The sequence below is a fragment of the Ambystoma mexicanum genome, chromosome 4q, assembly GCF_040938575.1.
Source record: "Ambystoma mexicanum isolate Mex_15411 chromosome 4q, UKY_AmexF1_1, whole genome shotgun sequence".
NCBI classification, from domain to species: Eukaryota; Metazoa; Chordata; class Amphibia; order Caudata; family Ambystomatidae; genus Ambystoma; species Ambystoma mexicanum.
The window spans coordinates 433,816,493-433,888,581 of NC_090928.1; the positions used below are offsets into that span (position 1 = coordinate 433,816,493).

At 38.9% G+C, this 72,089-nt stretch overlaps 15 non-coding genes across 15 annotated transcripts; all 15 read left to right on the plus strand.

Moving 5' to 3' along the window:
* The first annotated feature begins 13,350 nt into the window (after positions 1–13,350).
* TRNAC-GCA (transfer RNA cysteine (anticodon GCA)) lies at positions 13,351–13,422 on the plus strand. The gene has a single exon. It is a non-coding gene; the product is annotated as a tRNA-Cys (tRNA).
* Positions 13,423–18,117: 4,695 nt separating this feature from the next.
* Positions 18,118–18,189, plus strand: TRNAC-GCA (transfer RNA cysteine (anticodon GCA)). Its single transcript has one exon. It is a non-coding gene; the product is annotated as a tRNA-Cys (tRNA).
* An 881-nt stretch (positions 18,190–19,070) lies between these two features.
* On the plus strand, positions 19,071–19,142 carry TRNAC-GCA (transfer RNA cysteine (anticodon GCA)). The gene has a single exon. It is a non-coding gene; the product is annotated as a tRNA-Cys (tRNA).
* An 880-nt stretch (positions 19,143–20,022) lies between these two features.
* On the plus strand, positions 20,023–20,094 carry TRNAC-GCA (transfer RNA cysteine (anticodon GCA)). The gene has a single exon. It is a non-coding gene; the product is annotated as a tRNA-Cys (tRNA).
* An 869-nt stretch (positions 20,095–20,963) lies between these two features.
* TRNAC-GCA (transfer RNA cysteine (anticodon GCA)) lies at positions 20,964–21,035 on the plus strand. Its single transcript has one exon. It is a non-coding gene; the product is annotated as a tRNA-Cys (tRNA).
* Positions 21,036–22,873: 1,838 nt separating this feature from the next.
* On the plus strand, positions 22,874–22,945 carry TRNAC-GCA (transfer RNA cysteine (anticodon GCA)). The gene has a single exon. It is a non-coding gene; the product is annotated as a tRNA-Cys (tRNA).
* A 2,791-nt stretch (positions 22,946–25,736) lies between these two features.
* On the plus strand, positions 25,737–25,808 carry TRNAC-GCA (transfer RNA cysteine (anticodon GCA)). Its single transcript has one exon. It is a non-coding gene; the product is annotated as a tRNA-Cys (tRNA).
* An 881-nt stretch (positions 25,809–26,689) lies between these two features.
* Positions 26,690–26,761, plus strand: TRNAC-GCA (transfer RNA cysteine (anticodon GCA)). The gene has a single exon. It is a non-coding gene; the product is annotated as a tRNA-Cys (tRNA).
* Positions 26,762–28,595: 1,834 nt separating this feature from the next.
* Positions 28,596–28,667, plus strand: TRNAC-GCA (transfer RNA cysteine (anticodon GCA)). Its single transcript has one exon. It is a non-coding gene; the product is annotated as a tRNA-Cys (tRNA).
* An 882-nt stretch (positions 28,668–29,549) lies between these two features.
* TRNAC-GCA (transfer RNA cysteine (anticodon GCA)) lies at positions 29,550–29,621 on the plus strand. Its single transcript has one exon. It is a non-coding gene; the product is annotated as a tRNA-Cys (tRNA).
* Positions 29,622–31,454: 1,833 nt separating this feature from the next.
* TRNAC-GCA (transfer RNA cysteine (anticodon GCA)) lies at positions 31,455–31,526 on the plus strand. The gene has a single exon. It is a non-coding gene; the product is annotated as a tRNA-Cys (tRNA).
* A 4,619-nt stretch (positions 31,527–36,145) lies between these two features.
* TRNAC-GCA (transfer RNA cysteine (anticodon GCA)) lies at positions 36,146–36,217 on the plus strand. Its single transcript has one exon. It is a non-coding gene; the product is annotated as a tRNA-Cys (tRNA).
* Positions 36,218–39,944: 3,727 nt separating this feature from the next.
* On the plus strand, positions 39,945–40,016 carry TRNAC-GCA (transfer RNA cysteine (anticodon GCA)). The gene has a single exon. It is a non-coding gene; the product is annotated as a tRNA-Cys (tRNA).
* A 10,051-nt stretch (positions 40,017–50,067) lies between these two features.
* On the plus strand, positions 50,068–50,139 carry TRNAC-GCA (transfer RNA cysteine (anticodon GCA)). The gene has a single exon. It is a non-coding gene; the product is annotated as a tRNA-Cys (tRNA).
* Positions 50,140–51,953: 1,814 nt separating this feature from the next.
* TRNAC-GCA (transfer RNA cysteine (anticodon GCA)) lies at positions 51,954–52,025 on the plus strand. The gene has a single exon. It is a non-coding gene; the product is annotated as a tRNA-Cys (tRNA).
* Positions 52,026–72,089: the final 20,064 nt, after the last annotated feature.

A 72,089-nucleotide genomic window follows, 5' to 3' on the forward strand; every position in this document is an offset into this window, starting at 1 on the left:
GCTGATGCTTTCTCTACCGCAAAAGCAGCTGCGGCGAGACCTTGTTCGCAAGGGAAATGACCTAACATCACAGGATCTAAGTGGCCGCTGTAAAATGCTACTGGTTTGTAGCCCATGCTTGTTTTTTGAGCCAACACTGCTTTCATTACTGCTGAGTCGCAATGTGAAAATATAAAGAATTGTCGCTCATAGTCTGGGGATGCCAGTACCGGAGCAGTTGATATCGCATCTTTCAATTCATCAAAAGCCTCTTTCATTTCCATTGTCCACCCCAACTTTTTCTCCCCTTTATTAGCTTCCTTTAACGCCTCGAGCAGGGGTCCTATGTATGAGCTGTAATCAAATACCCATGCTCTACAGTAGTTGCACAGACCCAGGAACTGCTGCAGTTCCCTCACTGTTTGTGGCACTGGTGTGTTTGAAATGGCCTGTGCTCTTTGTGGTGCAATCTTCCTTCCATGTTGGGATATGAGCTGACCAATGTAAAGTACCTGTTCTTGACAGTACTGTAACTTTTCCATGTCTACCTTGTAACCTTTTTCAGCCAATATTGTCAGCATCTTTAATGAGTCCTCTCTGCATGTTCTTTCGTTTGTACTGCAAATTATTATGTCGTCGACATACTGCAACACTGTGCTTTCCACTTCAATGTTACCCAAATCCATCTGTATTACTCTGTTGAAAATTGAGGGTGATTCGCAATACCCTTGTGGCAATCTGGTGTGTTTCCACTTTGTGTTTCTGTAAGTGAAGCTTGTCAGATCTTGTGAGTCTGGGTGCAATGGTATTGAGAAAAAAGCATTTTTAAGGTCGATCACTGTAAATCGTTATGCTTCTGCTGGAATGCCACACAATATTGTGGCCGGGTTTGCGGCTATGGGGTATTCTGCTTCTACTATGTTGTTCAAGGGCCTGAGATCCTGTATGAAGCGCCAAGACCCCCCTTTAGCCTTGCGCACTGGGTATACAGCCGTGTTACATGGTGATTCTGAGGGGACCAATATCTCATTATCTATAAGGGCCGTTATGGTTTCATATATGCCCTCATCTGCCTCTTTTGATAGTGGGTACTGTTTCACTCTGGGGAGTATTGCACCTTTTTTCAATTTTATCCTTACTCCCCCTATACTTTTTATGCACCCCACGTCATAGGGGCTAGTAGTCCATAATGATGTGGGTACTTTTGTCATATCCTCCTCAAAGAAGGGAACTGGGGTGGATGTAGGTGCCTCAAGTGCCATTGCAATTTTCTGTGCTACTTGTTTGTACGCCACTCTTAGCCATATTTCCACACTCATCATAAACACCATTTCACCTTCCTCCTTTTCTTCTGAAACCAGCTCCTCATCTGACACCTGGGTGAGTCTACATCCTTCTGCTAGTGCTATTACTGCCCTCCATGCTCTTCCTTCTCTGTCTTGGGCATGTACAGCAATGTAATCAGCTGTTGCTATAATGCTCTCAATGTCCACTGGAACCACCTTTCCTTCTGGTTCATTGACTGGTGTTTCTGGTCTCAACAAATAGGCTGCTGGTCTCCTCCAGATCTTTCCCTCTATCCCTGGCATCCATGCAAATGCCATGTCTGTCCCGTACTGTAAGAGTTCGCCATCTACTGGCTCAGCCCTAATCGCTGTCTGTCCGCAGTATGCTTGCATAATCTGTCGTGCTGTGAGCATGTTAATCCCTGGAGTAGAGCAAATTATGCCGTCCTCCGTAAAGGAGATCGTCATATTCAACCTGTTCATTATGTCTCTCCCCAGTATATTTACTGGGAGGCACTATAATATAAAAGTGGAACTGACATGTCATAATCTCCTATAGATAAGGGAATGTTATCAGTAAAAGGAACCAACCGTCTAGCCCCAGAGAATCTTTGGGTGTTCATGGCTTCGCCCGACATCTTAAATTTACCTTCCCTTATGCAAGACCGGGTTGCCCCGGTGTAAACAAGGAATGATAATTTTTTGTCGCCTATCGTTACCTCTATGCGTGGTTCCTCCGCACTATTAGGTGTTACTGACATGATGGGACACACCAAGGCCGTCTGTTGGCTGTCCTATTGAGGGTACAACTATTGACCATTTCCTGTGTAAGGGTTGTGTCCCAGGACCGTCACCCTACCCAGTTGTGTTTGTTGTGCTTGGGGTTGTTGTGTTATCGCTACCTGTTGTTGTGGCAGTGAATATGTCTGTGGCTGTTGTTGTGTTATTAGTTGTTGCTGTTCATTTCCCTGTTGCAACGTCTGCTGTTGCTGTATGCCCTGCTGTTCCTGTGTGGGCCTTGGTTGTCCCTGTTCGCTCCATGATGGTGTTCCTGGTCTTACTCTACACGTGCGTGACATATGCCCTAATAATCCACAACTCCAACACACCGGTGGTTCCCTACTCTGCCATGGAAAGGTCCCTGTGTTGTCCTGGTATACTGGTTGCCCGGTGGGGTAGGAATTTCTAAGTCCTCCCACCTGCTGTTGTGTGTTATATCCGTATCCTCTCCCTCTCATAATTCCTCCTCTTCCCCTGTTGTAATTATAATACCCAGATCCTGGCATTGAGTATCCTCCTCCCATGTTGGTCGTGTATGGTTGGAGTGGCGGAACCTGTTGTGTTATAGTCTGCGAGGGTGGTATTTGGGAGGGATCTTGTGCAGCCACTACTTGTGTGGGGCTTTGGGTCATTGATGTAGCTGTAGTTATTAGTGCCCCTTCCATTGTGTATTTAGTATTTTTTTCTGTACTAGTTTAGCCTCTTCCGTTTTCCTGTCCTCTTCCTTTTGTTTCATTTTTCCTTGCCATGTCCTGCAATGATGCACTATTGTCAGTTGTATTTCTGGCCATGCTTTTGCTTCCATTCCCACTACTTTCTTCAGTTGTTTCTGAACTCCTTCTGGGAGCCGTTGTACTAGTATATGATAAAATATTGCTGGTGTTTTGTCCCATTGTTCTCTAGTTTCCATGCGCCATTTCTCTTGGATTTCCTGGATATAATCAACAGGATCTTCGTTCTCACACATCTTGCGTGAAGTAATTGCTCCTATGTCTGATGTGTCTGGGTACTGCACCCTCAGTGCCTGCCACAGTGCATGTCTGCAGTTTGCGAATGGTGCCCCATCGTGCGATGTGTTTACTATTGTTACCCCAGGGAATCCTGCTCTCTTCCAAATGTCATCCGCTGCATCCCCTAATATCGATATTAGAAGGCCCTTTACATCTCCCACTGCCAGTTTCTGTCCTGCGGTGTGTTTTTCCATTTCATATATCCATTTACCCGCACCTCCACTTAATGATGGGAGCCTGCACTTTATATTTTCTTTGTCTGTATGCTTCCAAGGGACGTACTGTGGTGTAACCCCTCCCCTCTCCAGAAGTGGCATTAAGTTGTGTCTCGTTTTACCCTTTGGGTTCCATAAAATCGAGTCCTCACACCCCTCCTCTTCTTCCCTCTCTCCTACATCGTCAATTTCGTCCGTATTTCCCCTGCTCGTAACTCTTTCTTCTCCATCTTTTCCCCTTCTTCCATCATTTCCTGTATTTAATGTGGGCATGTGTATTCGTCCTTCCTGCCTGCGTCTAGGGAGGTCTCTAAGCCGACCTACATAGGGTGTCAGTTCGTCTGTGAAGGGCGCAAGTTTGATTGTACGTAATGAGCGTGAGGTGGTTGAGCATGTAGGGTGGGATGGGAGAGGGTGTGATGGTGACAGTGTGGCTTCATGTGTCTGTCTTTCCGCTATTCCTTGCTCTTCCTCCTCATTTCTCTCCAGTTCATCCTTTCTCCTACGGATCCATGGTGAGTCTGTGTTGGTCCGTGTGATGTATAGTTTATCTAACCTTTCCCTTTCACTGTTTCTTCCTTCCTTCTCCATTCCTTCTTCTTCCTCACTACAAAAGTCATTCATAAACTGCACCCCCCACTCTGTCTTTTTTCCCTTGATTGTTACTGTTTTTAAGTCTATTAGGTCCGGTTCTCCCTTTTCTCCTTTACCAACCGCTCCCCTTTGCGCTGATGTTGTTGCTGCTTCTGTGTCTCTATATACATACCCCCTTACTTCATTCTCCCTTCTCCTATCTTCTCTTTCCCCTTCATTTCTCTCCTCCATCTCCCTACCATTTTCCTCCCTTTTCCTTTTTAATTCCTCCATTACTTCACTACTCACCTTTTCCAATATCCTTTCATCCTCTTTCTTCCTTTCCCATCTCACCCTCTCCCTTTCTAATATACTCTCTATCACCCTCCCTTCTTCGTATTTCTTAGTCGTTTCTGATAGTAATATCTTCTTCCACATTACCATTTCTCTTTCTTTCTCTTCTTCTTCCCTTTTCCTCTCTCGTAGCACTGCTCTTGATACCCTTTCTGCTGCTGCTTTTACCCTTTGCTCCTCAGTTCGTTCCCTTATTTTTTCAATTCGTTCTTACCTTCTTTCCTTTCCCTCGCTCTCTCTCTTTCTTCCCTCTTGAGCTGTTTGATCAGTTCATTCTGCTCATCCCCTAACTCTGCTAGTCGTTCCTCCAAAATCTCTTCCTTTTGCCGTAACAGCTCTTCCCCTCTCATTCCACTCTCCCTGATATTATCCTTGTCTGTTTTCCTTACTACCTCCTTCTCTTCTCCTGTTAATGAACCTCGTAATTTTAATAGTATCTGCGCAGCTACCCACTCATCATGTCCTATTTCCACAGTTTGTTCTTCTCCAGTCTTCCCCTCCCCTGCTGGCATCTTCCTATGAGCCACATATGGTGGCGGCCTGTATGCCGGGTTCGAGTACCCCTCAGCCGCCCTTAACTGTCCTCTTTCTATTTCTCCTAATTCTCTTAAAGGGTACAACCCCCCTCCCTCTGTTTTCACTACCTTTGCTAGGGGTATATCGTTGCTCGGTTCCTTTTTTATTTCATTTTCTTTTGAGTTATTATTCTTTTCTCCTCCCTCTTGTCCGATCCCTGTGTTCTTTGGGTCTTCACTCCCCTTTTTCCCATCCTCTCCTTCCTCCTTAATCTCTTTTTCTTCCGGTATTTCCCCCACAGTGAACATTCCATTTGGTCCTGGTTGGGACCCTTGGAACATCCTCCATAAGTTAAACACCTCCACGTGGTTTGTCAACTTCTTCCCTTTGTATGTATTATGCAGATGGTTTAATAGTGAATGTTGGGCATATGGATCGAAGCTGCCATTAGGCGGCCATGGTGTTATCATTTTGTTGTCCGTCCCCTGTGTCCATTCTATGCTATACTTGATCAGTTTCTCCCTATGGGGTGACAGTGTTGTACATATGTGTTGTAGTGGGGTAGTGAGGGTGTTCCCCCACCCTCCCAATCCTGTCCCGTATGACATAGTAGCGCTTCACTTGTTAGCCTTCCCCTATTTGGTAGCTATTATCTTACTAACACTTACAATACACAGCCTTATACCTTTACCTGGCCCCGTTAGTTTGGGGACTTGCGATAGTCCGCTAAGGAAAATTATTAAAATATAGTATTTACATTTGTATATTTTCTTCTTTCTTTCTTCCTTTACACAACACCCTTACGGCCCCCTGCGGCCGAGGCGCAAGTAGCCCCCTGCGGCTGCGTACCCCTTGTGACGTTCTTATACAGTCGTCCTATTTTTATTTGCTCCTCCTCCTTATTCTACACTTGCCGTGGCCGGCGTTCTCTGTGCGCAGCCACGTCCCCCGTTTCGCCTTTCCCCGATCAACTCATTACCGTTTATCTCTGTTTCCACTCCCTTACCACAGTTCTCTTCCCCACCACTCTCAGAAAGAAAAATGCCTTGTGCTCGGGATATCCTATGAAAGGCCCTACTGGTGACGTCACCGTTCGCTTCAAACTACTGGTAAGTTCTTCATATATTCTTTAAGTCCAAAATACACTTGCAATCTACCCCCGTTAACCTCACAGCTGTCTTCCTGTCACTCCTGGAACAAGGTAATCAATAATATAATCTGACTGCGCACGCTGCGTCGCCTCGCGTTTGATACGCCACTCGACAGGAGGGCTTAACCAGCCAATTATCTTCCGTATTGGGCAACTAACTAGCTACCGCCTACAGGGAAACGTCATCTACCTATCGAGTTTCTTGCTCGAACAATAGGGATCCTCATCTACTCATTGATCAATAAATGCCAACTCGTAGGAAACCACACACACACCCTTACACGTAGTCGCGACCTAGGCCAATCAGTGTCTACGAGCGGCCGCACGTGATGTTTTCGTGCTCCGCCCCCCTCTCTCGCGTAACGTAGCCGACTGCTCTCGCACTCGTTCGGCTACCATTCATTTCATTGTCTACACTAAATTGTCAAACCTTCGCCGCGCACCTGTGCAACACCTCCCACCTCCTGTATTTAATTCCTCCCCCCTCCCTCACAATTTCACATTGCTTGTTGTGCGTGGCATGCTCACCAAGTTCTCTTGATGCGGGGCTGCTCGACTGCGTGCACCCCTCCAAGCGGCTCCCCACCTCCCCTCGTCTGGACCACGTCTGGACACTCGCCAACCGCAGGCGGGATACTTCTCAACCGGCTCCCGAAAGCCAATATCCGGATTGCGCTGTCCGGTCTTCTCGCAGTTCCGCGATGGTCCTCAGAAGGGGGCAACGGCAGAGGGGGCCGCGCCGCCGGGCCTCCTCGCAACAGAAGTACCTGGAAAAAATAAAAATAAAAAAGCAGATCTTAAACAGATCTCAGCAGTGCCTCCAACTTGTCGGGGGGAAATTCTGCCGGGGTCAGCCGGGCCGTCCGCAGACCTCCGGGCAGGGAGGCCCCAACTCCTCCTGTATATCCCAAAAGAGATAGAGTATGAGACACACGCAAGAAGCAAGGTAACTCTGCTGTTTATTAGACAAAACGGTAGGGATTGGTCAAGGAGCGTACGCGTCCGTCCTGACACACACAATTGTGGGGCTCGCAGGTCCTTTTTACCTTAGTATGGCGCGCTACTTGCATCACCTTGGAAAGTTTAGCAAAAAACCTATTTCCACTCTGGATTGGTTACTCGAGTGGTAGGGTTAATATAGCATACATATAGAGAACGGTATTAGTGGTTGAGGGTTAGTCAGGTGGTATACCTGGGCTGTCCCTTCAATTTGATACATGAAAATTGTTACATGAAGACCTCTGAGGATTGGTCAATGTTAATGGCGTCAGTGATAAGAGCCCCATGTTCTGATTGGTCCGCTCGCGAACCTCCCAGTCTGGGACTATCGCTGTTCCCAGCTCGCGGTGCACCTGTCCTTTGCAACAATGTTTTACTATGGGTAGGTGTAAACAATGTGAGGATTCATTCGTATGTTGGGAGGTCGACTACTCCCACTGCTGCAGATGTCCAATGAGTCTTTTAATTGTATCTGCCTGTGTCTTGAAACGTGGGATTCAGGCATCTCCTTCCTCCTGGGCTTGGCGTCCTGTCAAGTTTGGCTTTGTCACGTGAGGTGGGACCGTGTTTGAGGCAAAATTCAACACAATTAATATTGTTTTTCCTACTGTGTGCCCAGTTTATCTTGCAGGTGCGACCTTGGCGTCGGCTTGCGGCGTGCAAGATTGCAACATCGTGCCCTTGGCGGTGTGCTTTCTCCGGGCTCATTTTGCAGGGTCAGCAACCGAGCTCTTGCTCCTTCAATGTTCATGGAAGCTTTTGCTTGCAGCCTACTTGGGCCTGGTGCATAGATGGAACCGTTTGATGCAGAGCGCTTTAGGTTACGGTATCATATTGCTCTATCCTCAGTATCGTGTCTCCGTTATATTCTTCATTATGGTACATGGTTCTTAGAAGAAGCGTGAGCAAGACTTTTTAGATAAGTTCATTATGCGTCTTGCGTTTCTGCATTTTGAGAGCCTATGTGGAAAATAATAAAGATGCATGTCCGTGGGTATGTCTGTCGCCTACGTCATAGCACTGAGTATGTTCTTCGTGTGGATTGGTGTGGGAGTGTCCGGTGTGCATGTTTGCACAGGTGTGCTGACCGTTGGCTAGGTCGTCATGGCATCTCTAACGACGTGTAGGTTTAGTCGAGTTGATCCGTGCCGCAGGTGTCGGCATGGACAGGGCGGGCTGCTGGGCAGGTAGGTGGGCACATCCGTATGTTCCTGTACCAGGGTATTTGGTCGTCTGGTAGATAGGCAAACTCCTCTCGTGGCGGGTGTCTAGGCCGTGATCCTCTAGGCCAAGGGCGAGGGGGGAAGGGCGGGAGCCTGTTCTTCCATTCTCCCACTTCACCCTCTTCAATAGATCCTGTTAAAATGTATTTCAACCCAATGCACTGTAAGAAACAATAGGATATATCATCATTTCATTTACAAAACAATGAACAATTGGGTTTAACTATTCTCTTAGCACAAAATCAACAAACTGCAGTAGAGAAGCAGTTACATTTTGCCGAATTTGTGCATTTGACAAAAGATTTTTTTCCATGTTCCAAGATCTACATGTGATATGAAATGTATGAATTCTTGCAATGGAAACCTCACTGTATTTTACCAACGCAGATAAAGGACATCTTTTGTACCCCTTATACTTATAAGGAGGGTTTGGTGGCTGAAAATGCATTGCTTTGATGGTGATTGCATGTTGCTTCCACTTTGTACATATTACTGAATAAATAAAGGGGAACATTTCAGAAATTGGGGTATAGCTCAGGGGTAGAGGATTTCACTGCAGATCAAAAGGTCCCTAGTTCAAATCTGGGTGCCCCATTGTCCAACTGTTTTACCTGTAGAAATATTTTTTTAAATAAATTGAAGTAAACATTTACAATCTTAGCATGTTATGTAAGGAGCAACACATTTCTACATTTGAAATACTCCTGATCATCACCTGAAACATAGGGTAAACACCATTAAGCTGTTTTGGATTTCTTCATATGATACAAGCTGTGTTGTACATTCACCCAAGTTCTACTGGTGATATTATCAGTTTGAAATAGTCCATTGGAAGCTCATATGAATGTTATAAAACTGTGGTGGAAACCAATAATATGCCCTTAATGAAATGTGTTAATTTGTACAGCTGACCATAAGTAAACGGATGTCATTAGTTCTACAAGTTCCATACAGTCACTCACTCTATCACCTTTTTAAAAAAGGGCAGTTTTCAGCATTCAAGGGTTTAACTCAGTGGTAGAGCGTAGGAGTGCAGTTCAAGAAGTCCCTGTTTCATAACCATATACCCTTGTCAATAGATCCTGTTAAAATGTTTTTCAGCCCAATGTATTGTAGGAAACAAAAGGATATATCACCATTTCATATAAAAAACAATGAACAATTGGGTTTAACTATGCTCTTAGCACAAAATCAACAAACTGCAGTAGAGAAGCAGTTACGTTTTGCAGAATTTGTGCATTTGACAAAAGTTTTTTTTTCCATGTTCCAAGATCTACATGTGATACGAAATGTAGAAATTCTTGCAATGGAAACCTCACTGTATTTTACCAAGGCTGATAAAGGACATCTGTTGTACCCCTTATACTTATAAGGAGGGTTTGGTGGCTGAAAATGCATTGCTTTGATGGTGATTGCATGTTGCATGTTGAATAAATAAAGGTGCAAAATTCAGAAATGGGGGTATAGCTCAGGGGTAGAGCATTTCACTGCAGAGCAAAACGCCCTTAGTTCAAATCTGGGTTCCCCCTTGTCCAACTGTTTTACCTGTAGAAATATTGTTTTAATTAAATAAATTGAAGTAAACATTTACAATCTTAGCATTTTATGTAATGAGCAACACATTTCTACATTTGAAATACTCCTGATCATCATCTGAAACATAGGGTAAACACCATTAAGCTGTTTAGGATTTCTTCATATGATACAAGCTGTGTTTTACATTCACCCAAGTTCTACTGGTGATATTATCAGTTTGAAATAGTCCATTGGAAGCTCACATGTATGTTATAAAACTGTGGTGGAAAGCAATAATATGCCCTTAATGAAATGTATTAATTTGTACAGCTGACCAGAAGTGCTCTGATGTCATTAGTTCTACAAGTTCCATACAGTCACCCACTCTATCACCTTTTTAAAAAAGGGCAGTTTTCAGCATTCAAGGGTTTATGTCAGAGGTAGAGCGTAGGAGTGCAGTTCAAGAAGTCCCTGTTTCATAACCATATACCCTCTTCAATAGATCCTGTTAAAATGTTTTTCAACCCAATGCACTGTAAGAAACAATAGGATATATCATCATTTCATATACAAAACAATGAACGATTGGGTTTAACTATGCTCTTAGCTCAAAATCAACAAACTGCAGTAGAGAAGCAGTTACATTTTGCAGAATTTGTGCATTTGACAAAAGATTTTTTTTCCATGTTCCAAGATCTACATGTGATACGAAATGTATGAATTCTTGCAATGGAAACCTCACTGTATTTTACCAAGGCAGATAAAGGACATCCTTCGCACCCCTTATACTTATAAGGAGGGTTTGGTGGCTGAACATGCATTGCTTTGATAGTGATTGCATGTTGCTTCCACTTTGTACATATAACTGAATAAATAAAGGTGAACAATTCAGAAATGGGGGTATAGCTCAGGAGTAGAGCATTTCACTGCACTTCAAAAAGGTCCCTAGTTCAAATCTGGGTTCCCCCTTGTCCAACTGTTTTACCTGTAGAAATATTTTTTTAATTAAATAAATTGAAGTAAACATTTACAATCTTAGCATTTTATGTAATGAGCAACACATTTCTACATTTGAAATACTCCTGATCATCACCTGAAACATAGGGTAAACACCATTAAGCTGTTTAGGATTTCTTCATATGATACAAGCTGTGTTTTACATTCACCCAAGTTCTACTGGTGATATTATCAGTTTGAAATAGTCCATTGGAAGCTCATATGAATGTTATAAAACTGTGGTGGAAACCAATAATATGCCTTTAATGAAATGTATTAATTTGTACAGCTGACCAGAAGTGCACTGATGTCATTAGTTATACAAGTTCCATACAGTCACCCACTCTATCACCTTTTTAAAAAAGAGCAGTTTTCAGCATTCGAGGGTTTATTTCAGTGGTAGAGCGTAGGAGTGCTTTTCAAGAAGTTCCTGTTTTATAACCATATACCCTCTTCAATAGATCCTGTTAAAATGTATTTTTTAACCCAATGCACTGTAAGAACCAATAAGATATATCATCATTTCATATACAAAACAATGAACAATTGGGTTTAGCTATGCTCTTAGCACAAAATCAACAAAATGCAGTAGAGGAACAGTTACGTTTTGCAGAATTTGTGCATTTGACAAAAGTTTATTTTCCATGTTCCAAGATCTACATGTGATACGAAATGTATGAATTCTTGGAATGGAAACCTCACTGTATTTTACCAAGGCAGATAAAGGACATCTTTTGTACCCCTTATACTTATAAGGGGGGTTTGGTGGCTGAAAATGCATTGCTTTGATGGTGATTGCATGTTGCTTCCACTTTGTACATATTACTGAATAAATAAAGGTAAACATTTCAGTAATGGGGCTATAGCTCAGGGGAAGAGCATTTCACTGCAGATCAAAAAGGTCCCTACTTCAAATCTGGGTGCCCCCTTGTCCAACTGTTTTACCTGTAGAATTAAATAAATTGAAGAAAACATTTACAATCTTAGCATTTTATGTAATGAGCAACACATTTCTACATTTGAAATACTCCTGATCATCTCCTGAAACATAGGGTAAACACCTTGAAACTGTTTAGGATTTCTTCATATGATACAAGCTGTGTTTGACATTCACCCAAGTTCTACTGGTGATATTATCAGTTTGAAAATAGTCCATTGGAAGCTCACATGAATGTTATAAAACTGTGGTGGAAACCAATAATATGCCCTTAATGAAATGGATTAATTTGTACAGCTGACCAGAAGTGCACTGATGTCATTAGTTCTACAAGTTCCATACAGTTACCCACTCTATCACTTTTTTAGAAAAAGGGTAGTTTTCAGCATTCAAGGGTTTAACTCAGTGGTAGAGCATAGGAGTGCAGTTCAAGAAGTCCCTGTTTCATAACCATAAACCCTCATCAATAGATCCTGTTAAAATGTTTTTCAACCCAATGCACTGTAAGAAACAATAGGATATATCATCATTTCATATAAAAAACAATGAACAATTGGGTTTAACTATACTCTTAGCACAAAATCAACAAACTGCAGTAGAGAAGCAGTTACGTTTTGCAGAATTTGTGCATTTGACAAACGTTTTTTTTCCATGTTCCAAGATCTACATGTGATACAAAATGTATGAATTCTTGCAATGGAAACCTCACTGTATTTTACCAAGGCAGATAAAGGACATCCTTTACACCCCATATACTTATAAGGAGGTTTTTGTGGCTGAAAATGCTTTGCTTTGATGGTGATTGCATGTTGCTTGCACTTTGTACATATTACTGAATTAATAAAGGTGAACTTTTCAGAACTGGGGGTATAGGTCAGTGGTAGAGCATTTGACTGCAGATCAAGAGATCCCTAGTTCAAATCTGGGTGCCCCCTTGTTCAACTGTTTTACCTGTAGAAAATTTTTTTTATTAAATAAATTGAAGAAAACATTTACAATCTTAGCATTCTATGTAATGAGCAACATATTTCTACATTTGAAATACTCCTGATCATCTCCTGAAACATAGGGTAAACACCATGAAACTGTTTAGGATTTCTTCATATGATACAAGCTGTGTTTTACATTCACTCAAGTTCTACTGGTGATATTATCAGTTTGAAATAGTCCATTGGAAGCTCATATGAATGTTATAAAACTGTGGTGGAAACCAATAATATGCCCTTAATGAACTGTATTAATTTGTACAGCTGACCAGAAGTGCACTGATGTCATTAGTTCTACAAGTTCCATACAGTCACCCACTCTATCACCTTTTTAAAAAAGGGCAGTTTTCAGCATTCAAGGGTTTAACTCAGTGGTAGAGCGTAGGAATGCAGTTCAAGAAGTCCCTGTTTCATAACCATATACCCTCATCAATAGATCCTGTTAAAATGTTTTTCAACCCAATGCACTGTAAGAAACAATAGGATATATCATTATTTCATATAAAAAAAACAATGAACAATTGGGTTTAACTATACTCTTAGCACAAAATCAACAAACTGCAGTAGAGAAGCAGTTATGTTTTTCAGAATTTGTGCATTTGACAAACGTTTTTTTTCCATGTTCCAAGATCTACATGTGATACGAAATGTATGAATTCTTGCAATTGAAACCTCACTGTATTTTACCAAGGCAGATAAAGGACATCCTTTGCACCCCATATACTTATAAGGAGGTTTTGGTGGCTGTAAATGCTTTGCTTTGATGGTGATTACATGTTGCTTGCACTTTGTACATATTACTGAATTAATAAAGGTGAATTTTACAGAACTGGGGGTATAGCTCAGTGGTAGAGCATTTGACTGCAGATCAAGAGGTCCCTAGTTCAAATCTGGGTGCCCCCTTGTTCAACTGTTTTACCTGTAGAAATATTTTTTTATTACATAAATTGAAGAAAACATTTACAATCTTAGCATTCTATGTAATGAGCAACATATTTCTACATTTGAAATGCTCCTGATCATCTCCTGAAACATAGGGTAAACACCATGAAACTGTTTAGGATTTCTTCATATGAGACAAGCTGTGTTTCACATTCACCCAAGTTCTACTGGTGATATTATCAGTTTGAAATAGTCCATTGGAAGCTCATATGAATGTTATAAAACTGTGGTGGAAATCAATAATATGCCCTTAATGAACTGTATTAATTTGTACAGCTGACCAGAAGTGCACTGATGTCATTAGTTCTACAAGTTCCATACAGTCACCCACTCTATCACCTTTTTAAAAAAGAGCAGTTTTCAGCATTCAAGGGTTTAACTCAGTGGTAGAGCATAGGAGTGCAGTTCAAGAAGTCCCTGTTTCATAACCATATACCCTCTTCAATAGATCCTGTTAAAATGTTTTTCAACCCAATGCACTTTAAGAAACAATAAGATATATCATCATTTCATATACAAAACAATGAACAATTGGGTTTTACTATGCTCTTAGCACAAAATCAACAAACTGCAGTAGAGAAGCAGTTACATTTTGCAGAATTTGTGCATTTGACAAAAGATTTTTTTTCCATGTTCCAAGATCTACATGTGATACGAAATGTATGAATTCTTGCAATGGAAATCTCACTGTATTTTACCAAGGCAGATAAAGGACATCCTTCGCACCCCATATACTTATAAGGAGGTTTTGGTGGCTGAAAATGCTTTGCTTTGATGGTGATTGCATGTTGCTTGCACTTTGTACATATTACTGAATTAATAAAGGTGAACTTTTCAGAACTGGGGGTATAGCTCAGTGGTAGAGCATTTGACTGCAGTTCAAGAAGTTCCTAGTTCAAATCTGGGTGCCCCCTTGTTCAACTGTTTTACCTGTATAAATATTTTTTTTATTAAATAAATTCAAGAAAACATTTACAATCTTAGCATTTTATATAATGAGCAACACATTTCTACATTTGAAACACTCCTGATCATCTCCTGAAACATAGGGTAAACACCTTGAAACTGTTTAGGATTTCTTCATATGATACAAGCTGTGTTTGACATTCACCCAAGTTCTACTGGTGATATTATCAGTTTGAAATAGTCCATTGGAAGCTCACATGAATGTTATAAAACTGTGGTGGAAACCAATAATATGCCCTTAATGAAATGTATTAAGTTGTACAGCTGACCAGAAGTGCACTGATGTCATTAGTTCTACAAGTTCCATACAGTTACCCACTCTATCACCTTTTTAGAAAAAGGGTAGTTTCCAGCATTCAAGGGTTTAACTCAGTGGTAGAGCATAGGAGTGCAGTTCAAGAAGTCCCTGTTTCATAACCATAAACCCTCATCAATAGATCCTGTTAAAATGTTTTTCAACCCAATGCACTGTAAGAAACAATAGGATATATCATCATTTCATATAAAAAACAATGAACAATTCGGTTTAACTATACTCTTAGCACAAAATCAACAAACTGCAGTAGAGAAGCAGTTATGTTTTGCAGAATTTGGCATTTGACAAACGTTTTTTTTCCATGTTCCAAGATCTACATGTGATACGAAATGTACGAATTCTTGCAATGGAAACCTCACTGTATTTTACCAAGGCAGATAAAGGACATCCTTTACACCCCATATACTTATAAGGAGGTTTTGGTGGCTGAAAATGCTTTGCTTTGATGGTGATTGCATGTTGCTTGCACTTTGTACATATTACTGAATTAATAAAGGTGAAATTTTCAGAACTGGGGCTATAGCTCAGTGGTAGAGCATTTGACTGCAGATCAAGAAGTACCTAGTTCAAATCTGGGTGCCCCCTTGTTCAACTGTTCTACCTGTAGAAATATTTTTTTATTAAATAAATTGAAGAAAACATTTACAATCTTAGCATTCTATGTAATGAGCAACATATTTCTACATTTGAAATACTCCTGATCATCTCCTGAAACATAGGGTAAACACCATGAAACTGTTTAGGATTTCTTCATATGATACAAGCTGTGTTTTACATTCACCCAAGTTCTACTGGTGATATTATCAGTTTGAAATAGTCCATTGGAAGCTCATATGAATGTTATAAAACTGTGGTGGAAACCAATAATATGCCCTTAATGAACTGTATTAATTTGTACAGCTGACCAGGAGTGCACTGATGTCATTAGTTCTACAAGCTCCATACAGTCACCCACTCTATCACCTTTTTAAAAAAGAGCAGTTTTCAGCATTCAAGGGTTTAACTCAGTGGTAGAGCATAGGAATGCAGTTCAAGAAGTCCCTGTTTCATAACCATATACCCTCTTCAATAGATCCTGTTAAAATGTTTTTCAACCCAATGCACTGTAAGAAACAATAAGATATATCATCATTTCATATACAAAACAATGAACAATTGGGTTTAACTATGCTCTTAGCACAAAATCAACAAACTGCAGTAGAGAAGCAGTTACATTTTGCAGAATCTGTGCATTTGACAAAATATTTTTTTTCCATGTTCCAAGATCTACATGTGATACGAAATGTATGAATTCTTGCAATGGAAACCTCACTGTATTTTTCCAAGGCAGATAAAGGACATCCTTCTCACCCCATATACTTATAAGGAGGTTTTGGTGGCTGAAAATGCTTTGCTTTGATGGTGATTGCATGTTGCTTGCACTTTGTACATATTACTGAATTAATAAAGGTGAACTATTCAGAACTGCGGGTATATCTCAGTGGTAGAGCATTTGACTGCAGTTCAAGAGGTCCCTAGTTCAAATCTGGGTGCCCGCTTGTTCAACTGTTTTACCTGTAGAAATTTATGTTTTATTAAATAAATTGAAGAAAACATTTACAATCTTAGCATTTTATATAATGAGCAACACATTTCTACATTTGAAATACTCCTGATCATCTCCTGAAACATAGGGTAAAAACCTTGAAACTGTTTAGGATTTCTTCATATGATACAAGCTGTGTTTGACATTCACCCAAGTTCTACTGGTGATATTATCAGTTTGAAATAGTCCATTGGAAGCTCACATGAATGTTATAAAACTGTGGTGGAAACCAATAATATGCCCTTAATTAAATGTATTAATTTGTACAGCTGACCAGAAGTGCATTGATGTCATTAGTTCTACAAGTTCCATACAGTTACCCACTCTATCACCTTTTTAGAAAAAGGGCAGTTTTCAGCATTCAAGGGTTTAACTCAGTGGTAGAGCATAGGAGTGCAGTTCAAGAAGTCCCTGTTTCATAACCATATACCCTCATCAATAGATCCTGTTAAAATGTTTTTCAACCCAATGCACTGTAAGAAACAATAGGATATATCATTATTTCATATAAAAAAACAATGAACAATTGAGTTTAACTATACTCTTAGCACAAAATCAACAAACTGCAGTAGAGAAGCAGTTATGTTTTTCAGAATTTGTGCATTTGACAAACGTTTTTTTTCCATGTTCCAAGATCTACATGTGATACGAAATGTATGAATTCTTGCAATTGAAACCTCACTGTATTTTACCAAGGCAGATAAAGGACATCCTTTGCACCCCATATACTTATAAGGAGGTTTTGGTGGCTGAAAATGCTTTGCTTTGATGGTGATTACATGTTGCTTGCACTTTGTACATATTACTGAATTAATAAAGGTGAACTTTACAGAACTGGGGGTATAGCTCAGTGGTAGAGCATTTGACTGCAGATCAAGAGGTCCCTAGTTCAAATCTGGGTGCCCCGTTGTTCAACTGTTTTACCTGTAGAAATATTTTTTTATTAAATAAATTGAAAAAAACATTTACAATCTTAGCATTCTATGTAATGAGCAACATATTTCTACATTTGAAATGCTCCTGATCATCTCCTGAAACATAGGGTAAACACCATGAAACTGTTTAGGATTTCTTCATATGATACAAGCTGTGTTTTACATTCACCCAAGTTCTACTGGTGATATTATCAGTTTGAAATAGTCCATTGGAAGCTCATATGAATGTTATAAAACTGTGGTGGAAATCAATAATATGCCCTTAATGAACTGTATTAATGTGTACAGCTGACCAGAAGTGCACTGATGTCATTAGTTCTACAAGTTCCATACAGTCACCCACTCTATCACCTTTTTAAAAAAGAGCAGTTTTCAGCATTCAAGGGTTTAACTCAGTGGTAGAGCATAGGAATGCAGTTCAAGAAGTCCCTGTTTCATAACCATATACCCTCTTCAATAGATCCTGTTAAAATGTTTTTCAACCCAATGCACTGTAAGAAACAATAAGATATATCATCATTTCATATACAAAACAATGAACAATTGGGTTTTACTATGCTCTTAGCACAAAATCAACAAACTGCAGTAGAGAAGCAGTTACATTTTGCAGAATTTGTGCATTTGACAAAAGATTTTTTTTCCATGTTCCAAGATCTACATGTGATACGAAATGTATGAATTCTTGCAATGGAAACCTCACTGTATTTTACCAAGGCAGATAAAGGACATCCTTCGCACCCCATATACTTATAAGGAGGTTTTGGTGGCTGAAAATGCTTTGCTTTGATGGTGATTGCATGTTGCTTGCACTTTGTACATATTACTGAATTAATAAAGGTGAACTTTTCAGAACTGGGGGTATAGCTCAGTGGTAGAGCATTTGACTGCAGTTCAAGAGGTCCCTAGTTCAAATCTGGGTGCCCCCTTGTTCAACTGTTTTACCTGTATAAATATTTTTTTTATTATATATATTCAAGAAAACATTTACAATCTTAGCATTTTATATAATGAGCAACACATTTCTACATTTGAAATACTCCTGATCATCTCCTGAAACATAGGGTAAACACCTTGAAACTGTTTAGGATTTCTTCATATGATACAAGCTGTGTTTGACATTCACCCAAGTTCTACTGGTGATATTATCAGTTTGAAATAGTCCATTGGAAGCTCACATGAATGTTATAAAACTGTGGTGGAAACCAATAATATGCCCTTAATGAAATGTATTAATTTGTACAGCTGACCAGAAGTGCACTGATGTCATTAGTTCTACAAGTTCCATACAGTTACCCACGCTATCACCTTTTTAGAAAAAGGGTAGTTTCCAGCATTCAAGGGTTTAACTCAGTGGTAGAGCATAGGAGTGCAGTTCAAGAAGTCCCTGTTTCATAACCATAAACCCTCATCAATAGATCCTGTTAAAATGTTTTTCAACCCAATGCACTGTAAGAAACAATAGGATATATCATCATTTCATATAAAAAACAATGAACAATTGGGTTTAACTATACTCTTAGCACAAAATCAACAAACTGCAGTAGAGAAGCAGTTATGTTTTGCAGAATGTGTGCATTTGACAAACGTTTTTTTCCATGTTCCAATATCTACATGTGATACGAAATGTACGAATTCTTGCAATGGAAACCTCACTGTATTTTACCAAGGCAGATAAAGGACATCCTTTACACCCCATATACTTATAAGGAGGTTTTGGTGGCTGAAAATGCTTTGCTTTGATGGTGATTGCATGTTGCTTGCACTTTGTACATATTACTGAATTAATAAAGGTGAACTTTACAGAACTGGGGGTATAGCTCAGTGGTAGAGCATTTGACTGCAGATCAAGAGGTCACTAGTTCAAATCTGGGTGCCCCCTTGTTCAACTGTTTTACCTGTAGAAATATTTTTTTATTAAATAAATTGAAGAAAACATTTACAATCTTAGCATTCTATGTAATGAGCAACATATTTCTACATTTGAAATGCTCCTGATCATCTCCTGAAACATAGGGTAAACACCATGAAACTGTTTAGGATTTCTTCATATGATACAAGCTGTGTTTTACATTCACCCAAGTTCTACTGGTGATATTATCAGTTTGAAATAGTCCATTGGAAGCTCATATGAATGTTATAAAACTGTGGTGGAAATCAATAATATGCCCTTAATGAACTGTATTAATTTGTACAGCTGACCAGAAGTGCACTGATGTCATTAGTTCTACAAGTTCCATACAGTCACCCACTCTATCACCTTTTTAAAAAAGAGCAGTTTTCAGCATTCAAGGGTTTAACTCAGTGGTAGAGCATAGGAATGCAGTTCAAGAAGTCCCTGTTTCATAACCATATACCCTCTTCAATAGATCCTGTTAAAATGTTTTTCAACCCAATGCACTGTAAGAAACAATAAGATATATCATCATTTCATATACAAAACAATGAACAATGGGTTTTACTATGCTCTTAGCACAAAATCAACAAACTGCAGTAGAGAAGCAGTTACATTTTGCAGAATTTGTGCATTTGACAAAATATTTTTTTTCCATGTTCCAAGATCTACATGTGATACGAAATGTATGAATTCCTGCAATGGAAACCTCACTGTATTTTACCAAGGCAGATAAAGGACATCCTTCGCACCCCATATACTTATAAGGAGTTTTTGGTGGCTGAAAATGCTTTGCTTTGATGGTGATTGCATGTTGCTTGCACTTTGTACATATTACTGAATTAATAAAGGTGAACTTTTCAGAATTGGGGGTATAGCTCAGTGGTAGAGCATTTGACTGCAGTTCAAGAGGTCCCTAGTTCAAATCTGGGTGCCCCCTTGTTCAACTGTTTTACCTGTATAAATATTTTTTTTATTAAATAAATTCAAGAAAACATTTACAATCTTAGCATTTTATATAATGAGCAACACATTTCTACATTTAAAATACTCCTGATCATCTCCTGAAACATAGGGTAAACACCTTGAAACTGTTTAGGATTTCTTCATATGATACAAGCTGTGTTTGACATTCACCCAAGTTCTACTGGTGATATTATCAGTTTGAAGCTCACATGAATGTTATAAAACTGTGGTGGAAACCAATAATATGCCCTTAATGAAATGTATTAATTTGTACAGCTGACCAGAAGTGCACTGATGTCATTAGTTCTACAAGTTCCATACAGTTACCCACTCTATCACCTTTTTAGAAAAAGGGTAGTTTCCAGCATTCAAGGGTTTAACTCAGTGGTAGAGCATAGGAGTGCAGTTCAAGAAGTCCCTGTTTCATAACCATAAATCCTCATCAATAGATCCTGTTAAAATGTTTTTCAACCCAATGCACTGTAAGAAACAATAGGATATATCATCATTTCATATAAAAAACAATGAACAATTGGGTTTAACTATACTCTTAGCACAAAATCAACAAACTGCAGTAGAGAAGCAGTTACATTTTGCAGAATTAGTGCATTTGACAAAAGATGTTTTTTCCATGTTCCCAGAGCTACATGTGATGCGAAATGTATGAATTCTTGCAATGGAAACCTCACTGTATTTTACCAAGGCAGATAAAGGACATCCTTCGCACCCCATATACTTATAAGGAGGTTTTGGTGGCTGAAAATGCTTTGCTTTGATGGTGATTGCATGTTGCTTGCACTTTGTACATATTACTGAATTAATAAAGGTGGACTTTTCAGAACTGGGGGTATAGCTCAGTGGTAGAGCATTTGACTGCAGTTCAAGAGGTCCCTAGTTCAAATCTGGGTGCCCCCTTGTTCAACTGTTTTACCTGTAGAAATATTTTTTTTATTAAATAAATTCAAGAAAACATTTACAATCTTAGCATTTTATATATTGAGCAACACATTTCTACATTTGAAATACTCCTGATCATCTCCTGAAACATAGGGTAAACACCTTGAAACTGTTTAGGATTTCTTCATATGATACAAGCTGTGTTTGACATTCACCCAAGTTCTACTGGTGATATTATCAGTTTGAAATAGTCCATTGGAAGCTCACATGAATGTTATAAAACTGTGGTGGAAACCAATAATATGCCCTTAATGAAATGGATTAATTTGTACAGCTGACCAGAAGTGCACTGATGTCATTAGTTCTACAAGTTCCATACAGTCACCCACTCTATCACCTTTTTAAAAAAGGGCAGTTTTCAGCATTCAAGGGTTTAACTCAGTGGTAGAGCGTAGGAATGCAGTTCAAGAAGTCCCTGTTTCATAACCATATACCCTCATCAATAGATCCTGTTAAAATGTTTTTCAACCCAATGCACTGTAAGAAACAATAGGATATATCATTATTTCATATAAAAAAAACAATGAACAATTGGGTTTAACTATACTCTTAGCACAAAATCAACAAACTGCAGTAGAGAAGCAGTTACGTTTTGCAGAATTTGTGCATTTGACAAACGTTTTTTTTTCCATGTTCCAAGATCTACATGTGATACGAAATGTATGAATTCTTGCAATGGAAACCTCACTGTATTTTACCAAGGCAGATAAAGGACATCCTTTACACCCCATATACTTATAAGGAGGTTTTGGTGGCTGAAAATGCTTTGCTTTGATGGTGATTGCATGTTGCTTGCACTTTGTACATATTACTGAATTAATAAAGGTGAACTTTTCAGAACTGGGGGTATAGGTCAGTGGTAGAGCATTTGACTGCAGATCAAGAGATCCCTCGTTCAAATCTGGGTGCCCCCTTGTTCAACTGTTTTACCTGTAGAAATATTTTTTTATTAAATAAATTGAAGAAAACATTTACAATCTTAGCATTCTATGTAATGAGCAACATATTTCTACATTTGAAATACTCCTGATCATCTCCTGAAACATAGGGTAAACACCATGAAACTGTTTAGGATTTCTTCATATGATACAAGCTGTGTTTTACATTCACTCAAGTTCTACTGGTGATATTATCAGTTTGAAATAGTCCATTGGAAGCTCATATGAATGTTATAAAACTGTGGTGGAAACCAATAATATGCCCTTAATGAACTGTATTAATTTGTACAGCTGACCAGAAGTGCACTGATGTCATTAGTTCTACAAGTTCCATACAGTTACCCACTCTATCACCTTTTTAGAAAAAGGGCAGTTTTCAGCATTCAAGGGTTTAACTCAGTGGTAGAGCATAGGAGTGCAGTTCAAGAAGTCCCTGTTTCATAACCATATACCCTCATCAATAGATCCTGTTAAAATGTTTTTCAACCCAATGCACTGTAAGAAACAATAGGATATATCATTATTTCATATAAAAAAACAATGAACAATTGGGTTTAACTATACTCTTAGCACAAAATCAACAAACTGCAGTAGAGAAGCAGTTATGTTTTTCAGAATTTGTGCATTTGACAAACGTTTTTTTTCCATGTTCCAAGATCTACATGTGATACGAAATGTATGAATTCTTGCAATTGAAACCTCACTGTATTTTACCAAGGCAGATAAAGGACATCCTTTGCACCCCATATACTTATAAGGAGGTTTTGGTGGCTGAAAATGCTTTGCTTTGATGGTGATTACATGTTGCTTGCACTTTGTACATATTACTGAATTAATAAAGGTGAACTTTTCAGAACTGGGGGTATAGCTCAGTGGTAGAGCATATGACTGCAGATCAAGAGGTCCCTAGTTCAAATCTGGGTGCCCCCTTGTTCAACTGTTTTACCTGTAGAAATATTTTTTTATTAAATAAATTGAAGAAAACATTTACAATCTTAGCATTCTATGTAATGAGCAACATATTTCTACATTTGAAATGCTCCTGGTCATCTCCTGAAACATAGGGTAAACACCATGAAACTGTTTAGGATTTCTTCATATGATACAAGCTGTGTTTTACATTCACCTAAGTTCTACTGGTGATATTATCAGTCTGAAGTAGTCCATTGGAAGCTCATATGAATGGTATAAAACTGTGGTGGAAACCAATAATATGCCCTTAATGAACTGTATTAATTTGTACAGCTGACCAGAATTGCACTGAAGTCATTAGTTCTACAAGTTCCATACAGTCACCCACTCTATCACCTTTTTAAAAAAGAGCAGTTTTCAGCATTCAAGGGTTTAAATCAGTGGTAGAGCATAGGAATGCAGTTCAAGAAGTCCCTGTTTCATAACCATATACCCTCTTCAATAGATCCTGTTAAAATGTTTTTCAACCCAATGCACTGTAAGAAACAATAGGATATATCATTATTTCATATAAAAAAACAATGAACAATTGGGTTTAACTATGCTATTAGCACAAAATCAACAAACTGCAGTAAAGAAGCAGTTACATTTTGCAGAATTTGTGCATTAGACAAAAGATTTTTTTTCCATGTTCCAAGATCTACATGTGATACGAAATGTATGAATTCTTGCAATGGAAACCTCACTGTATTTTACCAAGGCAGATAAAGGACATCCTTCGCACCCCATATACTTATAAGGAGGTTTTGGTGGCTGAAAATGCTTTGCTTTGATGGTGATTGCATGTTGCTTGCACTTTGTACATATTACTGAATTAATAAAGGTGAACTTTTCAGAACTGGGGGTATAGGTCAGTGGTAGAGCATTTGACTGCAGATCAAGAGATCCCTAGTTCAAATCTGGGTGCCCCCTTGTTCAACTGTTTTACCTGTAGAAATATTTTTTTATTAAATAAATTGAAGAAAACATTTACAATCTTAGCATTCTATGTAATGAGCAACATATTTCTACATTTGAAATACTCCTGATCATCTCCTGAAACATAGGGTAAACACCATGAAACTGTTTAGGATTTCTTCATATGATACAAGCTGTGTTTTACATTCACTCAAGTTCTGCTGGTGATATTATCAGTTTGAAATAGTCCATTGGAAGCTCATATGAATGTTATAAAACTGTGGTGGAAACCAATAATATGCCCTTAATGAACTGTATTAATTTGTACAGCTGACCAGAAGTGCACTGATGTCATTAGTTCTACAAGTTCCATACAGTCACCCACTCTATCACCTTTTTAAAAAAGGGCAGTTTTCAGCATTCAAGGGATTAACTCAGTGGTAGAGCGTAGGAATGCAGTTCAAGAAGTCCCTGTTTCATAACCATATACCCTCTTCAATAGATCCTGTTAACATGTTTTTCAACCCAATGCACTGTAAGAAACAATAAGATATATCATCATTTCATATACAAAACAATGAACAATTGGGTTTAACTATGCTCTTAGCACAAAATCTACAAACTGCAGTAGAGAAGCCGTTACATTTTGCAGAATTAGTGCGTTTGACAAAAGATTTTTTTTCCATGTTCCAAGAGCTACATGTGATGCGAAATGTATGAATTCTTGCAATGGAAACCTCACTGTATTTTGCCAAGGCAGATAAAGGACATCCTTCGCACCCCATATACTTATAAGGAGGGTTTGGTGGCTGAAAACGCTTTGCTTTGATGGTGATTGCATGTTGCTTGCACTTTGTACATATTACTGAATTAATAAAGATGAACTGTTCAGAACTAGGGGTATAGCTCAGTGGTAGAGCATTAGACTGCAGATCAAGAGGTCCCTAGTTCAAATCTGGGTGCCCCCTTGTTCGACTGTTTTACCTTTAGAAATATTTTTTTTATTAAATAAATTGAAGAAAACATTTACAATCTTAGCATTTTATATAATGAGCAACACATTTCTACATTTGAAATACTCCTGATCATCTCCTGAAACATAGGGTAAACGCCTTGAAACTGTTTAGGATTTCTTCATATGATACAAGCTGTGTTTGACATTCACCCAAGTTCTACTGGTGATATTATCAGTTTGAAATAGTCCATTAGAAGCTCACATGAATGTTATAAAACTGTGGTGGAAACCAATAATATGCCGTTAATGAAATGTATTAATTTGTACAGCTGACCAGAAGTGCACTGATGTCATTAGTTCTACAAGTTCCATACAGTTACCCACTCTATCACCTTTTTAGAAAAAGGGCAGTTTTCAGCATTCAAGGGTTTAACTCAGTGGTAGAGCATAGGAGTGCAGTTCAAGAAGTCCCTGTTTCATAACCATATACCCTCATCAATAGATCCTGTTAAAATGTTTTTCAACCCAATGCACTGTAAGAAACAATAGGATATATCATCCTTTCATATAAAAAAAAACAATGAACAATTGGGTTTAACTATACTCTTAGCACAAAATCAACAAACTGCAGTAGAGAAGCAGTTATGTTTTGCAGAATTTGTGCATTTGACAAACGTTTTTTTTCCATGTTCCAAGATCTACATGTGATACGAAATGTATGAATTCTTTCAATGGAAACCTCACTGTATTTTCCAAGGCAGATAAAAGACATCCTTTGCACCCCATATACTTATAAGGAAGTTTTGGTGGCTGAAAATGCTTTGCTTTGATGGTGATTACATGTTGCTTGCACTTTGTACATATTACTGAATTAATAAAGGTGAACTTTTCAGAACTGGGGGTATAGCTCAGTGGTAGAGCATTTGACTGCAGATCAAGAGGTCCCTAGTTCAAATCTGGGTGCCCCCTTTTTCAACTGTTTTACCTGTAGAAATATTTTTTTATTAAATAAATTGAAGAAAACATTTACAATCTTAGCATTCTATGTAATGAGCAACATATTTCTACATTTGAAATGCTCCTGATCATCTCCTGAAACATAGAGTAAACACCATGAAACTGTTTAGGATTTCTTCATATGATACAAGCTGTGCTTTACATTCACCCAAGTTCTACTGGTGATATTATCAGTTTGAAATAGTCCATTGAAAGCTCATATGAATGTTATAAAACTGTGGTGGAAATCAATAATATGCCCTTAATGAACTGTATTAATTTGTACAGCTGACCAGAAGTGCACTGATGTCATTAGTTCTACAAGTTCCATACAGTCACCCACTCTATCACCTTTTTAAAAAATAGCAGTTTTCAGCATTCAAGGGTTTAACTCAGTGGTAGAGCATAGGAATGCAGTTCAAGAAGTCCCTGTTTCATAACCATATACCCTCTTCAATAGATCCTGTTAAAATGTTTTTCAACCCAATGCACTGTAAGAAACAATAAGATATATCATCATTTCATATACAAAACAATGAACAATTGGGTTTAACTATGCTCTTAGCACAAAATCAACAAACTGCAGTAGAGAAGCAGTTACATTTTGCAGAATTTGTGCATTTGACAAAAGATTTTTTTTCCATGTTCCAAGATCTACATGTGATACGAAATGTATGAATTCTTGCAATGGAAACCTCACTGTATTTTACCAAGGCAGATAAAGGACATCCTTCACACCCCATATACTTATAAGGAGGTTTTGGTTGCTGAAAATGCTTTGCTTTGATGGTGATTGCATGTTGCTTGCACTTTGTACATATTACTGAATTAATAAAGGTGAACTTTTCCGAACTGGGGGTATAGCTCAGTGGTAGAGCATTTGACTGCAGTTCAAGAGGTCCCTAGTTCAAATCTGGGTGCCCCCTTGTTCAACTGTTTTACCTGTAGAAATATTTTTTTTATTAAATAAATTCAAGAAAACATTTACAATCTTAGCATTTTATATAATGAGCAACACATTTCTACATTTGAAATACTCCTGATCATCTCCTGAAACATAGGGTAAACACCTTGAAACTGTTTAGGGTTTCTTCATATGATACAAGCTGTGTTTGACATTCACCCAAGTTCTACTGGTGATATTATCAGTTTGAAATAGTCCATTGGAAGCTCACATGAATGTTATAAAACTGTGGTGGAAACCAATAATATGCCCTTAATGAAATTGATTAATTTGTACAGCTGACCAGAAGTGCACTGATGTCATTAGTTCTACAAGTTCCATACAGTTACCCACTCTATCACCTTTTTAGAAAAAGGGTAGTTTTCAGCATTCAAGGGTTTAACTCAGTGGTAGAGCATAGGAGTGTAGTTCAAGAAGTCCCTGTTTCATAACCATAAACCCTCATCAATAGATCCTGTTAAAATGTTTTTCAACCCAATGCACTGTAAGAAACAATAGGATATATCATCATTTCATATAAAAAACAATGAACAATTGGGTTTAACTATACTCTTAGCACAAAATCAACAAACTGCAGTAGAGAAGCAGTTACGTTTTGCAGAATTTGTGCATTTGACAAACGTTTTTTTTCCATGTTCCAAGATCTACATGTGATACGAAATGTATGAATTCTTGCAATGGAAACCTCACTGTATTTTACCAAGGCAGATAAAGGACATCCTTTACACCCCATATACTTATAAGGAGGTTTTGGTGGCTGAACATGCTTTGCTTTGATGGTGATTGCATGTTGCTTGCACTTTGTACATATTACTGAATTAATAAAGGTGAACTTTGCAGAACTGGGGGTATAGGTCAGTGGTAGAGCATTTGACTGCAGATCAAGAGATCCCTAGTTAAAATCTGGGTGCCCCCTTGTTCAACTGTTTTACCTGTAGAAATATTTTTTTATTAAATAAATTGCAGAAAACATTTACAATCTTAGCATTCTATGTAATGAGCAACATATTTCTACATTTGAAATACTCCTGATCATCGCCTGAAACATAGGGTAAACACCATGAAACTGTTTAGGATTTCTTCATATGATACAAGCTGTGTTTTACATTCACCCAAGTTCTACTTGTGATATTATCAGTTTGAAATAGTCCATTGGAAGCTCATATGAATGTTATAAAACTGTGGTGGAAACCAATAATATGCCCCTAATGAACTGTATTAATTTGTACAGCTGACCAGAAGTGCACTGATGTCATTAGTTCTACAAGTTCCATACAGTCACCCACTCTATCACCTTTTTAAAAAAGAGCAGTTTTCAGCATTCAAGGGTTTAACTCAGTGGTAGAGCATAGGAATGCAGTTCAAGAAGTCCCTGTTTCATAACCATATGCCCTCTTCAATAGATCCTGTTAAAATGTTTTTCAACCCAATGCACTGTAAGAAACAATAAGATATATCATCATTTCATATACAAAACAATGAACAATTGGGTTTAACTATGCTCTTAGCACAAAATCAACAAACTGCAGTAGAGAAGCAGTTACATTTTGCAGAATTTGTGCATTTGACAAAAGATTTTTTTCCATGTTCCAAGATCTACATGTGATACGAAATGTATGAATTCTTGCAATGGAAACCTCACTGTATTTTACCAAGGCAGATAAAGGACATCCTTCGCACCCCATATACTTATAAGGAGGTTTTGGTGGCTGAAAATGCTTTGCTTTGATGGTGATTGCATGTTGCTTGCACTTTGTACATATTACTGAATTAATAAAGGTGAACTTTTCAGAACTGGGGGTATAGCTCAGTGGTAGAGCATTTGACTGCAGTTCAAGAGGTCCCTAGTTCAAATCTGGGTGCCCCCTTGTTCAACTGTTTTACCTGTAGAAATATTTTTTTTATTAAATAAATTGAAGAAAACATTTACAATGTTAGCATTTTATGTAATGAGCAACACATTTCTACATTTGAAATACTCCTGATCATCTCCTGAAACATAGGGAAAACACCATGAAACTGTTTAGGATTTCTTCATATGATACAAGCTGTGTTTTACATTCACCCAAGTTCTACTGGTGATATTATCGGTTTGAAATGGTCAATTGGAAGCTCATATGAATGTTATAAAACTGTGGTGGAAACCAATAATATGCACTTAATGAAATGTATTAATTTGTACAGCTGATCAGAAGTGCACTGATGTCATTAGTTCTACAAGTTCGATACAGTCACCCACTCTAACACCTTTTTCAAAAAGGGCAGTTTTTAGCATTCAAGGGTTTAACTCAGTGGTAGAGCATAGGAGTGCAGTTCAAGAAGTCCCTGTTTCATAACCATATACCCTCATCAATAGATCCTGTTAAAATGTTTTTCAACCCAATGCACTGTAAGAAACAATAGGATATATCATCATTTCATATAAAAAACAATGAACAATTGGGTTAAACTATACTCTTAGCACAAAATCAACAAACTGCAGTAGAGAAGCAGCTACATTTTGCAGAATTTGTGCATTTGACAAAAGATTTTTTTTCCATGTTCCAAGATCTACATGTGATACGAAATGTATGAATTCTTGCAATGGAAACCTCACTGTATTTTACCAAGGCAGATAAAGGACATCCTTCGCACCCCATATACTTATAAGGAGGGTTTGGTGGCTGAAAATGCTTTGCTTTGATGGTGATTGCATGTTGCTTGCACTTTGTACATATTACTGAATTAATAAAGGTGAACTTTTCAGAACTGGGGGTATAGCTCAGTGGTAGAGCATTTGACTGCAGATCAAGAGGTCCCTAGTTCAAATCTGGGTGCCCCCTTGTTCAACTGTTTTACCTGTAGAAATATTTTTTTTATTAAATAAATTGAAGAAAACATTTACAATCTTAGCATTTCATATAATGAGCAACACCTTTCTACATTTGCAATACTCCTGATCATCTCCTGAAACATAGGGTAAACACCTTGAAACTGTTTAGGATTTCTTCATATGATACAAGTTGTGTTTTACATTCACCCAAGTTCTACTGGTGATATTATAAGTTTGAAATAGTCCATTGGAAGCTCATATGAATGGTATAAAACTGTGGTGGAAACCAATAATATGCCCTTAATGAACTGTATTAATTTGTACAGCTGACCAGAAGTGCACTGATGTCATTAGTTCTACAAGTTCCATACAGTTACCCACTCTATCACCTTTTTAAAAAAGGGCAGTTTTCAGCATTCAAGGGTTTAACTCAGTGGTAAAGCATAGGAGTGCAGTTCAAGAAGTCCCTGTTTCATAACCATATACCCTCTTCAATAGATCCTGTTAAAATGTTTTTCAACCCAATGCACTGTAAGAAACAAGAGGATATATCATCATTTCATATAAAAAACAATGAACAATTGGGTTTAACTATACTCTTAGTACAAAATCAACAAAAAGCAGTAGAGAAGCAGTTACGTTTTGCAGAATTTGTGCATTTGACAAATGTTTTTTTTCCATGTTCCAAGATCTACATGTGATACGAAATGTATGAATTCTTGCAATGGAAACCTCACTGTATTTTACCAAGGCAGATAAAGGACATGTTTGTACCCCTTATACTTAAAAGGAGGGTTTGGTGGCTGAAAATGCATTGCTTTGATGGTGATTGCATGTTGCATGCACTTTATACATATTACTGAATTAATAAAGGTGAACTTTTTTCAGAACTGGGGGTATAGCTCAGTGGTAGAGCATTTGAATGCAGATCAAGAGGTTTCTAGTTTAAATCTGGGTGCCCCTTGTTCAACTGTTTTACCTGTAGAAATGTTTTTTATTAAATAAATTAAAGAAAACATTTACAATGTTAGCATTTTATGTAATGAGCAACACATTTCTACATTTGAAATACTCCTGATCATCTCCTGAAACATAGGGTAAACACCATGAAACTGTTTAGGATTTCTTCATATGATACAAGCTGTGTTTTACATTCACCCAAGTTCTACTGGTGATATTATCAGTTTGAAATGGTCAATTGGAAGCTCATATGAATGTTATAAAACTGTGGTGGAAACCAATAATATGCACTTAATGAAATGTATTAATTTGTACAGCTGATCAGATGTGCACTGATGTCATTAGTTCTACAAGTTCCATACAGTCACCCACTCTAACACCTTTTTCAAAAAGGGCAGTTTTCAGCATTCAAGGGTTTAACTCAGTGGTAGAGCATAGGAGTGCAGTTCAAGAAGTCCCTGTTTCATAACCATATACCCTCATCAATAGATCCTGTTAAAACGTTTTTCAACCCAATGCACTGTAAGAAACAATAGGATATATCATCATTTCATATAAAAAACAATGAACAATTGGGTTAAACTATACTCTTAGCACAAAATCAACAAACTGCAGTAGAGAAGCAGCTACATTTTTCAGAATTTGTGCATTTGACAAAATATTTTTTTTCCATCTTCCAAGATCTACATGTGATACGAAATGTATGAATTCTTGCAATGGAAACCTCACTGTATTTTACCAAGGCAGATAAAGGACATCCTTCGCACCCCATATACTTATAAGGAGGGTTTGGTGGCTGAAAATGCTTTGCTTTGATGGTGATTGCATGTTGCTTGCACTTTGTACATATTACTGAATTAATAAAGGTGAACTTTTCAGAACTGGGGGTATAGCTCAGTGGTAGAACATTTGACTGCAGATCAAGAGGTCCCTAGTTCAAATCTGGGTGCCCCCTTGTTCAACTGTTTTACCTGTAGAAATATTTTTTGTATTAAATAAATTGAAGAAAACATTTACAATCTTAGCATTTTACATAATGAGCAACACCTTTCTACATTTGAAATACTCCTGATCATCTCCTGAAACATAGGGTAAACACCTTGAAATTGTTTAGGATTTCTTCGTATGATACAAGTTGTGTTTTACATTCACCCAAGTTCAACTGGTGATATTATAAGTTTGAAATAGTCCATTGGAAGCTCATATGAATGGTATAAAACTGTGGTGGAAACCAATAATATGCCCTTAATGAACTGTATTAATTTGTACAGCTGACCAGAAGTGCACTGATGTCATTAGTTCTACAAGTTCCATACAGTTACCCACTCTATCACCTTTTTAAAAAAGGGCAGTTTTCAGCATTCAAGGGTTTAACTCAGTGGTAAAGCATAGGAGTGCAGTTCAAGAAGTCCCTGTTTCATAACCATATACCCTCTTCAATAGATCCTGTTAAAATGTTTTTCAACCCAATGCACTGTAAGAAACAATAGGATATATCATCATTTCATATAAAAAAACAATGAACAATTGGGTTTAACTATACTCTTAGCACAAAATCAACAAACTGCAGTAGAGAAGCAGTTACGTTTTGCAGAATTTGTGCATTTGACAAACGTTTTTTTTTCATGTTCCAAGATCTACATGTGATACGAAATGTATGAATTCTTGCAATGGAAACCTCACTGTATTTTACCAAGGCAGATAAAGGACATTTTTGTACCCCTTATACTTAAAAGAAGGGTTTGGTGGCTGAAAATGCATTGCTTTGATGGTGATTGCATGTTGCTTGCACTTTATACATATTACTGAATTAATAAAGGTGAACTTTTTTCAGAACTGGGGGTATAGCTCAGTGGTAGAGCATTTGAAATGTTTTTTTATTAAATAAATTGAAGAAAACATTTACAATGTTAGCATTTTATGTAATGAGCAACACATTTCTACATTTGAAATACTCCTGATCATCTCCTGAAACATAGGGTAAACACCATGAAACTGTTTAGGATTTCTTCATATGATACAAGCTGTGTTTTACATTCACCCAAGTTCTACTGGTGATATTATCAGTTTGAAATGGTCAATTGGATGCTCATATGAATGTTATAAAACTGTGGTGGAAACCAATAATATGCCCTTAATGAAATGTATTAATTTGTACAGCTGATCAGAAGTGCACTGATGTCATTAGTTCTACAAGTTCCATACAGTCACCCACTCTAACACCTTTTTCAAAAAGGGCAGTTTTCAGCATTCAAGGGTTTAACTCAGTGGTAGAGCATAGGAGAGCAGTTCAAGAAGTCCCTGTTTCATAACCATATACCCTCGTCAATAGATCCTGTTAAAATGTTTTTCAACCCAATGCACTGTAAGAAACAATAGGATATATCATCATTTCATATAAAAAACAATGAACAATTGTGTTTAACTATACTCTTAGCACACAATCAACAAACTGCAGTAGAGAAGCAGTTACGTTTTGCAGAATTTGTGCATTTGACAAACGTTTTTTTTCCATGTTCCAAGATCTACATGTGATACGAAATGTATAAATTCTTGCAATGGAAACCTCACTGTATTTTACCAAGGCAGATAAAGGACATTTTGGTACCCCTTATACTTATAAGGAGGGTTTGGTGGCTGAAAATGCATTGCTTTGATGGTGATTGCATGTTGCTTGCACTTTGTACATATTACTGAATTAATAATGGTGAACTTTTTAAAACTGGGGATATATCTCAGTGGTAGAGCATTTGAGTGCAGATCAAGAGGTCCCTAGTTCAAATCTGCGTGTCCCTTGTTCAACTGTTTTACCTGTAGACATTTTTTTGTATTAAATAAATTGAAGAAAACATTTACAATGTTAGCATTTTATGTAATGAGCAACACATTTCTACATTTGAAATACTCCTGATCATCTCCTGAAACATAGGGTAAACACCATGAAACTGTTTAGGATTTCTTCATATGATACAAGCTGTATTTTACATTCACCCAAGTTCTACTGGTGATATTATCAGTTTGAAATAGTCAATTGGAAGCTCATATGAATGTTATAAAACTGTGGTGGAAACCAATAATATGCCCTTAATGAAATGTATTAATTTGTACAGCTGACCAGAAGTGCACTGATGTCATTAGTTCTACAAGTTCCATACAGTTACCCACTCTATCACCTTTTTTAAAAAAGGTCAGTTTTCAGCATTCAAGGGTTTAACTCAGTGGTAGTGCATAGGAGTGCAGTTCAAGAAGTCCCTGTTTCAAAACCATATACCCTCGTCAATAGATCCTGTTAAAAATGTTTTTCAACCCTATGCACTGTAAGAAACAATAGGATATATCATCATTTCATATAAAAAACAATGAACAATTGGGTTTAACTATACTCTTAGCACAAAATCAACAAACTGCAGTAGAGAAGCAGTTACATTTTGCAGAATTAGTGCATTTGACAAAAGATTTTTTTCCATGTTCCAAGATCTACATGTGATACGAAATGTATAAATTCTTGCAATGGAAACCTCACTGTATTTTACCAAGGCAGATAAAGGACATTTTTGTACCCCTTATACTTATGAGGAGGGTTTGGTGGCTGAAAATGCATTGCTTTGATGGTGATTGCATGTTGCTTGCACTTTGTACATATTACTGAATTAATAAAGTTGAAATTTTCAGAACTGTGGGTATAGCTCAGTGGTAGAGCATTTGAGTGCAGATCAAGAGGTCCCTAGTTCAAATCTGTGTGCCCCTTGTTCAACTGTTTTACCTGTAGAAATGTTTTTGTAATACATAAATTGAAGAAAACATTTACAATGTTAGCATTTTATGTAATGAGCAACACATTTCTACATTTGAAATACTCCTGATCATCTCCTGAAACATAGGGTAAACACCATGAAACTGTTTAGGATTTCTTCATATGATACAAGCTGTATTTTACATTCACCCAAGTTCTACTGGTGATATTATCAGTTTAAAATAGTCAATTGGAAGCTCATATGAATGTTATAAAACTGTGGTGGAAACCAATAATATGCCCTTAATGAACTGTATTAATTTGTACAGCTGACCAGAAGTGCACTGATGTCATTAGTTCTACAAGTTCCATACAGTCACCCACTCTATCACCTTTTTAAAAAAGAGCAGTTTTCAGCATTCAAGGGTGTAACTCAGTGGTAGAGCATAGGAATGCAGTTCAAGAAGTCCCTGTTTCATAACCATATACCCTCTTCAATAGATCCTGTTAAAATGTTTTTCAACCCAATGCACTGTAAGAAACAATAGGATATATCATCATTTCATATAAAAAACAATGAACAATTGGGTTTAACTATACTCTTAGCACAAAATCAACAAACTGCAGTAGAGAAGCAGTTACATTTTGCAGAATTAGTGCATTTGACAAAAGATTTTTTTCCATGTTCCAAGATCTACATGTGATACGAAATGTATAAATTCTTGCAATGGAAACCTCACTGTATTTTACCAAGGCAGATAAAGGACATTTTTGTACCCCTTATACTTATAAGGAGGGTTTGGTGGCTGAAAATGCATTGCTTTGATGGTGATTGCATGTTGCTTGCACTTTGTACATATTACTGAATTAATAAAGTTGAACTTTTCAGAACTGTGGGTATAGCTCAGTGGTAGAGCATTTGAGTGCAGATCAAGAGGTCCCTAGTTCAAATCTGTGTGCCCCTTGTTCAACTGTTTTACCTGTAGAAATGTTTTTGTAATACATAAATTGAAGAAAACATTTACAATGTTAGCATTTTATGTAATGAGCAACACATTTCTACATTTGAAATACTCCTGATCATCTCCTGAAACATAGGGTAAACACCATGAAACTGTTTAGGATTTCTTCATATGATACAAGCTGTATTTTACATTCACCCAAGTTCTACTGGTGATATTATCAGTTTGAAATAGTCAATTGGAAGCTCATATGAATGTTATAAAACTGTGGTGGAAACCAATAATATGCCCTTAATGAAATGGATTAATTTGTACAGCTGACCAGAAGTGCACTGATGTCATTAGTTCTACAAGTTCCATACAGTCACCCACTCTATCACCTTTTTAAAAAAAGAGCAGTTTTCAGCATTCAAGGGTTTAACTCAGTGGTAGAGCATAGGAATGCAGTTCAAGAAGTCCCTGTTTCATAACCATATACCCTCTTCAATAGATCCTGTTAAAATGTTTTTCAACCCAATGCTCTGTAAGAAACAATAAGATATCATTTAATATACAAAACAATGAACAATTGGGTTTAACTATGCTCTTAGCACAAAATCAACAAACTGCAGTAGAGAAGCAGTTACATTATGCAGAATTTGTGCATTTGACAAAAGATTTTTTTTCCATGTTCCAAGATCTACATGTGATACGAAATGTATGAATTCTTGCAATGGAAACCTCACTGTATTTTACCAAGGCAGATAAAGGACATCCTTCGCACCCCATATACTTATAAGGAGGTTTTGGTGGCTGAAAATGCTTTGCTTTGATGGTGATTGCATGTTGCTTGCACTTTGTACATATTACTGAATTAATAAAGGTGAATTTTTCAGAACTGTGGGTATAGCTCAGTGGTAGAGCATTTGACTGCAGATCAAGAGGTCCCTAGTTCAAATCTGGGTGCCCCCTTGTTCAGCTGTTTTACCTGTAGAAATATTTTTTTATTAAATAAATTGAAGAAAACATTTACAATCTTAGCATTTTATATAATGAGCAACACATTTCTACATTTGAAATACTCCTGATCATCTCCTGAAACGAAACATAGGGTAAACACCTTGAAACTGTTTAGGATTTCTTCATATGATACAAGCTGTGATTTACATTCACCCAAGTTCTACTGGTGATATTATCAGTTTGAAATAGTCCATTGGAAGCTCACATGAATGTTATAAAACTGTGGTGGAAACCAATAATATGCCCTTAATGAAATGTATTAATTTGTACAGCTGACCAGAAGTGCACTGATGTCATTAGTTCTACAAGTTCCATACAGTTACCCACTCTATCACCTTTTTAAAAAAAGGTCAGTTTTCAGCATTCAAGGGTTTATCTCAGTGGTAGAGCATAGGAGTGCAGTTCAAGAAGTCCCTGTTTCATAACCATATACCGTCGTCAATAGATCCTGTTAAAATGTTTTTCAACCCAATGCACTGTAAGAAACAATAGGATATATCATCATTTCATATACAAAACAATGAACAATTGGGTTTAACTATGCTCTTAGCACAAAATCAACAAACTGCAGTAGAGAAGCAGTTACATTTTGCAGAATTTGTGCATTTGACAAAAGATTTTTTTCCATGTTCCAAGATCTACATGTGATACGAAATGTATGAATTCTTGCAATGGAAACCTCACTGTATTTTACCAAGGCAGTTAAAGGACATCCTTCGCACCCAATATACTTATAAGGAGGTTTTGGTGGCTGAAAATGCTTTGCTTTGATGGTGATTGCATGTTGCTTGCACTTTGTACATATTACTGATTTAATAAAGGTGAACTTTGCAGAACATGGGGTATAGCTCAGTGGTAGAGCATTTGACTGCAGTTCAAGAGGTCCCTAGTTCAAATCTGGGTGCCCCCTTGTTCAACTGTTTTACCTGTAGAAATATTTGTGTTATTAAATAAATTGAAGAAAACATTTACAATCTTAGCATTCTATGTAATGAGCAACATATTTCTACATTTGAAATACTCCTGATCATCTCCTGAAACATAGGGTAAACACCATGAAACTGTTTAGGATTTCTTCATATGATACAAGCTGTGTTTTACATTCACTCAAGTTCTACTGGTGATATTATCAGTTTGAAATAGTCCATTGGAAGCTCATATGAATGTTATAAAACTGTTGTGGAAACCAATAATATGCCCTTAATGAAATGTATTAATTTGTACAGCTGACCAGAAGTGCACTGTTGTCATTAGTTCTACTAGTTCCATATAGTTACCCACTCTATCACCTTTTTAAAAAAGGGCAGTTTTCAGCATTCAAGGGTTTAACTCAGTGGTAGAGCATAGGAGTGCAGTTCAAGAAGTCCCTGTTTCATAACCATATACCCTCGTCAATAGATCCTGTTAAAATGTTTTTCAACCCAATGTACTGTAAGAAACAATAGAATATATATCATCATTTCATATAAAAAACAATGAACAATTGTGTTTAACTATACTCTTAGCACAAAATCAACAAACTGCAGTAGTGAAGCAGTTACATTTTGCAGAATTTGTGCATTTGACAAAAGATTTTTTTCCATGTTCCAAGATCTACATGTGATACGAAATGTATGAATTCTTGCAATGGAAACCTCACTGTATTTTACCAAGGCAGTTAAAGGACATCCTTCGCACCCAATATACTTATAAGGAGGTTTTGGTGGCTGAAAATGCTTTGCTTTGATGGTGATTGCATGTTGCTTGCACTTTGTACATATTACTGATTTAATAAAGGTGAACTTTGCAGAACATGGGGTATAGCTCAGTGGTAGAGCATTTGACTGCAGTTCAAGAGGTCCCTAGTTCAAATCTGGGTGCCCCCTTGTTCAACTGTTTTACCTGTAGAAATATTTGTGTTATTAAATAAATTGAAGAAAACATTTACAATCTTAGCATTCTATGTAATGAGCAACATATTTCTACATTTGAAATACTCCTGATCATCTCCTGAAACATAGGGTAAACACCATGAAACTGTTTAGGATTTCTTCATATGATACAAGCTGTGTTTTACATTCACTCAAGTTCTACTGGTGATATTATCAGTTTGAAATAGTCCATTGGAAGCTCATATGAATGTTATAAAACTGTTGTGGAAACCAATAATATGCCCTTAATGAAATGTATTAATTTGTACAGCTGACCAGAAGTGCACTGTTGTCATTAGTTCTACTAGTTCCATATAGTTACCCACTCTATCACCTTTTTAAAAAAGGGCAGTTTTCAGCATTCAAGGGTTTAACTCAGTGGTAGAGCATAGGAGTGCAGTTCAAGAAGTCCCTGTTTCATAACCATATACCCTCGTCAATAGATCCTGTTAAAATGTTTTTCAACCCAATGTACTGTAAGAAACAATAGAATATATATCATCATTTCATATAAAAAACAATGAACAATTGTGTTTAACTATACTCTTAGCACAAAATCAACAAACTGCAGTAGTGAAGCAGTTACGTTTTGCAGAATTTGTGCATTTGACAAACGTTTTTTTTTCCATGTTCCAAGATCTACATGTGATACGAAATGTATAAATTCTTGCAATGGAAACCTCACTGTATTTTACCAAGGCAGATAAAGGACATTTTTGTACCCCTTATACTTAAATGGAGGGTTTGGTGGCTGAAAATGCATTGCTTTGATGGTGATTGCATGTTGCTTGCACTTTGTACATATTACTGAATTAATAAAGGTGAACTTTTCAGAACTAGGGGTATAGCTCAGTGGTAGAGCATTATACTGCAGATCAAGAGGCCTCCTTGTTCAACTGTTTTACCTGTAGAAATATTTTTTTTATTAAATAAATTGAAAAAAACATTTACAATCTTAGCATTTTATATAATGAGCAACACATTTCTACATTTGAAATACTCCTGATCATCTCCTGAAACATAGGGTAAACACCTTGAAACTGTTTAGGATTTCTTCATATGATACAAGCTGTGTTTTACATTCACCCAAGTTCTACTGGTGATATTATCAGTTTGAAATAGTCCATTGGAAGCTCATATGAATGTTATAAAACTGTGGTGGAAACCAATAATATGCCCTTAATGAAATGTATTAATTTGTACAGCTGACCAGAAGTGCACTGTTGTCATTAGTTCTACTAGTTCCATACAGTTACCCACTCTATCACCTTTTTAAAAAAGGGCAGTTTTCAGCATTCAAGGGTTTAACTCAGTGGTAGAGCATAGGAGTGCAGTTCAAGAAGTCCCTGTTTCATAACCATATACCCTCGTCAATAGATCCTGTTAAAATGTTTTTCAACCCAATGCACTGTAAGAAACAATAGGATATAACATCATTTCATATAAAAAACAGTGAACAATTGGGTTTAACTATACTCTTAGCACAAAATCAACAAACTGCAGTAGAGAAGCAGTTACGTTTTGCAGAATTTGTGCATTTGACAAATGTTTTTTTTCCATGTTCCAAGATCTACATGTGATACGAAATGTATGAATTCTTGCAATGGAAACCTCACTGTATTTTACCAAGGCAGATAAAGGACATTTTTGTACCCCTTATACTTATAAAGAGGGTTTGGTGGCTGAAAATGCAATGCTTTGATGGTGATTGCATGTTGCTTGCACTTTGTACATATTACTGAATTAATAAAGGTGAACTTTTCAGAACTGGGGGTATAGCTCAGTGGTAGAGCATTTGACTGCAGATCAAGAGGTCCCTAGTTCAAATCTGGGTGCCCCTTGTTCAACTGTTTTACCTGTAGAATTTTTTTTTATTTAATAAATTGAAGAAACATTTACAATGTTAGCATTTTATGTAATGAGCAACACATTTCTACATTTGAAATACTCCTGATCATCTCCTGAAACATAGGGTAAACACCATGAAACTGTTTAGGATTTCTTCATATGATACAAGCTGTGTTTTACATTCACCCAAGTTCTACTGGTGATATTATCAGTTTGAAATGGTCAATTGGAAGCTCATATGAATGTTATAAAACTGTGGTGGAAACCAATAATATGCCCTTAATGAAATGTATTAATTTGTACAGCTGATCAGAAGTGCACTGATGTCATTAGTTCTACAAGTTCCATACAGTCACCCACTCTAACACCTTTTTCAAAAAGGGCAGTTTTCAGCATTCAAGGGTTTAACTCAGTGGTAGAGCATAGGAGTGCAGTTCAAGAAGTCCCTGTTTCATAACCATATACCCTCATCAATAGATCCTGTTAAAATGTTTTTCAACCCAATGCATTGTAAGAAACAATAGGATATATCATCATTTCATATAAAAAACAATGAACAATTGGGTTAAACTATACTCTTAGCACAAAATCAACAAACTGCAGTAGAGAAGCAGCTACATTTTGCAGAATTTGTGCATTTGACAAAAGATTTTTTTTCCATGTTCCAAGATCTACATGTGATACGAAATGTATGAGTTCTTGCAATGGAAACCTCACTGTATTTTACCAAGGCAGATAAAGGACATCCTTCGCACCCCATATACTTATGAGGAGGGTTTGGTGGCTGAAAATGCTTTGCTTTGATGGTGATTGCATGTTGCTTGCACTTTGTACATATTACTGAATTAATAAAGGTGAACTTTTTAGAGGTGGGGGTATAGCTCAGTGGTAGAGCATTTGACTGCAGGACAAGAGATCCCTAGTTCAAATGTGGGTGCCCCCTTGTTCAACTGTTTTACCTGTAGAAATATTTTTTTTATTAAATAAATTGAAGAAAACATTTACAATCTTAGCATTTTATATAATGAGCAACACATTTCTACATTTGAAATACTCCTGATCATCTCCTGAAACATAGGGTAAACACCTTGAAACTGTTTAGGATTTCTTCATATGATACAAGCTGTGTTTTACATTCACCCAAGTTCTACTGGTGATATTATCAGTTTGAAATAGTCCATTGGAAGCTCATATGAATGTAATAAAACTGTGGTGGAAACCAATAATATGCCCTTAATGAAATGTATTAATTTGTACAGCTGACCAGAAGTGCACTGATGTCATTAGTTCTACAAGTTCCATACAGTTACCCACTCTATCACCTTTTTAAAAAAGGGCAGTTTTCAGCATTCAAGGGTTTAACTCAGTGGTAGAGCATAGGAGTGCAGTTCAAGAAGTCCCTGTTTCATAACCATATACCCTCGTCAATAGATCCTGTTAAAATGTTTTTCAACCCAATGCACTGTAAGAAACAATAGGATATATCATCATTTCATATAAAAAACAATGAACAATTGGGTTTAACTATACTCTTAGCACAAAATCAACAAACTGCAGTAGAGAAGCAGTTACGTTTTGCAGAATTTGTGCATTTGACAAACGTTTTTTTTCCATGTTCCAAGATCTACATGTGATACGAAATGTATAAATTCTTGCAATGGAAACCTCACTGTATTTTACCAAGGCAGATAAAGGACATTTTTGTACCCCTTATACTTATAAGGAGGGTTTGGTGGCTGAAAATGTATTGCTTTGATGGTGATTGCATGTTGCTTGCACTTTGTACATATTACTGAATTAATAAAGTTGAACTTTTCAGAACTGGGGGTATAGCTAAGTGGTAGAGCATTTGAGTGCAGATCAAGAGGTCCCTAGTTCAAATCTGTGTGCCCCTTGTTCAACTGTTTTACCTGTAGACATTTTTTTGTATTAAATAAATTGAAGAAAACATTTACAATGTTAGCATTTTATGTAATGAGCAACACATTTCTACATTTGAAATACTCCTGATCATCTCCTGAAACATAGGGTAAACACCATGAAACTGTTTAGGATTTCTTCATATGATACAAGCTGTATTTTACATTCACCCAAGTACTACTGGTGATATTATCAGTTTGAAATAGTCAATTGGAAGCTCATATGAATGTTATAAAACTGTGGTGGAAACCAATAATATGCCCTTAATGAACTGTATTAATTTGTACAGCTGACCAGAAGTGCACTGATGTCATTAGTTCTACAAGTTCCATACAGTCACCCACTCTATCACCTTTTTAAAAAAGAGCAGTTTTCATCATTCAAGGGTTTAACTCAGTGGTAGAGCATAGGAATGCAGTTCAAGAAGTCCCTGTTTCATAACCATATATCCTCTTCAATAGATCCTGTTAAAAAGTTTTTCAACCCAATGCACTGTAAGAAACAATAAGATATATCATCATTTAATATACAAAACAATGAACAATTGGGTTTAACACTTGTCGGGGAGAAATTCTGCCGGGGTCGGCCGGGCCGTCCGCGGACCTCCAGGCAGGGAGGCCCCAACTCCTCCCGTGTATCCCAGTTGAGACAGAGCGCGAGACACACACAAGGAGCAAGGTGACTCTGCTGTTTATTAGACAAAAACGGCAGGGATGGGTCAAGGAACGTACGCGTCCGTCCTGACACACACACAATCGTGGGGCTCGCAGGCCCTTTTTAGTGCATTATGACGCGCTATTCGCGTCACTTCAGAAAGTTAACAAAAAACCTATCGCCACTCTTAATTGGTTGCTCGAGTGGTAGGGTTAGTATAGCGCACATATAGAGGACAATGTTACTGGACAAAGGGTAGTCAGGTGATATATCTGGGTTGTCCCTACAATTAGATACATGAAAATTGTTACATGAAGACTCCTGAGGATTGGTTAATATTACTGACGTCTGAGATAAGAGCCCCATGTTCTGATTGGTGCACCCGTGAGCTTCCCAGACTGGGACCACCATTATTCCCAGGACTCGGTGTACCTGCGATTGCAACAATGTTTCAATATGGGTACGTGCAGACAATGTGAGGATTTATTCATAGTTGGAAGGCTGACCGCTCCCACTGTCGCAGATGTCCATTGAGCCTTTCAAGTGTATCTGCCTGTGTCTCGTAGCGAGGGATCTAGACGCCTTTTCTCTCCTGGGTTTGGCATCTCGTCAGGTTCGGCTTGGTCACGTGGGGAGGGACCGTGTTTGAGGCAGAATTCTGCACAATTAATATTGCTTTTCCACTGTGTGTCTGGTTTAATTTGCAGGTGTGACCTTAACGTTGGTGCGCGGAGTGCGAGGCTGCAACATCGTGCCTTTGATGCTTTGTTCTTGGAATGTGGGTTTGCAATATCGCGACCTTGGCTGGTTGTTTCACCGGGCCCATTCTGCAGGATCAGCAACCAGACTCTTGCTTTGTTAACGTCCACGGGAGCTCTTGTTTGAGGCCTACTTGGGCCTGGTGCATACGTGATCCGGTTGGTGCATGGGTGCTTTAAGTTATAGTAGCATATAGTTCCATGACCAGTATCGTGTCTTCATTATAGTTCTTATAGTGGTAACTGGTTTCAAGAGAAGCGTGAGCAAGCTTTGTAAATGAGTTCATGACGCGTCTTGCGTTTCTGCATTCTGAAAGCCTATGTAAAAATAATAAAGATGCACGTCCGTGAATATGCCTGTCGCCTACGTCATAGCACTGAGTATATTCTTCGGGTAGATCGGTGTGGGAATGTCCAATGTGTGTATTTGTACAGAGGTGCTTTCCGTTGTCTAGGTCGTCATGGCATCTCTAACGACGTGTAGATTTTAGTCTAGTTGGTCCGTGCCGCAGGTGTCGGCATGGCCAGTGCGGGCTGTTGGGCAGGCAGATGGACACATCCGTATGTTCCTATACCAGGGTATTTGGTCATCTGGTAAATGGACAAACTCTTCTCGTGGCGGGTGTCTGGGTCGTGACCCTCTAGGCCAAGCGCGAGAGGTGAAGGACGGGAGCCTGGTCTTCCATTCTCCCACTTCAGTCCCCCCTCTGGTCGACTTGTCGACCACAAACATATCCTTCTCGTTATCTCCTCTTACTCGCCATATCTTAGTTATTCCTCCTAGATGTCCATAATGGTTCACATGATCTTCAAATGACCAATACATATATTCACAGGTTCCTCCAGGAGTACAGTATACCCATTTCCCTATGTAACTCCTGGGGTTTCTTGGGTTCTCGATCTTCACTGATGGTGGGTCTAGATGGTTGGTGATTATTTGGGTGCGCAGCTTCTCCCTCTCCTGTATTATCACACCTGTATGTTGGCCGTCATCTGCTGGCATCAGGGGGTGCATTCCCACCATTTCGAGCAACTCGTCAGTGGTGCGTGCCTTCCGGGCCTTCCAAAATCTAATTATGATCAGCGTAGCTCCAGCCAAAATAGTACAACCCACTATTATTTTCAGTCCATCTGACAGCCAGGATGGCATCCATGACCATAATATTGAGAACCAGCTCTTATCCTTGTTTACACCGTTACTTTCATCCATCATTTTGGAGTGCATCTGGGCCAATTGTGAAACTGCTTCAGTCAGTGTACCATTATCAGCATCGTTGGCAGGTATGAACGTGCAGCATGATTGTCCTATCTTTGCACAAACTCCTCCTTCCATTGCTGTGAGAAGGTCCAGTACATATCTGTTCTGGAGTGCTACCATTCTTATAGCTCGCAGCTCCTCTTTTATTGCGTTAAACCCATTTACTGTAGAATTAATGGTCATCATTAGTTCCCATCTAGTTATTTGGAGCCATTTCGCGTTTGCGTAAGCCTGCAGTTTAACTCAGTGGTAGAGCATAGGAGTGCAGTTCAAGAAGTCCCTGTTTCATAACCATATACCCTCGTCAATAGATCCTGTTAAAATGTTTTTCAACCCAATGTACTGTAAGAAACAATAGAATATATATCATCATTTCATATAAAAAACAATGAACAATTGTGTTTAACTATACTCTTAGCACAAAATCAACAAACTGCAGTAGTGAAGCAGTTACGTTTTGCAGAATTTGTGCATTTGACAAACGTTTTTTTTCCATGTTCCAAGATCTACATGTGATACGAAATGTATAAATTCTTGCAATGGAAACCTCACTGTATTTTACCAAGGCAGATAAAGGACATTTTTGTACCCCTTATTCTTAAATGGAGGGTTTGGTGGCTGAAAATGCATTGCTTTGATGGTGATTGCATGTTGCTTGCACTTTGTACATATTACTGAATTAATAAAGGTGAACTTTTCAGAACTAGGGGTATAGCTCAGTGGTAGAGCATTAGACTGCAGATAAAGAGGCCTCCTTGTTCAACTGTTTTACCTGTAGAAATATTTTTTTTATTAAATAAATTGAAAAAAACATTTACAATCTTAGCATTTTATATAATGAGCAACACATTTCTACATTTGAAATACTCCTGATCATCTCCTGAAACATAGGGTAAACACCTTGAAACTGTTTAGGATTTCTTCACATGATACAAGCTGTGTTTTACATTCACCCAAGTTCTACTGGTGATATTATCAGTTTGAAATAGTCCATTGGAAGCTCATATGAATGTTATAAAACTGTGGTGGAAACCAATAATATGCCCTTAATGAAATGTATTAATTTGTACAGCTGACCAGAAGTGCACTGTTGTCATTAGTTCTACAAGTTCCATACAGTTACCCACTCTATCACCTTTTTAAAAAAGGGCAGTTTTCAGCATTCAAGGGTTTAACTCAGTGGTAGAGCATAGGAGTGCAGTTCAAGAAGTCCCTGTTTCATAACCATATACCCTCGTCAATAGATCCTGTTAAAATGTTTTTCAACCCAATGCACTGTAAGAAACAATAGGATATAACATCATTTCATATAAAAAACAGTGAACAATTGGGTTTAACTATACTCTTAGCACAAAATCAACAAACTGCAGTAGAGAAGCAGTTACGTTTTGCAGAATTTGTGCATTTGACAAATGTTTTTTTTCCATGTTCCAAGATCTACATGTGATACGAAATGTATGAGTTCTTGCAATGGAAACCTCACTGTATTTTACCAAGGCAGATAAAGGACATCCTTCGCACCCCATATACTTATAAGGAGGGTTTGGTGGCTGAAAATGCTTTGCTTTGATGGTGATTGCATGTTGCTTGCACTTTGTACATATTACTGAATTAATAAAGGTGAACTTTTCAGAGGTGGGGGTATAGCTCAGTGGTAGAGCATTTTACTGCAGGTCAAGAGATCCCTAGTTCAAATGTGGGTGCCCCCTTGTTCAACTGTTTTACCTGTAGAATTTTTTTTTATTTAATAAATTGAAGAAAACATTTACAATGTTAGCATTTTATATAATGAGCAACACATTTCTACATTTGAAATACTCCTGATCATCGCCTGAAACATAGGGTAAACACCATGAAACTGTTTAGGATTTCTTCATGTGATACAAGCTGTGTTTTACATTCACCCAAGTTCTACTTGTGATATTATCAGTTTGAAATAGTCCATTGGAAGCTCATATGAATGTTATAAAACTGTGGTGGAAACCAATAATATGCCCTTAATTAAATGTATTAATTTGTACAGCTGATCAGAAGTGCACTGATGTCATTAGTTCTACAAGTTCCATACAGTCACCCACTCTAACACCTTTTTCAAAAAGGGCAGTTTTCAGCATTCAAGGGTTTAACTCAGTGGTAGAGCATAGGAGTGCAGTTCAAGAAGTCCCTGTTTCATAACCATATACCCTCATCAATAGATCCTGTTAAAATGTTTTTCAACCCAATGCATTGTAAGAAACAATAGGATATATCATCATTTCATATAAAAAACAATGAACAATTGGGTTAAACTATACTCTTAGCACAAAATCAACAAACTGCAGTAGAGAAGCAGCTACATTTTGCAGAATTTGTGCATTTGACAAAAGATTTTTTTTCCATGTTCCAAGATCTACATGTGATACGAAATGTATGAGTTCTTGCAATGGAAACCTCACTGTATTTTACCAAGGCAGATAAAGGACATCCTTCGCACCCCATATACTTATAAGGAGGGTTTGGTGGCTGAAAATGCTTTGCTTTGATGGTGATTGCATGTTGCTTGCACTTTGTACATATTACTGAATTAATAAAGGTGAACTTTTCAGAGGTGGGGGTATAGCTCAGTGGTAGAGCATTTGACTGCAGGTCAAGAGATCCCTAGTTCAAATGTGGGTGCCCCCTTGTTCAACTGTTTTACCTGTAGAAATATTTTTTTTATTAAATAAATTGAAGAAAACATTTACAATCTTAGCATTTTATATAATGAGCAACACATTTCTACATTTGAAATACTCCTGATCATCTCCTGAAACATAGGGTAAACACCTTGAAACTGTTTAGGATTTCTTCATATGATACAAGCTGTGTTTTACATTCACCCAAGTTCTACTGGTGATATTATCAGTTTGAAATGGTCAATTGGAAGCTCATATGAATGTTATAAAACTGTGGTGGAAACCAATAATATGCCCTTAATGAAATGTATTAATTTGTACAGCTGATCAGAAGTGCACTGATGTCATTAGTTCTACAAGTTCCATACAGTCACCCACTCTAACACCTTTTTCAAAAAGGGCAGTTTTCAGCATTCAAGGGTTTAACTCAGTGGTAGAGCATAGGAGTGCAGTTCAAGAAGTCCCTGTTTCATAACCATATACCCTCATCAATAGATCCTGTTAAAATGTTTTTCAACCCAATGCATTGTAAGAAACAATAGGATATATCATCATTTCATATAAAAAACAATGAACAATTGGGTTAAACTATACTCTTAGCACAAAATCAACAAACTGCAGTAGAGAAGCATCTACAATTTGCAGAATTTGTGCATTTGACAAAAGATTTTTTTTTCCATGTTCCAAGATCTTCATGTGATACGAAATGTATGAGTTCTTGCAATGGAAACCTCACTGTATTTTACCAAGGCAGATAAAGGACATCCTTCGCACCCCATATACTTATAAGGAGGGTTTGGTGGCTGAAAATGCTTTGCTTTGATGGTGATTGCATGTTGCTTGCACTTTGTACATATTACTGAATTAATAAAGGTGAACTTTTCAGAGGTGGGGGTATAGCTCAGTGGTAGAGCATTTGACTGCAGGTCAAGAGATCCCTAGTTCAAATGTGGGTGCCCCCTTGTTCAACTGTTTTACCTGTAGAAATATTTTTTTTATTAAATAAATTGAAGAAAACATTTACAATCTTAGCATTTTATATAATGAGCAACACATTTCTACATTTGAAATACTCCTGATCATCTCCTGAAACATAGGGTAAACACCTTGAAACTGTTTAGGATTTCTTCATATGATACAAGCTGTGTTTTACATTCACCCAAGTTCTACTGGTGATATTATCAGTTTGAAATAGTCCATTGGAAGCTCATATGAATGTAATAAAACTGTGGTGGAAACCAATAATATGCCCTTAATGAAATGTATTAATTTGTACAGCTGACCAGAAGTGCACTGATGTCATTAGTTCTACAAGTTCCATACAGTTACCCACTCTATCACCTTTTTAAAAAAGGGCAGTTTTCAGCATTCAAGGGTTTAACTCAGTGGTAGAGCATAGGAGTGCAGTTCAAGAAGTCCCTGTTTCATAACCATATACCCTCGTCAATAGATCTTGTTAAAATGTTTTTCAACCCAATGCACTGTAAGAAACAATAGGATATATCATCATTTCATATAAAAAACAATGAACAATTGGGTTTAACTATACTCTTAGCACAAAATCAACAAACTGCAGTAGAGAAGCAGTTACGTTTTGCAGAATTTGTGCATTTGACAAACGTTTTTTTTCCATGTTCCAAGATCTACATGTGATACGAAATGTATAAATTCTTGCAATGGAAACCTCACTGTATTTTACCAAGGCAGATAAAGGACATTTTTGTACCCCTTATACTTATAAGGAGGGTTTGGTGGCTGAAAATGTATTGCTTTGATGGTGATTGCATGTTGCTTGCACTTTGTACATATTACTGAATTAATAAAGTTGAACTTTTCAGAACTGGGGGTATAGCTAAGTGGTAGAGCATTTGAGTGCAGATCAAGAGGTCCCTAGTTCAAATCTGTGTGCCCCTTGTTCAACTGTTTTACCTGTAGACATTTTTTTTGTATTAAATAAATTGAAGAAAACATTTACAATGTTAGCATTTTATGTAATGAGCAACACATTTCTACATTTGAAATACTCCTGATCATCTCCTGAAACGAAACATAGGGTAAACACCTTGAAAATGTTTAGGATTTCTTCATATGATACAAGCTGTGATTTACATTCACCCAAGTTCTACTGGTGATATTATCAGTTTGAAATAGTCCATTGGAAGCTCACATGAATGTTATAAAACTGTGGTGGAAACCAATAATATGCCCTTAATGAAATGTATTAATTTGTACAGCTGACCAGAAGTGCACTGATGTCATTAGTTCTACAAGTTCCATACAGTTACCCACTCTATCACCTTTTTAAAAAAAGGTCAGTTTTCAGCATTCAAGGGTTTATCTCAGTGGTAGAGCATAGGAGTGCAATTCAAGAAGTCCCTGTTTCATAACCATATACCCTCGTCAATAGATCCTGTTAAAATGTTTTTCAACCCAATGCACTGTAAGAAACAATAGGATATATCATCATTTCATATACAAAACAATGAACAATTGGGTTTAACTATGCTCTTAGCACAAAATCAACAAACTGCAGTAGAGAAGCAGTTACATTTTGCAGAATTTGTGCATTTGACAAAAGATTTTTTTCCATGTTCCAAGATCTACATGTGATACGAAATGTATGAATTCTTGCAATGGAAACCTCACTGTATTTTACCAAGGCAGTTAAAGGACATCCTTCGCACCCAATATACTTATAAGGAGGTTTTGGTGGCTGAAAATGCTTTGCTTTGATGGTGATTGCATGTTGCTTGCACTTTGTACATATTACTGATTTAATAAAGGTGAACTTTGCAGAACTGGGGGTATAGCTCAGTGGTAGAGCATTTGACTGCAGTTCAAGAGGTCCCTAGTTCAAATCTGGGTGCCCCCTTGTTCAACTGTTTTACCTGTAGAAATATTTGTGTTATTAAATAAATTGAAGAAAACATTTACAATCTTAGCATTCTATGTAATGAGCAACATATTTCTACATTTGAAATACTCCTGATCATCTCCTGAAACATAGGGTAAACACCATGAAACTGTTTAGGATTTCTTCATATGATACAAGCTGTGTTTTACATTCACTCAAGTTCTACTGGTGATATTATCAGTTTGAAATAGTCCATTGGAAGCTCATATGAATGTTATAAAACTGTTGTGGAAACCAATAATATGCCCTTAATGAAATGTATTAATTTGTACAGCTGACCAGAAGTGCACTGTTGTCATTAGTTCTACTAGTTCCATATAGTTACCCACTCTATCACCTTTTTAAAAAAGGGCAGTTTTCAGCATTCAAGGGTTTAACTCAGTGGTAGAGCATAGGAGTGCAGTTCAAGAAGTCCCTGTTTCATAACCATATACCCTCGTCAATAGATCCTGTTAAAATGTTTTTCAACCCAATGTACTGTAAGAAACAATAGAATATATATCATCATTTCATATAAAAAACAATGAACAATTGTGTTTAACTATACTCTTAGCACAAAATCAACAAACTGCAGTAGTGAAGCAGTTACGTTTTGCAGAATTTGTGCATTTGACAAACGTTTTTTTTTCCATGTTCCAAGATCTACATGTGATACGAAATGTATAAATTCTTGCAATGGAAACCTCACTGTATTTTACCAAGGCAGATAAAGGACATTTTTGTACCCCTTATACTTAAATGGAGGGTTTGGTGGCTGAAAATGCATTGCTTTGATGGTGATTGCATGTTGCTTGCACTTTGTACATATTACTGAATTAATAAAGGTGAACTTTTCAGAACTAGGGGTATAGCTCAGTGGTAGAGCATTATACTGCAGATCAAGAGGCCTCCTTGTTCAACTGTTTTACCTGTAGAAATATTTTTTTTATTAAATAAATTGAAAAAAACATTTACAATCTTAGCATTTTATATAATGAGCAACACATTTCTACATTTGAAATACTCCTGATCATCTCCTGAAACATAGGGTAAACACCTTGAAACTGTTTAGGATTTCTTCATATGATACAAGCTGTGTTTTACATTCACCCAAGTTCTACTGGTGATATTATCAGTTTGAAATAGTCCATTGGAAGCTCATATGAATGTTATAAAACTGTGGTGGAAACCAATAATATGCCCTTAATTAAATGTATTAATTTGTACAGCTGACCAGAAGTGCACTGTTGTCATTAGTTCTACTAGTTCCATACAGTTACCCACTCTATCACCTTTTTAAAAAAGGGCAGTTTTCAGCATTCAAGGGTTTAACTCAGTGGTAGAGCATAGGAGTGCAGTTCAAGAAGTCCCTGTTTCATAACCATATACCCTCGTCAATAGATCCTGTTAAAATGTTTTTCAACCCAATGCACTGTAAGAAACAATAGGATATAACATCATTTCATATAAAAAACAGTGAACAATTGGGTTTAACTATACTCTTAGCACAAAATCAACAAACTGCAGTAGAGAAGCAGTTACGTTTTGCAGAATTTGTGCATTTGACAAATGTTTTTTTTCCATGTTCCAAGATCTACATGTGATACGAAATGTATGAATTCTTGCAATGGAAACCTCACTGTATTTTACCAAGGCAGATAAAGGACATTTTTGTACCCCTTATACTTATAAAGAGGGTTTGGTGGCTGAAAATGCAATGCTTTGATGGTGATTGCATGTTGCTTGCACTTTGTACATATTACTGAATTAATAAAGGTGAACTTTTCAGAACTGGGGGTATAGCTCAGTGGTAGAGCATTTGACTGCAGATCAAGAGGTCCCTAGTTCAAATCTGGGTGCCCCTTGTTCAACTGTTTTACCTGTAGAATTTTTTTTTATTTAATAAATTGAAGAAAACATTTACAATGTTAGCATTTTATGTAATGAGCAACACATTTCTACATTTGAAATACTCCTGATCATCTCCTGAAACATAGGGTAAACACCATGAAACTGTTTAGGATTTCTTCATATGATACAAGCTGTGTTTTACATTCACCCAAGTTCTACTGGTGATATTATCAGTTTGAAATGGTCAATTGGAAGCTCATATGAATGTTATAAAACTGTGGTGGAAACCAATAATATGCCCCTAATGAAATGTATTAATTTGTACAGCTGATCAGAAGTGCACTGATGTCATTAGTTCTACAAGTTCCATACAGTCACCCACTCTAACACCTTTTTCAAAAAGGGCAGTTTTCAGCATTCAAGGGTTTAACTCAGTGGTAGAGCGTAGGAGTGCAGTTCAAGAAGTCCCTGTTTCATAACCATATACCCTCATCAATAGATCCTGTTAAAATGTTTTTCAACCCAATGCATTGTAAGAAACAATAGGATATATCATCATTTCATATAAAAAACAATGAACAATTGGGTTAAACTATACTCTTAGCACAAAATGAACAAACTGCAGTAGAGAAGCAGCTACATTTTGCAGAATTTGTGCATTTGACAAAAGATTTTTTTTCCATGTTCCAAGATCTACATGTGATACGAAATGTATGAGTTCTTGCAATGGAAACCTCACTGTATTTTACCAAGGCAGATAAAGGACATCCTTCGCACCCCATATACTTATGAGGAGGGTTTGGTGGCTGAAAATGCTTTGCTTTGATGGTGATTGCATGTTGCTTGCACTTTGTACATATTACTGAATTAATAAAGGTGAACTTTTCAGAGGTGGGGGTATAGCTCAGTGGTAGAGCATTTGACTGCAGGACAAGAGATCCCTAGTTCAAATGTGGGTGTCCCCTTGTTCAACTGTTTTACCTGTAGAAATATTTTTTTTATTAAATAAATTGAAGAAAACATTTACAATCTTAGCATTTTATATAATGAGCAACACATTTCTACATTTGAAATACTCCTGATCATCTCCTGAAACATAGGGTAAACACCTTGAAACTGTTTAGGATTTCTTCATATGATACAAGCTGTGTTTTACATTCACCCAAGTTCTACTGGTGATATTATCAGTTTGAAATAGTCCATTGGAAGCTCATATGAATGTAATAAAACTGTGGTGGAAACCAATAATATGCCCTTAATGAAATGTATTAATTTGTACAGCTGACCAGAAGTGCACTGATGTCATTAGTTCTACAAGTTCCATACAGTTACCCACTCTATCACCTTTTTAAAAAAGGGCAGTTTTCAGCATTCAAGGGTTTAACTCAGTGGTAGAGCATAGGAGTGCAGTTCAAGAAGTCCCTGTTTCATAACCATATACCCTCGTCAATAGATCCTGTTAAAATGTTTTTCAACCCAATGCACTGTAAGAAACAATAGGATATATCATCATTTCATATAAAAAACAATGAACAATTGGGTTTAACTATACTCTTAGCACAAAATCAACAAACTGCAGTAGAGAAGCAGTTACGTTTTGCAGAATTTGTGCATTTGACAAAGGTTTTTTTTCCATGTTCCAAGATCTACATGTGATACGAAATGTATAAATTCTTGCAATGGAAACCTCACTGTATTTTACCAAGGCAGATAAAGGACATTTTTGTACCCCTTATACTTATAAGGAGGGTTTGGTGGCTGAAAATGTATTGCTTTGATGGTGATTGCATGTTGCTTGCACTTTGTACATATTACTGAATTAATAAAGTTGAACTTTTCAGAACTGGGGGTATAGCTAAGTGGTAGAGCATTTGAGTGCAGATCAAGAGGTCCCTAGTTCAAATCTGTGTGCCCCTTTTTCAACTGTTTTACCTGTAGACATTTTTTTGTATTAAATAAATTGAAGAAAACATTTACAATGTTAGCATTTTATGTAATGAGCAACACATTTCTACATTTGAAATACTCCTGATCATCTCCTGAAACATAGGGTAAACACCATGAAACTGTTTAGGATTTCTTCATATGATACAAGCTGTATTTTACATTCACCCAAGTTCTACTGGTGATATTATCAGTTTGAAATAGTCAATTGGAAGCTCATATGAATGTTATAAAACTGTGGTGGAAACCAATAATATGCCCTTAATGAACTGTATTAATTTGTACAGCTGACCAGAAGTGCACTGATGTCATTAGTTCTACAAGTTCCATACAGTCACCCACTCTATCACCTTTTTAAAAAAGAGCAGTTTTCAGCATTCAAGGGTTTAACTCAGTGGTAGAGCATAGGAATGCAGTTCAAGAAGTCCCTGTTTCATAACCATATATCCTCTTCAATAGATCCTGTTAAAAAGTTTTTCAACCCAATGCACTGTAAGAAACAATAAGATATATCATCATTTAATATACAAAACAATGAACAATTGGGTTTAACACTTGTCGGGGAGAAATTCTGCCGGGGTCGGCCGGGCCGTCCGCGGACCTCCAGGCAGGGAGGCCCCAACTCCTCCCGTGTATCCCAGTTGAGACAGAGCGCGAGACACACACAAGGAGCAAGGTGACTCTGCTGTTTATTAGACAAAAACGGCAGGGATGGGTCAAGGAACGTACGCGTCCGTCCTGACACACACACAATCGTGGGGCTCGCAGGCCCTTTTTAGTGCATTATGACGCGCTATTCGCGTCACTTCAGAAAGTTAACAAAAAACCTATCGCCACTCTTAATTGGTTGCTCGAGTGGTAGGGTTAGTATAGCGCACATATAGAGGACAATGTTACTGGACAAAGGGTAGTCAGGTGATATATCTGGGTTGTCCCTACAATTAGATACATGAAAATTGTTACATGAAGACTCCTGAGGATTGGTTAATATTACTGACGTCTGAGATAAGAGCCCCATGTTCTGATTGGTGCACCCGTGAGCTTCCCAGACTGGGACCACCATTATTCCCAGGACTCGGTGTACCTGCGATTGCAACAATGTTTCAATATGGGTACGTGCAGACAATGTGAGGATTTATTCATAGTTGGAAGGCTGACCGCTCCCACTGTCGCAGATGTCCATTGAGCCTTTCAAGTGTATCTGCCTGTGTCTCGTAGCGAGGGATCTAGACGCCTTTTCTCTCCTGGGTTTGGCATCTCGTCAGGTTCGGCTTGGTCACGTGGGGAGGGACCGTGTTTGAGGCAGAATTCTGCACAATTAATATTGCTTTTCCACTGTGTGTCTGGTTTAATTTGCAGGTGTGACCTTAACGTTGGTGCGCGGAGTGCGAGGCTGCAACATCGTGCCTTTGATGCTTTGTTCTTGGAATGTGGGTTTGCAATATCGCGACCTTGGCTGGTTGTTTCACCGGGCCCATTCTGCAGGATCAGCAACCAGACTCTTGCTTTGTTAACGTCCACGGGAGCTCTTGTTTGAGGCCTACTTGGGCCTGGTGCATACGTGATCCGGTTGGTGCATGGGTGCTTTAAGTTATAGTAGCATATAGTTCCATGACCAGTATCGTGTCTTCATTATAGTTCTTATAGTGGTAACTGGTTTCAAGAGAAGCGTGAGCAAGCTTTGTAAATGAGTTCATGACGCGTCTTGCGTTTCTGCATTCTGAAAGCCTATGTAAAAATAATAAAGATGCACGTCCGTGAATATGCCTGTCGCCTACGTCATAGCACTGAGTATATTCTTCGGGTAGATCAGTGTGGGAATGTCCAATGTGTGTATTTGTACAGAGGTGCTTTCCGTTGTCTAGGTCGTCATGGCATCTCTAACGACGTGTAGATTTTAGTCTAGTTGGTCCGTGCCGCAGGTGTCGGCATGGCCAGTGCGGGCTGTTGGGCAGGCAGATGGACACATCCGTATGTTCCTATACCAGGGTATTTGGTCATCTGGTAAATGGACAAACTCTTCTCGTGGCGGGTGTCTGGGTCGTGACCCTCTAGGCCAAGCGCGAGAGGTGAAGGACGGGAGCCTGGTCTTCCATTCTCCCACTTCAGTCCCCCCTCTGGTCGACTTGTCGACCACAAACATATCCTTCTCGTTATCTCCTCTTACTCGCCATATCTTAGTTATTCCTCCTAGATGTCCATAATGGTTCACATGATCTTCAAATGACCAATACATATATTCACAGGTTCCTCCAGGAGTACAGTATACCCATTTCCCTATGTAACTCCTGGGGTTTCTTGGGTTCTCGATCTTCACTGATGGTGGGTCTAGATGGTTGGTGATTATTTGGGTGCGCAGCTTCTCCCTCTCCTGTATTATCACACCTGTATGTTGGCCGTCATCTGCTGGCATCAGGGGGTGCATTCCCACCATTTCGAGCAACTCGTCAGTGGTGCGTGCCTTCCGGGCCTTCCAAAATCTAATTATGATCAGCGTAGCTCCAGCCAAAATAGTACAACCCACTATTATTTTCAGTCCATCTGACAGCCAGGATGGTATCCATGACCATAATATTGAGAACCAGCTCTTATCCTTGTTTACACCGTTACTTTCATCCATCATTTTGGAGTGCATCTGGGCCAATTGTGAAACTGCTTCAGTCAGTGTACCATTATCAGCATCGTTGGCAGGTATGAACGTGCAGCATGATTGTCCTATCTTTGCACAAACTCCTCCTTCCATTGCTGTGAGAAGGTCCAGTACATATCTGTTCTGGAGTGCTACCATTCTTATAGCTCGCAGCTCCTCTTTTATTGCGTTAAACCCATTTACTGTAGAATTAATGGTCATCATTAGTTCCCATCTAGTTATTTGGAGCCATTTCGCGTTTGCGTAAGCCTGCAGTTTAACTCAGTGGTAGAGCATAGGAGTGCAGTTCAAGAAGTCCCTGTTTCATAACCATATACCCTCGTCAATAGATCCTGTTAAAATGTTTTTCAACCCAATGTACTGTAAGAAACAATAGAATATATATCATCATTTCATATAAAAAACAATGAACAATTGTGTTTAACTATACTCTTAGCACAAAATCAACAAACTGCAGTAGTGAAGCAGTTACGTTTTGCAGAATTTGTGCATTTGACAAACGTTTTTTTTCCATGTTCCAAGATCTACATGTGATACGAAATGTATAAATTCTTGCAATGGAAACCTCACTGTATTTTACCAAGGCAGATAAAGGACATTTTTGTACCCCTTATTCTTAAATGGAGGGTTTGGTGGCTGAAAATGCATTGCTTTGATGGTGATTGCATGTTGCTTGCACTTTGTACATATTACTGAATTAATAAAGGTGAACTTTTCAGAACTAGGGGTATAGCTCAGTGGTAGAGCATTAGACTGCAGATAAAGAGGCCTCCTTGTTCAACTGTTTTACCTGTAGAAATATTTTTTTTATTAAATAAATTGAAAAAAACATTTACAATCTTAGCATTTTATATAATGAGCAACACATTTCTACATTTGAAATACTCCTGATCATCTCCTGAAAGATAGGGTAAACACCTTGAAACTGTTTAGGATTTCTTCATATGATACAAGCTGTGTTTTACATTCACCCAAGTTCTACTGGTGATATTATCAGTTTGAAATAGTCCATTGGAAGCTCATATGAATGTTATAAAACTGTGGTGGAAACCAATAATATGCCCTTAATGAAATGTATTAATTTGTACAGCTGACCAGAAGTGCACTGTTGTCATTAGTTCTACAAGTTCCATACAGTTACCCACTCTATCACCTTTTTAAAAAAGGGCAGTTTTCAGCATTCAAGGGTTTAACTCAGTGGTAGAGCATAGGAGTGCAGTTCAAGAAGTCCCTGTTTCATAAACATATACCCTCGTCAATAGATCCTGTTAAAATGTTTTTCAACCCAATGCACTGTAAGAAACAATAGGATATAACATAATTTCATATAAAAAACAGTGAACAATTGGGTTTAACTATACTCTTAGCACAAAATCAACAAACTGCAGTAGAGAAGCAGTTACGTTTTGCAGAATTTGTGCATTTGACAAATGTTTTTTTTCCATGTTCCAAGATCTACATGTGATACGAAATGTATGAGTTCTTGCAATGGAAACCTCACTGTATTTTACCAAGGCAGATAAAGGACATCCTTCGCACCCCATATACTTATAAGGAGGGTTTGGTGGCTGAAAATGCTTTGCTTTGATGGTGATTGCATGTTGCTTGCACTTTGTACATATTACTGAATTAATAAAGGTGAACTTTTCAGAGGTGGGGGTATAGCTCAGTGGTAGAGCATTTTACTGCAGGTCAAGAGATCCCTAGTTCAAATGTGGGTGCCCCCTTGTTCAACTGTTTTACCTGTAGAATTTTTTTTTATTTAATAAATTGAAGAAAACATTTACAATGTTAGCATTTTATATAATGAGCAACACATTTCTACATTTGAAATACTCCTGATCATCGCCTGAAACATAGGGTAAACACCATGAAACTGTTTAGGATTTCTTCATATGATACAAGCTGTGTTTTACATTCACCCAAGTTCTACTTGTGATATTATCAGTTTGAAATAGTCCATTGGAAGCTCATATGAATGTTATAAAACTGTGGTGGAAACCAATAATATGCCCTTAATGAAATGTATTAATTTGTACAGCTGATCAGAAGTGCACTGATGTCATTAGTTCTACAAGTTCCATACAGTCACCCACTCTAACACCTTTTTCAAAAAGGGCAGTTTTCAGCATTCAAGGGTTTAACTCAGTGGTAGAGCATAGGAGTGCAGTTCAAGAAGTCCCTGTTTCATAACCATATACCCTCATCAATAGATCCTGTTAAAATGTTTTTCAACCCAATGCATTGTAAGAAACAATAGGATATATCATCATTTCATATAAAAAACAATGAACAATTGGGTTAAACTATACTCTTAGCACAAAATCAACAAACTGCAGTAGAGAAGCATCTACAATTTGCAGAATTTGTGCATTTGACAAAAGATTTTTTTTTCCATGTTCCAAGATCTTCATGTGATACGAAATGTATGAGTTCTTGCAATGGAAACCTCACTGTATTTTACCAAGGCAGATAAAGGACATCCTTCGCACCCCATATACTTATGAGGAGGGTTTGGTGGCTGAAAATGCTTTGCTTTGATGGTGATTGCATGTTGCTTGCACTTTGTACATATTACTGAATTAATAAAGGTGAACTTTTCAGAGGTGGGGGTATAGCTCAGTGGTAGAGCATTTGACTGCAGGACAAGAGATCCCTAGTTCAAATGTGGGTGCCCCCTTGTTCAACTGTTTTACCTGTAGAAATATTTTTTTTATTAAATAAATTGAAGAAAACATTTACAATCTTAGCATTTTATATAATGAGCAACACATTTCTACATTTGAAATACTCCTGATCATCTCCTGAAACATAGGGTAAACACCTTGAAACTGTTTAGGATTTCTTCATATGATACAAGCTGTGTTTTACATTCACCCAAGTTCTACTGGTGATATTATCAGTTTGAAATAGTCCATTGGAAGCTCATATGAATGTAATAAAACTGTGGTGGAAACCAATAATATGCCCTTAATGAAATGTATTAATTTGTACAGCTGACCAGAAGTGCACTGATGTCATTAGTTCTATAAGTTCCATACAGTTACCCACTCTATCACCTTTTTAAAAAAGGGCAGTTTTCAGCATTCAAGGGTTTAACTCAGTGGTAGAGCATAGGAGTGCAGTTCAAGAAGTCCCTGTTTCATAACCATATACCCTCGTCAATAGATCTTGTTAAAATGTTTTTCAACCCAATGCACTGTAAGAAACAATAGGATATATCATCATTTCATATAAAAAACAATGAACAATTGGGTTTAACTATACTCTTAGCACAAAATCAACAAACTGCAGTAGAGAAGCAGTTACGTTTTGCAGAATTTGTGCATTTGACAAACGTTTTTTTTCCATGTTCCAAGATCTACATGTGATACGAAATGTATAAATTCTTGCAATGGAAACCTCACTGTATTTTACCAAGGCAGATAAAGGACATTTTTGTACCCCTTATACTTATAAGGAGGGTTTGGTGGCTGAAAATGTATTGCTTTGATGGTGATTGCATGTTGCTTGCACTTTGTACATATTACTGAATTAATAAAGTTGAACTTTTCAGAACTGGGGGTATAGCTAAGTGGTAGAGCATTTGAGTGCAGATCAAGAGGTCCCTAGTTCAAATCTGTGTGCCCCTTGTTCAACTGTTTTACCTGTAGACATTTTTTTTGTATTAAATAAATTGAAGAAAACATTTACAATGTTAGCATTTTATGTAATGAGCAACACATTTCTACATTTGAAATACTCCTGATCATCTCCTGAAACATAGGGTAAACACCATGAAACTGTTTAGGATTTCTTCATATGATACAAGCTGTATTTTACATTCACCCAAGTTCTACTGGTGATATTATCAGTTTGAAATAGTCCATTGGAAGCTCATATGAATGTTATAAAACTGTGGTGGAAACCAATAATATGCCCTTAATGAACTGTATTAATTTGTACAGCTGACCAGAAGTGCACTGATGTCATTAGTTCTACAAGTTCCATACAGTCACCCACTCTATCACCTTTTTAAAAAAGAGCAGTTTTCAGCATTCAAGGGTTTAACTCAGTGGTAGAGCATAGGAATGCAGTTCAAGAAGTCCCTGTTTCATAACCATATATCCTCTTCAATAGATCCTGTTAAAAAGTTTTTCAACCCAATGCACTGTAAGAAACAATAAGATATATCATCATTTAATATACAAAACAATGAACAATTGGGTTTAACACTTGTCGGGGAGAAATTCTGCCGGGGTCGGCCGGGCCGTCCGCGGACCTCCAGGCAGGTAGGCCCCAACTCCTCCCGTGTATCCCAGTTGAGACAGAGCGCGAGACACACACAAGGAGCAAGGTGACTCTGCTGTTTATTAGACAAAAACGGCAGGGATGGGTCAAGGAAAGTACGCGTCCGTCATGACACACACACAATCGTGGGGCTCGCAGGCCCTTTTTAGTGCATTATGACGCGCTATTCGCGTCACTTCAGAAAGTTAACAAAAAACCTATCGCCACTCTTAATTGGTTGCTTGAGTGGTAGGGTTAGTATAGCGCACATATAGAGGACAATGTTACTGGACAAAGGGTAGTCAGGTGATATATCTGGGTTGTCCCTACAATTAGATACATGAAAATTGTTACATGAAGAATCCTGAGGATTGGTTAATATTACTGACGTCTGAGATAAGAGCCCCATGTTCTGATTGGTGCACCCGTGAGCTTCCCAGCCTGGGACCACCGTTGTTCCCAGGACTCGTGTACCTGCGATTGCAACAATGTTTCAATATGGGTACGTGCAGACAATGTGAGGATTTATTCATAGTTGGAAGGCTGACCGCTCCCACTGTCGCAGATGTCCATTGAGCCTTTCAAGTGTATCTGCCTGTGTCTCGTAGCGAGGGATCTAGACGCCTTTTCTCTCCTGGGTTTGGCATCTCGTCAGGTTCGGCTTGGTCACGTGGGGAGGGACCGTGTTTGAGGCAGAATTCTGCACAATTAATATTGCTTTTCCACTGTGTGTCTGGTTTAATTTGCAGGTGTGACCTTAACGTTGGTGCGCGGAGTGCGAGGCTGCAACATCGTGCCTTTGATGCTTTGTTCTTGGAATGTGGGTTTGCAACATCGCGACCTTGGCTGGTTGTTTCACTGGGCCCATTCTGCAGGATCAGCAACCAGACTCTTGCTTTGTTAACGTCCACGGGAGCTCTTGTTTGAGGCCTACTTGGGCCTGGTGCATACGTGATCCGGTTGGTGCATGGGTGCTTTAAGTTATAGTAGCATATAGTTCCATGACCAGTATCGTGTCTTCATTATAGTTCTTATAGTGGTAACTGGTTTCAAGAGAAGCGTGAGCAAGCTTTGTAAATGAGTTCATGACGCGTCTTGCGTTTCTGCATTCTGAAAGCCTATGTAAAAATAATAAAGATGCATGTCCGTGAATATGCCTGTCGCCTACGTCATAGCACTGAGTATATTCTTCGTGTAGATCGGTGTGGGAATGTCCAATGTGTGTATTTGTACAGAGGTGCTTTCCGTTGTCTAGGTCGTCATGGCATCTCTAATGACGTGTAGATTTTAGTCTAGTTGGTCCGTGCCGCAGGTGTCGGCATGGCCAGTGCGGGCTGTTGGGCAGGCAGATGGACACATCCGTATGTTCCTATACCAGGGTATTTGGTCATCTGGTAAATGGACAAACTCTTCTCGTGGCGGGTGTCTGGGTCGTGACCCTCTAGGCCAAGCGCGAGAGGTGAAGGACGGGAGCCTGGTCTTCCATTCTCCCACTTCAGTCCCCCCTCTGGTCGACTTGTCGACCACAAACATATCCTTCTCGTTATCTCCTCTTACTCGCCATATCTTAGTTATTCCTCCTAGATGTCCATAATGGTTCACATGATCTTCAAATGACCAATACATATATTCACAGGTTCCTCCAGGAGTACAGTATACCCATTTCCCTAAGTAACTCCTGGGGTTTCTTGGGTTCTCGATCTTCACTGATGGTGGGTCTAGATGGTTGGTGATTATTTGGGTGCGCAGCTTCTCCCTCTCCTGTATTATCACACCTGTATGTTGGCCGTCATCTGCTGGCATCAGGGGGTGCATTCCCACCATTTCGAGCAACTCGTCAGTGGTGCTTGCCTTCCGGGCCTTCCAAAATCTAATTATGATCAGCGTAGCTCCAGCCAAAATAGTACAACCCACTATTATTTTCAGTCCATCTGACAGCCAGGATGGCATCCATGACCATAATATTGAGAACCAGCTCTTATCCTTGTTTACACCGTTACTTTCATCCATCATTTTGGAGTGCATCTGGGCCAATTGTGAAACTGCTTCAGTCAGTGTACCATTATCAGCATCGTTGGCAGGTATGAACGTGCAGCATGATTGTCCTATCTTTGCACAAACTCCTCCTTCCATTGCTGTGAGAAGGTCCAGTACATATCTGTTCTGGAGTGCTACCATTCTTATAGCTCGCAGCTCCTCTTTTATTGCGTTAAACCCATTTACTGTAGAATTAATGGTCATCATTAGTTCCCATCTAGTTATTTGGAGCCATTTCGCGTTTGCGTAAGCCTGCAGTCCCGGATGTATTATTGAAGAGAAGAACATTGCTGCTCTGCTGAATAGTCTGTGATCTGGCGGTATGGAGGTTAGTTCCGTTTCCGACCTTCCCCACAGGTAATTTCCTGTCAGTGGCTCTCCTTGTCTTTTCCTTCTATTTAGGACAATATCATTGTTGTTGGTCCTGTTCCCTTGCTCCTCCTTAAGTGGTGCAGATCTCTTTTTTCTCTTGTCCCCTTCATCCATTTTGGGAAAGTTCGCCACATTAACATGCTTCTTAGGTACCACTAGTGATGGTACATTGACGTGCACCATTGTGCACACACCATTCCACAGGGGGGGCAGTGTATGGTATGCCTTTTCTCCACAGGCCCAATAATGGTCCATTATTACTGCTGTTCCTGCTCCCCCCTCAGGTAACTCCGTCACACTTGCACAATTGGTGTTATATCCTACGTCCACCTCTCCTTTATGCTAGTAGCATACCTTGGGCGCAGTCAGCGGTAGTATTGTTATTGGGTCTTCATCTGTTTCTACCCACGTGAGCATTGGTACATACTTGATCCACGTCGTCCAACATCGGTGATTGTGGGCCTCGATAGTTGAGATAGTTTCTTTTGTTACCATGTTGCTGCCAATCACTCCTATCTCCCAGCTGTTGTCCAGATACACCTTTCCTGTTATCGTCACCAGCGGCCACTCCCAACATCCTTGTTTACCCGGAACTTCGGTGGCATACCAATCACATGGTAGATACTGCAATGTTACTTTCTTTGTTTCTCCTTTTGCAGGGCCACTTGTTATGTATCTGAATGCTTCTGCATGTAAACTGGTCTTGTGGTAACTCAAATAGGTCTTGAGGAAGTTGTTTTCATATGGATATGAATCTCGTGTTTTCCATGTCATGTGCACTACCGTCCCTTGAAATCTTCCTTTCGTTTGGAACAGTGCCAAGTATATTATGCATTGTGCTATCTTTTCATCAATTTCTGTGGCAACAAATGTTCGTGAAGCACTCATGGCGTATGGTATTAATGAGCAAACGTAGCAGCTGTCCTCAGTTGTTTGTTTACCAATGCGGGTCATGTGTTGGTACCATATGTTGTTTGTGACGTGTGCTGAATCTTGTATAAAATTATCAATACCTTTATTGTCTGAGTATGTGCTGCGTTTAACTCTATTTTGCTTGGGTGCAAGGTTACTACTATCACCTGACGTAACACCTGTTGCAGCAGGGGACGGGGGTATATTAGGTTTAGGTGCAGCAATAAAATTAATAGCATAGCTGTACTGCCATACAGAAGCAGCCAAGAACCCGGTGATCATCAAAATCCCTATTACCTTTATTACATATGCTAGTCTCACCGGCATTTTGCTCTTACCTTGCTGCAGTCCTGGCAGCGTATTCTTGCGACGTTAAAGTTGCCCGCCTGAAAATTCTCAAAAATGCTGGTTACTAAATGTTAGTGGTTTGTTTCCTTTAAGCTCTCCCTATCAAATAGTCATTCAGTGCCCAGGCGAAGAGCTGTTCCCACGCTACTCTAAGTGTTCTGTGTCTTAGGATCGGCAAGTATGGGCGGAGGTGGGGCATGGAATATTCTATGGCCAAGAGGAATGCTGTGTAGTAGACACGCACCCTTCTCCTTTTTAGGTACGTTGGCCTTTTTATTTCGTATACAAATTGGTGTGACAATTCTTCTGGGTAGTTATCATCTGGTAGTACCATCTACACCTGGGCAGTGAACTTGTTAGTAAGCTACTTTCTTAACAATACAATACGCAGTACCTGTATGTGCGAGAGAAAAAGAGAACATTCACGTGTTTACAGGTGTATTTGTGAGGCAATGCCTTTCAGGTCAGTTATGACTATACTTGGGGGTCAATGGGCGGGGGTTTGGGCTCAGGTGGCGGAAGTATTTTTACTCCTTGAGCGTGTGACCATGGGGTGGGCAGTATGGGTATCACTCCTTTCTTCGTCAGTTATTGTCTGCGGGGAAGTTGGGTAGTGACACGGTAAGGGAACAATTGGGTCGTTGTCTGTGGTAGAACTTCCTTCCTCTGTAGGGGATGTTGTTGCTGCTCTTCCACTGGACCTGTCGTTGGCGCTGGGGCGGGTCTGCAGTTTGTAGATCTTTACATCATGTAAGTGGTTCCAGGCACGCTTGTCTTTTAGTTTTACTGCTCTTGTTGATACGTCCTCTACCAGATGGGGGCCAGTAAACCTCTTATCGTTCCACTTCCTATTGAAATTGCGAAGTAGCATGTGGTCACCTTTGGCAAGTTTGCACAAGTTCTCCTTTTCTAATTCAGTACTGGCGCCTTCTTCTTGATTGCTGGTGGACCCGCCCCGTGTGCGCTCGAGCTGTTGAGACACAAACACAACACTAGTAATCAAAGAAGACACATATTGATACATTTCATCACCTAACACACTTGCTGAACTTTCGTGGTCAGTGAATGCCCTTGACGTTGGCGTTAGGGGAAGGCGCATTTGACGTCCAGTAACCACCTCGTGCGGGGTGAGGTGGTGGTCGGACCCTGGCCTATTCCTCAATTCGAATAGGGCTAATGGAAGGCAATACAACCAGCTTTTCTTTGTTGTTTGTTGTATTTTTGCAATTGCCTCCTTCAGTAGGCCATTCAGGCGTTCACATACACCGTTAGCCTGTGGGTGGTATGCACATGCAAATTTATGTTTTATGTTCAGCAAGGATGTAATATGTTGGAACATTTCGTTTGCGAAATGTGGGCCGTTGTCTGACCTTAACACCTCGCACACTCCCCACCTCCCTTACTAGGAATTTGGCTGCTCTAAATGCATCTGGGTGTGAACAGGGCCCTGCTTCAATCCATCTAGAGAATGGGCATACTACTACAATCATATACCTATTACCTTGACATATGTTGATCATATCAACATAGTCAATGTGAAAGTGCCGAAAAGGTCCCTCTGGCCGGGGTATGGAACCTCTTATCACCTTTAGGGTATGACCGGCCGTAAACTGCTGACATGTAAGACAATTGCTGATAAAATTTGACACATGAGAATTTAACTCAGGACAGAACCAATCTTCTCTAATTCGTGCTGCAATTATTTCCTTGCCTGTATGGGCTGGGTGATGTAATTGGCTCAGGGCGGTGTTTAAAAGTGCCAATGGTATTACAACTTTCCCAGTGCTGCTCTGGCGCCATAATGCGTCGGTTGGTGACATTGTACATCCTCTTTTTACCCATATTTCTTTTTCGGCCATTGGTGCAGCCGCTTGTAGCTCCATAATCTGTGTGGCTGGAAGATGGGTGTACCCTTCTCTTATCAACATCTCCCTAGCCATTCCCCTCCCTCTCCCTCTCTGTGAGTCTGTAGGGTTCCATATCTCACCAAAGTATGCAGCATATTTCGCATGTGCGTCTGCTGCTGCATTCCCTTTTGAGATGTGATCTTCCCCATTGGTGTGTGCGGTGCATTTTACTAGGGCTAGTTCTTGGGGGTCATTTATTACTTCAATTAGTTCAGCCAATAAGAGGGCATGTTGCACTGGAGTGCCATCAGCTCTCCTAAACCCTCTTCTTCTCCATTTTGATAGCCCTGAGTGGACAGTGGATGTAACATATGCACTGTCGGAATATATGGTTACTCGTTTGTCAAAACTTTCCTTCAATGCCAATATTAGTGCAACCAGTTCTGCGGCTTGAGCAGAATAATGCTGTGGTAATTGTACACATTTCATAGCCACACACACCGGCGCCTCCATCATTTTAACCACTGCTGCCCCCGTCCTCCTTATCCCATCTCCTTGATCAATAGTTGATGACCCATCAATAAACAAAAGCTCACCTCCCTCTAGTGCATTTTCTTCAACTTTTCTAGTACCCGAGTACAGTTCAGTTATTTGGGTGCAATCATGGGCATAATCTCCCTCCTCAATCACTTCTGCTAGGAACCTTGCAGGGTTAACCGTGCTACATCTAACAATTGCTAGTTCAGCTCTAGACAAGATGATCTCATAACCTGATGCCCTTTGCGTTGTTAGTGTAGTGTAGTGTAGTCGGACACCCCATGGTTATTGCTGATGCTTTTTCCACTGCAAAAGCAGCTGCAGCGAGACCTTGTCCGCAAGGGAAGTGGCCTAACATCACAGGGTCTAAGTGACCGCTGTAAAATGCTACTGGTTTATAGCCCATGCTTGTTTTTTGGGCCAATACTGCCTTCATCACTGCTGAGTCGCAATGTGAAAATATAAAAAATCGTCGCTCATAGTCTGGGGATGCCAGTACTGGAGCAGTTGAAATTGCGTCTTTCAATTCATCAAAGGCCTCTCTCATTTCCATAGTCCACCTCAACTTTTTGTCCCCTTTATTTGCTTCTCTAAAACCCTCAAGCAGGGGTCCTATGTATGAGCTGTAATCAAATACCCATGCTCTACAGTAGTTGCACAGCCCCAGAAATTGCTGCAGTTCTCTCACAGTCTGTGGCATTGGAGTGCTTGAAATGGCCTGTGCTCTTTGTGGTGCAATTTTTCTTCCATGTTGGGATATCAGTTGGCCAATGTAAAGTACCTGTTCCTGACAGTATTGTATCTTATTCATGTCTACCTTGTACCCTTTTTCAGCCAATATCGTCAACATTTTTAAGGAGTCCTCTCTACATTTACTTTCGTTTATACTGCAAATTATTATGTCATCCACATACTGTAACACTGTGCTTTCCATTTCAACGTTACTCAAATCCATCTGTATTACTCTATTGAAAATTGAGGGTGATTCACAATACCCCTGTGGCAATCTGGTATGTTTCCACTTTGTGTTTCGGTAAGTGAAGCTTGTCAAATCTTGTGAGTCTGGGTGTAATGGTATTGAGAAGAAAGCATTTTTAAGGTCAATCACTGTAAACCGTGATGCTTCTGCTGGAATGCCACACAATATTGTGGCCGGGTTTGCTGTTACTGGATACTCTGCTTCCACTATGTTATTCAAGGGCCTGAGGTCCTGTATGAAGCGCCAAGACCCCCCTTTAGCCTTGCGCACTGGGTACACAGCCGTGTTGCAGGGTGACTCTGAGGGGACCAATATGCCATTGTTTATAAGAGCCGTTATGGTTTCATATATACCCTCATCTGCCTCTCTAGACAGTGGGTACTGTTTCACTCTTGGTAGTATTGCACCTTTTTTCAATTTTATCCTTACACCCCCTATGCTTTTTATGCATCCCACATCATAAGGGCTAGTAGTCCATAATGATTTGGACACCTTTGACATATCCTCCTCAAAGAAGGGGACTGGGGTGCATGCGGGTGCCTCAAGTGCCATTGCAATTTTCTGTGCTACTTGTTTGTGAGCCACCCTTAGCCATATTCCTACACTCATCATGAACACCATTTCACCTTCCTCCTTTTCTTCTGAGAACAGCTCCTCATCTGACACCTGGGTCAGCCTACATCCTTCTGCTAGTGCTATCACTGCCCTCCATGCTCTCCCTTCTTTATCTTGGGCATGTACAGCAATATAATCAGCTGTTGCAATAATGCTCTCAATGTCCATTACAAACACCTTTCCTTCTGGTTCATTAACAGGTGTTTCTGGTCGGAACAGATAGGCTGCTGGCCTCCTCCATATTTTCCCTTCTATCCCTGGCATCCATGCAAACGCCATGTCTGTTCCATACTGGAATAGCTCGCCATCTACTGGCTCCGCCCTAATCGCTGTCTGTCCACAGTATGCTTGCATAATCTGTCGTGCTGCGAGCATGTTAATCCCTGGAGTAGAGCAAATTATGCCATCCTCTGTAAAGGAGATCGTCATATTCAACCTGTTCATGATGTCCCTCCCCAGTATATTCACTGGTGAGGCACTATAATATAAAAGTGGAACTGACAGATCATAATCTCCAATAGATAAGGGAACGTTATCAGTAAATGGAACCAACCCTTTAGCCCCAGAAAATCCTTGGGTGTTCATGGCTTCGCCTGACATCTTAAATTTACCTTCCCTTATGCAAGACCGGGTTGCCCCGGTGTCAACAAGGAATGATAATTTTTGTCACCTATCGTTACCTCTATGCGTGGCTCCTCCGCACTATTAGGTGTTACTGACAGGATGGGACACACCAAGGCCGTCTGTGGGCTGTCCTATTGTGGGTACAATGATTGGCCATTCCCTGTGTAAGGGTTGTGTCCCAAGACCGTCACCCTACCCAATTGCGTTTGTTGAGTTTGGGGTTGCTGTGTTAACGTTACTTGTTGTTGTGGCAGTGGCTGTTGTTGTGGTATTTGTTGTTGTTGTGGGTCATTTCCTTGTTGTAACGTCTGCTGTTGTTGTATACCCTGCAGTTCTTGTGGGGTCCTAGGTTGTGCTTGTTCATTCCATGCTGGTGTTCCTGGCCTGACCCTACACGTACGTGACATGTGTCCTAATAACCCACAACTCCAACACACGGGTGGTTCCCTGCTTTGCCATGGGAAGCTCCCTGTGTTGTCCTGGTATACTGGTTGCCCTGTGGGGTAGGAATGTCTAAGTCCTCCCACCTGCTGTTGGGCATTATATCCGTATCCTCTCCCTCTCATAAATCCTCCTCTCCCCCTATTATAACTATAATACCCAGCTCCTTGCATTGGGTACCCTCCTCCCATGTTTGGTGTGTGTAATTGTAGTGGCGGGACTGGGACTTGTTGTGTTATAATCTGTGGAGGTGCTATTTGAGCAGGATCTTGTGCAGCCACTACTTGTATTGGGCTTTGGGACATTGGTGTGGGCGTAGTTATTAGTGCCCCTTCCATTGTGTATTTAGTAAGTTTTTTCTGTACTAGTTTAGCCTCTTCTGTTTTCCTGTCCTCTTCTTTTTGTTTCATCTTTCCTTGCCATGTCCTGCAGTGATGTACTATAGTCAGTTGTATTTCTGGCCATGGTTTTGCTTCCATTCCCACTACTTTCTTTAGTTGTTTCTGAACTCCTTCTGGGAGCCCTTGTACTAGTATATGATAAAATATGGCTGGTGTTTTGTCCCATTGTTCTCTAGTTTCCATGCGCCACTTCTCTTGGATATCCTGGACATAATCAACAGGATCCTCATTCTCACGCATCTTACGGGAAGTAATTGCTCCTATGTCTGATGTGTCTGGGTATTGTACTCTCAGTGCCTGCCATAGCGCATGTCTGCAGTTTGCAAATGGTGCCCCATCATGCGATGTGTTTGTTATTGTTACCCCATGGAATCCCGCTCTCTTCCAAATGTCATCCGCTCTATCCCCTAATATTGATATTAACAGGCCCTTTACATCTCCTACTGCTAGTTTCTGTCCTGCGGTGTGTTTTTCCATTTCATATATCCACTTACCCGCACCTCCACTTAGTGATGGGAGCCAACATTTTATATTTTCCTTATCCGTATGCTTCCAAGGGACGTACTGTGGTCTAACCCCTCCTCTCTCCAACAGTGGCATTAAGTTGTGTCTGGTGTCACCCTTTATGTTCCACAATATCGAGTCTTCACACCCCTCCTCTTCTTCCGGTTCCTTTACCTCTTCAATTTCGTCCTTATTACCCCTGCTCCTAACTCCTTCTCCATCTTTTCCCCTTTCGTCATTTCCTGTAGTTAATGTGGGCGTGTTTATTTGTCTGTCTTGCCTGCGACTAGGGAGGTCTCTAAGCCTACATGCATAGGGTGTCAGTTCTTCCATGAAGGGGGCAAGCTTTATTCTGCGCAGCGAGCGTGCGGTGGTTGAGCATGTAGGGTGCGATGGGGGAGGGCGTGATGGAGATGGGGATGGTGTGTTTTCATGGGTTTGTCTTTCCACTAGTCCTTTCAATCCCTCCTCACTTCTCTCCAAGTCCTCCTTTCTCCTACTGATCCATGGCGAGTCTATGTTCGTTCGAGTGAGGTATAGCTTATCTAAGCTTTCCCTTTCACTCTTTCTTCCTTCTCTCTCCACTCCTTCTTCCTCCTCACTGCAAAAATCATTCATAAATGGCACCCCCCACTCTGTCTTTTTCCCTTTTATTGTTACTGTCTCTAAGTCTATTAGGTCTATTTCTCCTTTTCCTTTGTTATCAACCGCTCCCCCTAGTGCTGATGTTGTTGCTACTTCTCTACTTCTATATACATCCCCCCATCTTTCACTCTCCCTACTCCTCCCCTCTCTTTCTCCTTCCCTTTTCTCCTCCATCTCCCTACTATTTTCCTCCCTCTTCCTTTTCAATTCCTCCATCACTTCGTTGCTCATCTGTTCCAATATTCTTTCATCCTCTTTCTTCCTTTCCCATTTCACTCTTTCTCTCTCCACGATACTTTCTATTATTTTCCCCTCTTCATATTTCTTAGCTGTCTCTGATAGTACCCTCCTCTTCCATATTGCCATTTCCTTTTCTCTTTCTTCTTCTTCCTTCTTCTTCTCTCTCAACACTACTCTTGATACCCTGTCTGCTGCTGCTTTTACCCTTTCAGCTTCTCTCCTTTGCTCCTCATTTTGTTCCCTTAATTTTTTCAATTCGTTCTTACCTTCTTTTCTTTTCCTCACTCTCTCTTTTTCCTCCCTCTCAAGCTGTTTGATCAGTTCATTCTGCTCATCCCTTAGCTTTGCTAATCTTTCCTCTAAAATCTCTTCCTTTTGCCGTAATAGCTCCTCCCCCCTTATTTCACTCTCTCTTGCACTATCCTCGTCTGTTCTCTTTACTACCTCCCTCTCTTCTCCAGTTAGTGAACCTCGTAATTTTAATAATATTTGTGCAGCTACCCACTCATCATGTCCTATCTCTACAGTCTGCTCTTCTCCAATCTTCCCCTCTCCCACTGCCATTTTCCTATGAGCCACATATGGTGGAGGGCTGTATGCCGGGTTCGAGTATCCTTCAGCCGCCCTTAACTGTCCTTCTATTTCTCCTAATTCTCTTAAAGGGTACAACCCTCCTCCCTCCGTTTTCACTCCCGGTGTTATGGGTATCTCGT